General features: G+C 29.2%; 2 long non-coding RNA genes across 2 annotated transcripts in view; one reads left to right on the forward strand and one right to left on the reverse strand.

The window, feature by feature from the left end:
• Positions 1 to 22,147: 22,147 nt before the first annotated feature.
• LOC129960870 (uncharacterized) lies at positions 22,148 to 37,726 on the forward strand. The gene is made up of 4 exons (XR_008783708.1): positions 22,148 to 22,307; positions 23,411 to 23,523; positions 29,527 to 29,588; positions 37,458 to 37,726. It is a non-coding gene; the product is annotated as an uncharacterized LOC129960870 (long non-coding RNA).
• A 23,418-nt stretch (positions 37,727 to 61,144) lies between these two features.
• The window catches only part of LOC129960813 (uncharacterized), a 22,806-nt gene continuing 11,861 nt past the window's right edge, over positions 61,145 to 72,089 (reverse strand). Inside the window, exons 2-4 of the long non-coding RNA XR_008783692.1 lie at positions 64,777 to 64,892; positions 64,295 to 64,377; positions 61,145 to 61,270 (exon numbers count right to left, since the gene is read on the reverse strand). This is a non-coding gene — a long non-coding RNA (uncharacterized LOC129960813). The remainder of the gene's footprint in view (positions 61,271 to 64,294; positions 64,378 to 64,776; positions 64,893 to 72,089) is intronic.

The raw sequence follows: 72,089 nt of genomic DNA on the forward strand, positions 1-72,089 counted from the left end.
TTTACATCTTTTTATAGGCTGAGAATAATTCAGTTGATTGATAATTATGCTTGTAGACAAAGAATTCCAGAGTTTACTTATTAATTATTTTATTTTAGTAATTCTATTAGGTATTTTGTGGATTCTGTATTTTGGAGTAAGTACTCATTTTTGTATTTTATTTTTTAACTGTAATAATCAAATTTACTGCATGCTACAATGTGTAGCCTATTATCTAAATAATATTAAGGGAAAGTTACTTCCTCCCCTCACCCAAATAATAAACTGGCGTTGAGACATTATGGTTGTAAAAATGTTTTCTTTCAATTTTTAGAAATATAATCGCTATCTGAAGACTGTTTTCATTCTTAATAAGCATAATAAAATTATCAAAGATTTGAATACTCACCTTATTTTATAAATGACAATATTATCTTTCGTCGCGATTAGAAAAGCGCTGTTAAATTCTCACTTTCTCATCTTTAAATTATAATTCCAAATAATTCCACTTGTTTAGTGGTTAAATGGACATTCAGACATATTTTATGGAGCAATACATTATGGAGCATACCGTTTAAAACTATAATGATTGCAAGGGCCGTTATATTACATCAAGTAATCAAATTCCTTATTTACCAAACAAGTTGTAAAGTCAAGGAATCTATAAATATAAAATTAGATGCCCGTATGTTTATTTATTTATTTGAATCTTATATAATATCATACCTCTTGACGGTATCAAACGAAATTCAGCATATGTATTCCTCAGCACTTAGAAGGATTAACTGCATTATTAAAAAATTGTTACCTTTATCCCTAATGGGGATAAAAGTATAGTGAATATATCCCTAAAAAGAGTAAAATGGTGACAGGATTTTACGCTTTTTCACCATAACGACAGAACATATTATACCACAACAATTATTTATACGACATCTTTGTATTTAAAAAATTAGCTTCACAGCACCATACATTTTATTTTTCTCTCTCTAATTTTAATCTGTTTTTCAAAATGAATGTAACATAATTTATTACAATTCTTTTCATAAAAATGTTGTTTACATAAAACTGTAGCATTATCCGAAATCCATAATATTCATTCATTACTATTTTAATTCGAGTTGGAAGTTCTAAAACCTTTCAAATACTTGAATATAAGAATTCTGAAACTATATGACGTAAAATTGTATATACTTAATTTTTGCTTACATATACAACAAATAAATGCAGCCTCTGATTCAGTGACTAGTGCTGCATAGTTCTGCTTTTACTTCCAAGGAAAAATTGAAACGGAATTCATATCATTGAAAAGATTACTCCTGATCATTTCGGTGTTTAATCCGTTAAATAAAAAATTACCCCGCTTAAATAAAATAACACAAAAAATTTTAAGAGATCGCCAAGTTGCCTACAACGCTGAATTAAAATTTCTATCAAACTTTTGATAATCATTTGAATAATTATTTCATTATAAGAATTAGACACTCACGGACATTTTGGGTCATCTAGAATATCCGGGACTGAGATACCAATTTTTTTTCTAAGAATATTTTTACTATAGGAAATGTTATCTTTCGAAAAATTTATAACATATATAAAACAAAATTCCCTTTGGATTTAAGGCCATTGAAAGTTACTTGGAAGTGGTTTTCTTATACTTTCAGGGAACTCATGCTTCTTTTATTAAAAAGAAATTCTTTTATTAAATTCAGATGTCGAAAAAAGCGCGATAAATTCCAACTTTTCTTTTTAGAGTATGAGAAATTAGAATAAATCAAATTATTTCATAAGATTTTTTTTCAATATTTCTATAGTCATAACTATCCCAAAGTACAAGCATCTGTTTGAAATTAAATAAGTTTTAAAAATGTTGAACAGAATGCAAGTATTTGCGATTTTCTGAAAAATAAGACACAATTTTATAAAACGAATAAGTATTAGGACCATAAATTGCTATTATCTACTAAGAAAACATAATACCAAAGAGAAAAATAAATTTATTAACAGAAACATAAATCGGATCACCATTTTTTTTTCAAGCGAATCGTGGAAAAAAATATATAATGAAATTAACAGAAAACACAATTTTATAAAACGAATAAGTATTAGGACCAGAAATTGCTATTATCTACTAAGAAAACATAATACCAAAGAGAAAAATAAATTTATTAACAGAAACATAAATCGGATCACCATTTTTTTTTCAAGCGAATCGTGGAAAAAAATATATAATGAAATTAACAGAAAACACAATTTTATAAAACGAATAAGTATTAGGACCAGAAATTGCTATTATCTACTAAGAAAACATAATACCAAAGAGAAAAATAAATTTATTAACAGAAACATAAATCGGATCACCATTTTTTTTTCAAGCGAATCGTGGAAAAAAATATATAATGAAATTAACAGAAAAATTAAATTACTAAGAAAATAAAGAGAATGCTGTTAAGTGAAGTTTCTTGAATTTTTTTATGTTGCAGTACCTGAGTGAGGTCTTATAATATCCCAGAGAAGAAAAATATTGCGTATCAGAATGAAACGATTTTTTATTTATTTTTTTTTTCTGTGATAGGCTACTTTAAACATCTTCAAAAGTTAACTGAAGTACATTTTATTAATTGTTCCTCTCCCCATAAAGAAAACCGAAGAAAGAAAACGATGTGAATAACAAGAAAGCAGCAATGAAAAATTTGCAGAAAATATCCTATCCCTGTTTAGTGGAGGCAACTTTTCACCACTTCTTTAAAATACCTTGTGCAATCAGCATACTTGATATTTCGCTAATAATTCATTTCAAATTTGCAGAAAATATCCTATCCCTGTTTAGTGGAGGCAACTTTTCACCACTTCTTTAAAATACCTTGTGCAATCAGCATACTTGATATTTCGCTAATAATTCATTTCAAATTTGCAGAAAATATCCTATCCCTGTTTAGTGGAGGCAACTTTTCACCACTTCTTTAAAATACCTTGTGCAATCAGCATACTTGATATTTCGCTAATAATTCATTTCCAAACTGAGTATTAAATTCAAAAATGCTTGAATTTTCATTCGTCGAAAAATTAAGAATTATTCTTAGTGTAACTACACTAAGTATTTCGTGTTTACTCATCGTGCTAACTAACAAATAAATGAGCATAATGAAATATGCCAAACAATTACTTAAAATCCAAATATCTTATCATGGCCACTATAGTAACATATATTAAAATCGCATACCGTTTTAAAAAAAAATTGTTTGTACCAGATTTATCGCACTAAAAAAAATTCAATTATTATTTTTTTCCATAAAAATACAAGACTAACTCTGAAACATACGTATATTGGTCAAACATTTCTGCTCAAGATGGTATTAAATGTTCCAACAGACTATCTCTTTCCATAAGAAAATTATTTCAGCTTTTGTTCTATTAATGTAAATTCTCATAATTTGATTTCATCATTGATGAATCGAAGAATTAACAGGATTCCTAGGATTTTGCATTCAGACAATCAGGAAACTGTGAATTTAAAATGACTGTGTAAAAATCACTCTGATTCATGAAATGTATTGAGGCACAAATAATAAAGACCTCATTTGATTGTCATAGGACATCCATAAAATGGATGTAAATAGAATAAACTTTTCGTAGATTATTTGCTTTTTCCACAACTTTTTCTTTTTTACAATAAATAAAATCCTCTGTTAACTGTTAGAAACTGAAGAAATTTTTTGTTTTTCAAATTTCACAGGAGGTCAGGAACTATGAATTTTATTAAAATAATATTCTAATCTTAGATAGAAACGAGCACTGTTTTCTTTGATTCTTGATGAAAATTATAGTTTATTAGTTATTAAATTATATAATATCAAACAAATGATGCAAAAAACAGCGAATAATACGAATCTTTAAGAAGTGCTCAAATACAATGACAAAAGAGACATTTTTATGAGTTTGCATGATGTTTATAAAATCTATACTCATTTTTATCCCTTATGCAATAATCTACTAATCATTAATAAAAAATTATTTTCGAATTCCTCGTGATTTTCATTATTTTTATATTTATTTCAATTTTAAAATGTTATTCGGTTGAAACAACAGTGTTATAGAGACATAATTAAAATACAAGTAAAGTTAATGAGAACTGTTGAAAATTTATACAAAATTAAATTAAATGAAAACAACCAGCTAAGAATGATAATTTTCTCAGGCAAGAGTTGATGCAATGTTGTAGATAATTAAAATTCACGAAATATCTAAATGATTAGAAAGTGTCTTCGGTCCAAACAAGTAGTGCAAGAATATATACATAAAAGAGGTGCAATTTCAATAATAACATAATGAAACTACGACATTTTTTTATTTTTCAAGAAATATTATAGAATTAGCATTTTATTGTTGGTAAAATGGTCTGAATTAAAAAAAAATGTTGTTGAAACATTTGGATGTTTCTTTTTAAATCTAAATGCATGCATCCTTATTTGCTTTATAAAGTCAGTCACAACAGACGTTGCATAATATTCACTTCAAAATACATATTTTGAATTTAACTTCAATTTATTATCTCTTCGTACCAGAACAAAAACATTTTAACGGTTTATAGCGAATCAGTTTTAATAAATTTGGGTGGATTCTGTCACTGTACGTAAATGTTTATGGAATGAACATTAAAAAAAAAAACATTCTCTAAAATTTCATATTACTATTTAACAACGGATGTTATAGAAAATGTTATGCAAGATTTATGAATACAAACAATTGCTTAGGGATTTTATATTTTTGAAAAAAATATAAATAAAGTGAAAATAAAGATAATTTTCAATAAATTATAGTATTTATTCCATGATTGTAAAATAACCTAATGTGCAAAATATCATATAATATAGCCAAACAAATTTCAACTAAATCCCATGATTTTCTGAAAATCCTCAACAAAGTTATGCAGATTTGAATTGTTATGCAAATGCTATAGAATTTCCAAGGATTAGGGAATTTCATATTGATCCTCTCTTATTGCTCATTTATATCAAATCAAATTTCTCATTATAGCAAATTACTCATTTTTCTCATTATAGCAAATTACTCATTTTTATCAATAAATCAAATTATTCATTTATATCAAATCAAATTAGTTTTTCACTGAAATTTATTTTAAAATAGAATAATTATTATTTTTTTTTTTTTACTTCTTAAACAGGACAAATTTTCAAAAAATGCATAATAAAAATTATTTCATCATGGAATGTGTCAATCTAAAAAAATAATTTTAAAATCACACCATTCTATATTTATGTTTATTAGCAATAAAAAAAATCATATTTTCCAAATATGAATCAAATTTGAATTTTATCAATGAAAATTCCAGAAAACGAACATTTATAAATAAATAGAGGTGTAACCATTCAAACTGACTTTGTCAGATAAGTTTCCTTTAGGATAAAATTAATGTAATCTTGGTCCGATTGAAAGCTTTCATTGGGAATCTAGTTGTTATTTAGAACCTCCCCGAAGTATTTTTAATAATATTTCATTTATTCCATACATTACATTTCACTAAACACTGATTTTAAACATAAATTTTATAACACTTTTATATCTGTACTAATATATATATATATAATTTTATATCTGGTAGAGAATTCTTAATTCAATTATTTTATACTTTTTAGTGTATTAATTTGTGATTTGTTATTATCAATGTCATATCATCATCATATCATACTCATTTATTTTTCTCAAAATCACTCCCACTATGACGCTACTCGTTTGGAATCAAAATTTTGATTTAAATTGATCGATTAATACCGAATTAAATTCTGAAAATATTAAAATATTATATCCTCATCGAGAACATACAATTGTACAGATTTCTAAATTCTAGCACTTCTGAAAATGTTTGAAAATTCGATTACAAAATTTTATTTTTACAGCAATAAATCAAGTTTAAAGTGATTAATGAAGAAAAAGTTGAAACTGTATTTTATTATCTTGTGTATACTCGTCACATACTTAACTTACTCCTTCATGTGAATTCCAAAGTTTTTTCAAATTAATGAATGTCATAAATGCTATTTTTAAAATGTTTATTTATGTAAGTTACCAAATGTTTATGAAGATAAATAAGATACGCATAAAGACTACTTGTAAACTGAATTTGAAATCCGATCTTTAAAGTAACTTTTTTTTAATTCTATTTCGTTTTGTAAAACATTACGTATACTAGTTATTCATCAATGCAAATCTTAACGTCACTTCAAACAATAAACATGAAGTTTATCCAGATACGTTTACGGCGCTGGAATCTTTTTACGTTTGAGGTGTGTTCTAAAGCAAAAAGTCTTTGTCTATTGAGTCGGATACAGAATCCATTGTTTGCGGTTTGGCAACTTCAGTCGGCAGTCTAATATGATCATGTTGTACTTTGACATTCTAATGTTTTGTTGCGTTCTCTGTGACAAGTTGTCATGGATTTGGCAAAAGCCTCATCGTTATTTTTTTCAATCTTAAACACATTTTGATTAGTTAGTTTATTTTTTGTTTATCTACTACACTTTCTGTTGTTTAAACTCATTGTTACATTGTAAAACATTTTCAATCCTATATCTGTAAAGGTGAGGCTATGTTGTTTTAGAATTTCTAGTGAATCTTTCAATCAATCAGTTTTTGGAGATTTAAAAAATTATTGATATTATACATTAGTACTCTTACTCTCCAAAATATCAAAATAATAATTTATTTTGAAACAAAATTATCCTTTCTAATATTTTAAGAGAGCACATAAAAATGAAGATAAATGAAATGCTCAGTTTTATTGTCCACTATTTTGAGCAAAATAAAAACGTGATATAAATGAACACAAGAATTAATTTTTCTTTTTATTTAATTAAATAACGGTGGGGATTCATCTCATTAAAAATATGTTTCTTTTCGTCAAAAATACTTAGAAAAACATTCAATAAAAAACTTTAAAAACACCAGAAATAATTGAAAACAAAATATATCGTCAAAATTAAATTAAAATAAAAATTACCATAAAATATCATGGCCATCTTCCAAATACCCACCAGATAATAAGTTCTTTGAGATAAAATTGAAAAACTTCATAAGTCATATAGACTTTCTTTCACGTGAAAAATAAATTAGAAAACAAACGAAACGAAGTAAAAATAAATTAATTAAAAGCAGAAATTTAATTAACAGAGATTTAATTGATTAAAAGAAGAGATGTCCGGCTACCACGGCATCATAAAAGTGTATGAAAGTATGACTATTCGAAGATGCTTGGGAATAACTGGTAAGCAGTTTTTTTTTCTTCTGATCAGGTAAAAATTCTTTTTGCATAAAAATCCATCAATTACTTTAAAATAATTCTTAGCTTTGGATCAGAGGGGGTACATTAAAGGATTGTTTTAGCGAGTTTGGATCTTTCTACTGTCCGACCGTGCTTGTTCATGTCCATAAAAACGACTTGAATTAAATTAAAATAATCTAAAAGTGAGAAGCAAGCCAGACATAGCCTTTCTACTAGCATGAAATTTTTCAAACAACGTAAAAAGACTTTTCAATGATTTTCAAAATTTCATAATTTTGTGGAAAAGCTAATTAGTAAAAGTTTCAGTGAATTATCAACAAATAATTTTAATTATATATATAATCATGGTACGATGAATTTCATATGCACTTGAGAAATTCAATGCCACAGAATTTTATAATTTAATTAATGCATATGCTATTACCAGTGATTTCGTATTAACTCAATGATTTCAATTCAATCCCATTGCATTTTAAAGCAAACACAGTAAATTTTTAAAAAGGTATTCCAACAGAAGTGGTCTACCTGAAACTTTCTCATGCCCTTTCTAATCAAGGTATTATCTCCCTCACCCAAAATAAACCTTCAGACCATATATATGGTCATAAATGCCTTGCATATAATTACGAAACATTGACCTTTCCCGTGTTTTACATTTTAGCATTTTACTGAATCTATCATGTGATCCTTGGCAATATTTTTGTTGATTAATCCCTGGTAATCAACAAAAGCGTTAAACGGTTAATAGCACCCGATTAGTGTGTTTTAAATATGTCTTCCCCAAGTGTTTCAAACCAAAATTTGACGCAGAAGTCCAATTGTAGTCATAAAATCACTTATCAGTTTTCATATATTTAAGTCAATGCATTTTTTTTTAACTATCGCATTTACGTGCGTAGGAAAGTATAGACAGACAGGCGGTCAGCCCTTGACGGAGTTGGTTTCAAAATTGACAGGTAGCTACACTTTAGATGTTAAATCTATGCATGAAATTCCATTCATCTAGATCTCTTCATTTTATTGCTATCGTCTTAACTTATATTCGGATAGCAGGACAGACAGACTTCGTCAAATCGATTTCGCAAAAATTTGGATGGAAGTTCACAAATTTGTTGTATACCAAATTTCAACAGTATAGCTAGTATCAAAGCGTTTTTGAGTCATCCATAGACAGACAGACAGACATAATGCCAAAATGGGTTTTTCGAACTCAGAGACGTCTAAAACGTAGAGATTCATCAAACTTTCGAGTTAATTTTTTTTCTTTATTACAATACGTTCTCTATACTTCGTACATGAGAAAATAATAATATTTATGATTGATATGAAAGTACTTTTTTTATGTTGGCATATAGAAAGATTTAAAAAACAACACTGCATAGAATTTTTTTTAAAAATCTTGATTATATCGTCACAATTTTCGAATTCTGTGAGTGAAATCGTCATTTTATATTTGGCAATATCAGAATATTTCTTCTAACATTCATATTCTTCATTTTTTAGAAAATGGGCATTAAGGTGAATTTGTAAGGTGAACTAAGGCATTAGAATGAAGTAGAAGAAATACGGTTTTTTAAATTTTCATTCAAATCAGTAGCAATAGTTCTTCAGTTCTTTAATGTCTACAGATTTGAATTCCAAAGTTAATTAGAAATACTTTTTCTAAAAAGTGTTAATTTTAATTAAATAATTACCATTTTCATTTAGTTTACCTGACAAGTAAAGCAATTTTTTTTCTTTTCAAATTTTTCTGTTATTGCTGTGTTTTTTTATTTGTGTTTTCAGATACATCGATTGTTTTAATTCTATTTTCATACAGTTTGATTGCATTTTAATATGAATTTTCAAATTTGCATTGTCACTGTAAATGAATTAATTTCACTGATAAAATTAAAAGTGTAAAAAATCCATAACATACGTTAGCCCCTTAATCAAAAATTTATTTAATCTCCTTATTAGATGATGTATCCTATTAAGGACATTTATAATTATTTCAATCCTTTTAATAACATAAAATGCCACTTGAGATACCGAAGAATTTCCAGATAATTTTCGGATTTCAAATTGCTTAACAGTTTCACTTATTTGCAGGATTTAAATACTCAAAATTCAGTAATTCGATGCACATGTCGGAGACGTCATTGTAAGCAAAGAAATCCATCAAACAGACTAGTATATTAGGAAGAATCAAAATCTCGTACCTCATAGGTCAGTATGAGGTATGATATGCAACTTAGTACCTGATATGAGCCAAAATATCTTTCTAGAAGTTTCTCAGAGGGACCTACTATTCGCTTAGGGATATACATCTATACAAGAACTCCAGGAAAATATAACACCATTAAATGTTTAAAGATGTGATATTGACGGTCTTTATTTTGAGTTTCCAGAATTCATAGCCTGGCCAATTATCTTGATTTTTCGGTTCTCGAAATCATCTTTTGGATGGAATGATCATCTATATCATCAGGGTAAAACGGGAATATATTGTTCAATGTCGTCTCTGTCTATCGTCCAAGTAGTAAAAAAAAAAGAGCGAAAATCTGTCTTGTCCAGCTTAGCAACATTATAAGCAAATGGTAAAATTTCATTCTAGTTCTATTCTGTATCAACATGCAAGGACAACATATCAACCAGAATTTCATTAAAGAGCTTTATCAGTCTGTTTGTTGGAAATCAGTAAGCTATCATCATACGGTAATCGATATTACAAATTTCTACGAGGGCTAGAACTAATCTAGACCGGAAGATCACCATGCGATCTATAATAGTTTACAGGAGAAGCTCCATGTCTAAGAAGAATTTCCACCATTAAGAACTTTGCAACTTATAGCAGTTGGTCACAAAAAATACTGTTGATACTATTACATTCGGTAGTGGTCTGGTGGGCGGCTGTACACAAGAAGAAGAATAACTTTGCGACTTATTCTGTTTCAACTATAGATTTTGTTACAGAATACCGTGTCAAGTAATCTGTACTGGCGAGTATCCATTCGTTGTCATGAGTAGATTTTAGAAATCGTCCAAAAAGTTCCATCACTCTGCTCTGGAAAGGATCTAAAGTTTTAAATGAATCTCAGAGTCTAAGTAGTTTAGGAAGTAACTTTCTTCACTGATATTTTCAGTAATGCATAATAAATCGAACTATGTTTCGGTAGCTGGGTAGTAAATCTTTTACGAATTATATCATTCGTTTTACAAACTAAGATGACTGGCTGTAGCGGCATTGTGAAAAGGTTTGTTTGGATATGTTGGAGAATAACTGGGGATCATTTCTTCCCTGCCGGTTCAAAATTCTTTTTGTGCAAAACTCCGCAATTAACTCAAATTCCTTCTTAATTATTGATGGTGTGGTATGGAAAAAGATTCTTTTGCGAATTTGGATTTGCCAGTTGTTTGATGGCGCTGTATATAACCGTAATAATAGCATGAAATAGTTTCTCAGTTTTCTCTTCCACTGGTTTACTAGAGAGTGTGTATGCACCTTTATATTTTATTACCAGCATTGAATGTGACATAAAAATCAAGTTTTGTAAGTTGGGGTGATTATCTTTTAAACCAATCTTCCTGAAGGATCTTTGAGACTTACGAGTCAGCAGAGTGAAGGATGATCTGTTACTAGAGCAAAGTTTCTTCCAAATAGGTCAGGTGCTAAATTTGTTTATAACCTTTACTAAGTAAAGGTATTGTCTTTCATTACTGAAATAATTCCTTTCTTCTTTCACCAAAGAGGTATACACTATTTTTTGACTTCATTCTGTAGCTGCACCAGGACTTCTCCAATACTTAATCCGAGGTTTCCATATAAACTTCTGTTGGAGAATTTTCTTCGAACATTCTTAATTGCGTGCTTTCTTAACACACACGTCCTTTTTTTTTTTTTTTTTTTTTTTTACATCATCTGCAAAGGTTCAAATAGCAAACAAAATAATTTAATAAATCCTCAGAAGTCCAACTATAATTTTTGGAATTAGAAAATTACTGGCATATTCATTTTTTAGGGGTAGATGGAGCAGTACCTTCTCTGGATACAAGCTTACCTAATATTTTTACTTCTTTACGGACTAAAAAGACACTTCTTTGAGCGTAACACAAGGCTTACTTTCTGAAGGAATTCTAAAACAGCCTTTGATTGGGTGAGGTGGTTTTCAAATCTATCCTCGTTTTTATAGTCATCTAGATAGAAAGGGCACATAACCTATTTTAAATGGCATAACCAATTTTTCGAGTGTCGTAGTGGAAAAAATAATCAGTACATTCAAAATATTTTTTCCCTTGATTTTTGCATAGGTAATGCTTCTTGTAGATTTCACTTTATTCGTTTTCTGCTTATTGTATAAAACTTTGATTACTCCTGCAGTTACATGAGCCCTCTTGCTTCATATCTCGCGATTTATTCAGATTTTAAGTTAATCTGGGTTTTTTAGTTGTTGTTGTTTGATTGTTATTCCACAATTCGCGATTTCAACCAGCTTGTGCGTTCAGCTTACTACAGTATAAATTTGATTTAGATTATCGTATTATTTTCCTCGGTTTTGTAATTATTCATATTTTTTTCACTTTTTTTTTAAATTCTGGATAGCAATTACGATTCCGAAATCTGTTGTATTAGGGTAACAAGTTTTGAAATGTCTTGCATAATTTTTTTCCTTCTAGTCATTAAATGTCATTACTTGGCCCCGATTGCAGCTTCAAAGTTCATTTTCGAGTTAGTTAGTTATTTTGGATTTTGTGGCACAAGAGCCAAATCTGGCTAAGCTGCGCCAGTTCATTTTCGAAATATAGCAACATGCTTGCTACAAGGGCTTCTCATTTCTTAATTGCAAATATCATACTAATTTTAAAATACACATTTTTTTCTGTTTTGTATTAGCTATACTTTTACTGTTGGAAAAACCGGGGCTTGTTTTTGAAAAAAATGCTTGTATTTTTAAATGTATTTACGATTTATTGATTACAACCACACTTTTTAATCAAGCATTTCATTCAAGCAAAGGATAGACTGCTTCCTATCGGACAAATTTTATAACCGTATTTTTACAAATTGAGCACTGGACCCATTCTCCTACATCAGAATTGTGGGTCGCAGTAGCTTGTTTGTAATGGTTTCAAGGCTGAAGTGAGTCAGGCGTTAATCTCGATTTCGCTAAAGAAACGCTGTGTAAGAGGATTTGGTGTACGCTAAGTCGGTTGGAGTGGTACGTCTTCCCCCTAGTGTGCCGCGGATGAAAGAGAGGGGATACCAGCTCAAACGTTATCCTCATCGTCTGACCGCTGTTCAAAGTTACATGGTTTGTCCCAAAATACCCTTGACATTGCTTCATAATGGTATATTAATGTAATTAATATAATGCACCTTCAGAAACGCTGTATATCTCTACGCAAGTTAGAGCAAAACCATTCTTTTTCAGAATCTGCATGTTAGCTCAAAATCCTCATCTTCACCCACTTTTCCTTTGGTATTTCCCCCCCCCTTAAAATTTTCCCTTCTTCTTTGTTTTTATTTTTTATTAATTATGTTGTTTTTTTCTTTTTTCCATTTCTCATTTATCATGTGGGTAAATTATTATTATTATTATTCATTTATTAAGTGAGTCTCTATTAGATTGTTTCAGAGGTGAATCCTGAGGGAAATATCTGGTTTTTGAGGATGCATGGTGATATTTAAAGCAGAAAGTCTTACATGAATCAAAAACAAATGAAGATGAATCTCCAAGTTGTAATATGTTACAACTTGCCCCATCGCATAGCTTCGGCCATTTATGTTGAGTTATAAAAATAGAAAAAAAGGAAGGGAATCTTGAGATTAGTAAAAAAAATTGGGCATAGCTTTTTAAAACTTAATACATGCGCAAAGGAAATAAGTAAAAATATCTTTTAAAAAATCAGTTCTCTTGAATCGAAATTTATAGAATAGTTTTCCCCCTTTACTAGCCAAAACGGAGCATGTGCCGTTTTGGCTAGGCATTAACTGTGCTGACATAATAATGTTTATCATGAGAATTATGTTTAGTGAAGATTCTAATTAAAAATGTCAATAACACTCACTTTTATAAAGTACTAGCTGATACCCGGCACATTGCTGCCGCAGAAGAAACAATTTTGGGAGTATCGTTTAAAATTTGAAATTGCTATCTTGTTTAATTAGGAATGACAGAAAGAATGATATTTATTTTCTTATCGACAATGAATACATTCACTGAAATTGAATGATATATAAAGGAGAAGTATGAATAATATTTATTCTATTTTTCTGACTTTATTATTCAATTATACTTTAGAGTAGACAATACTTTTTGTTTTTCCGTCTTCAACAAAAAGAAATAAATGTCTTAGCTGTTTGACTCTTGAGCATCCAACATACAACTGGCCATTAGAAAGACATGGATTTTCTAAACTAAAAGCAATAAGTTGGCAAAGTTTTATCGACATCGGATGAACGGTACGGCAGCTCAAAAAATACGAAAAAACAAAAATTCATTTTTATATATTAGATATAATATTATACTATGCCTATAACCTTCGTTCAAGTACGAGCAATAAGTTGGCAAAGTTTTATCGCCATCGGATGAATGCTACGGCGGCGCGTAAAATACGAACAAACAAAAATTCATTTTTATATATTAGATAGGTTTTTATTTTTGTCTCGGGTTTTAGGAGTTTATGAAGTTACAAATAGATAGAAATTTGATTCGTTGCATATTATTTGGACCTATTTGCGGTTCTTGCACCTAAATAGCAATTAAAGAAAATATCTTTTTGAAAGATTCAAAACGTTTTTCCTCAGTCGAAAAACTGCTGCAAACCTAGTTTTTCGTACTGTTTCGAGTAATGATACAAACTCCCACAGACAAAGCTCTATTTCATAACTCTCGAAATTCCCTTCACCGACGGAAAATGCCTGATGAACGATTTGCTTTTCTTCAATTTTTCTCCTGCGTTTGCTTGACTGGCGAAATTTTCTTCTGTGAAGCTTTAACGATACCTTTCCTTCATGAATTCCTTTAAAGCATGTCTTTAACTGTAAGTCTTTCTTCAGATTTTGCTTTCCTGATTTGAGTCTTCAAATGTGCTAATCATCTTTCGAGCAGTAGTATTAAAAGTTGGCATAATTATTGGCTTATTTATTAGTAAAATATAAATCATTAACGACATCTCGGCTTATTCAAAATAAGGTCACTTATTTTTATCTTGATGTTGCAGTTGCTACAAATCAAGAAAGAAAATTGCCTCGCTGTCAAATAATCGAAAATAATTTTCTCTTCAACAGTGTTAGTTTTCCATTCTAAAAGGAAAAAAACTCATATCTAATTATATATGAAAAGCAACTTTCAATCATATATTGACTAATCAAATTTCTCATCACGTAATCTTTTTTTATTGTTTTTTTTTAAAGATTTATCCGAATTTGAAATTCATTCTAATATACTTTAAGTAAAATTTTTTTGCACGGTTCCTTATCAATTTTTCATTTTATTCTTCGTAAGAAAAAATTCATAAAGTTGTTGAGAAATATTTTCAAAATCGGCATTTTGTCATTATTTTTTTTTCTCAACTGTTAAATATTTTTGGTGTATTTAAATGTCTCCTTAATTAGGATTTGACTTTGACCAAAAAAATTCTTCGGATATATTTTCTTTTTTTTTTAATAACAGTTTCGTATCAGGTATAGACTGAAATCTGTATACTTTACTAGATGAGATTAATCTTTTTGCAAGTACAGTAATTTATTGTTTAAATTAAGTCGGATGATATAATTCCTGCTTTGTTTTAACATTTAGGAATGTTCGCAAGTGAAATAATATAGTGAATTCCAGTTTGAGGAAATTAGACGCAACAATGCATTCCATTTTCGTTTCCTCCAGGCATTCTCAGAGGGAATCCGTTCTCTTTCACATTGGGTCTTTGTGAGATCAAGAAAATGATACTTAGTTATTATTGTTGTTTTCTAATTTATAATAGTCATTGTTGAGTCTTAAGTCTATTCTTCTAGTAATTAGAAGTGAAGTATGGGTTTTTATCCCCTTATATAAAGGAGGAGATATAAAGGAGATTTTATTCTCCTTATATAAAGGAGAATAAAAATAAAATAAATATAAAAATTCTGGATGGCCTACAACGCATTATCGTTTTTTTTCCTGTAAACTGATCGTGAAAACCATATAAAACTCATAATCATCATGCTAAATACAGATATCTTTACCTACAAAAAGGTATGTAAGGAAACGAAAAAAAAATGCATTCATGGCTTGAAAGCATGCCAAATGTAAGATGACTTTTCGTTTTTGATTATTGTCAATTTGCTGATAATATATGAAGCTTGTTCATAATATAATTAGATGAAAATATTAGCATAGCTTGATTGTGTACTAAGACTACTTTTCCGACTTTCATTTATTCATCATATTAGTGTTGTTAGATATATTAACTGATTGGAATCTTCGTTATTTTGCAATCCAATTTAAATTTTAAAATAAACAGAATTTTTTTTCTGTTCGCTTTTCCAGAATTCGCGATAAATTTTGAAATCTAATATATTAAGTTGGAAAATTGGGCATCAATTAACAATTTATTAACACAGAAATATCACACAGCTTATGTATCACAAAACATTAAAAAAGTTCTCCTCCACGATGTTAACACTTAGCAACACTTGAACAAAATGACTCATAAAAAATTGTTTTAACAATAAATCTTCTTCCAAACAGCTCAGATCTCCAATTGTTAATTTTCCTCCTATCGCGCAGAGCTTCTCACATAGAAAAGAAAGTCACAGCTTGTTTGAGAACTAGAAATAAATCATAAAAAGTTTTCAGATTCATAACAACCAACATTTAAGACTAATCAAGTTTTACCTAACCGATTAATTAAATTCTGCATTAGCACTGGCATTATGGCGTTTCCAGTATACTATAATTTCGATCAACAACGATCATTTTGGATCATTACGGAGACAACGATCATTTTGATCGATTGTCTCAAGTGACAAAAAGCGTACTTTTTGCTATTATTACAGCTGATAGGTATATAAATTATTTGTTTAAAAAACAAACATTAAAAACATATTTTAAAAAATCGTAAATAATATACGTAAAATATACTTCATAAACATTACGTAAAAAAAAAGGATAGTTAAATATATGAGAGAGTTGAAATTCTCAAAAATCTTTTTTGACTATTTTTGAAAAGAAAATTTTAATAAATAGTCACTTTAAAGAAAGACAATTTTAAAAAGTTGTTTTTGAATAGTCAACGTATGTAAACAGAGGATAAATAAACCTAAAAAAAGGAGCTTAAATTATCAAAACTCATTCTATCATTGATTCAAATCTTTCTTTAAACTTGACAACATTTTATAAATTGCTACACAATGCCACTATGAAATAAATTTATTAGAAACTATGCAAATGAATTACTTGCATGATTCGATTTGGTAGTGTACACAGATTACTGATTCCTTACAAGTTTCTACTTAGAAGCAGAAAATTTGGGGAGTTTTGATGAAATATATATCTTTCGAAGCTGCTCATTCATATCTGAAATAAAAACATGGCGCCAAATCTATCTAGTTGTCTCCTTATAAACTATCCAACAAATATCGTAACCAAATCAGGAATGTTAAGAAGAGCTTAAACTTTCCTACGTTTGGATAAGCATTTCATTAAGTATTTTCTGGCTATCAGTTGTAAAACGTCAACTCTGTATTTTGTAGAATAGTAAAATTTCACAACTGTGTGTGCGCGTGAGTGTTCATTAGATGTGATTTCCGATATCGGTTATAGGCGCTACTCAGAAGTAAGATATTTTTATTCATTTTCCCAATGATAAAACATAAGCGATATATTGCCATACCTAATAATCTTAATAGAATAGATTTCATTTGTCGATATTTTGAACGAATGAAGTATTTCTCTCAATAAACGATTTATTGTGTTAACACATTTGGTTGCAATTGCCCCGTTCGTTTTACTAATTTCAGTGAAGCAAAGAAATTTCCGTTTTCTCCTGTGTTGTAATAAGGTTACATCAAATGAAAATGAAATTCTGCATGTTTACCTATCGTCTCATCCTCTGTTATATTTCCATTCGGTTTACAGAAAGTCAAAAAAAAATTTCTATAAATGTTTTCCAAAAATGTAAAGGGATCTGTTTGAAGTCTTTGGAATTTAGTTCTTTATATCTAAGTGCAAATACTTCATAATCTCCAGAAATCTATCCTTTGCCATTTTGACCATGAATTCAAACAGATAAATCTTTTAGAAACAAATCCCCCAAAGCATACAACAATGAAATGAAAACGTCTAACTCATAAAATAACAAACACCAATTTAGATTTTTGAATTTCTGATGGGCTCCTTCAATCCATTGTTGAATGTGATGCAAAATCTTTTCAATCATAATCAATCCTCATGCACTACTTGTAGTTGCATCATTTGTTTTTATCTTTGTTTATGAAATTGGTTCAGCTATTTCTCATAAAATACTCTGCTGGGGATGTATTCCTGTAACAATTGAAGAAATATTTCAGGTTTTCGAAACAGAAACATTTCCTGTTTCTTCAATCTTTCATTTTTCACACTCTGGCTTGGTCTTACTCCCCCTCCCTACTCACACTTGCTTCTGTAAAATACACAAATCCCCTTGCGACATCGGCACTTGTCTTTCTACGAGCATACGGGAATAGATAAGAAAATAACTTCTTTTTTTTTTTTTTTTTTTTTTTGTTACGGTCAAAATGACTTGTAGTCGAGTATATACAGTGATAATAGAGAAAATAATTATTTAAAATCAACAAAAATAAATTAATGTAATATTCTTACATTTTTTTTTGAAAAACTCCAAAAACATCAAAATTATAAATACAAAATAAAATAAATTCCATTAAATTGGATTTCCAATCAAAATGACCCCTGCCGTAACTCTAGTGTTAAATTTGATAACATTTAAATCGAAGACTGTTTTTATGATTGCAAGTATATATTGTTTTCTAAATGAATTAAAAACCCAAAAATCATTGGATTGAAATTATATAAAATACCATATGTCCTGTAATCCTTGCATTCCTTTAATTTTCAATACTCATGTAATAAAATCCCGATTTCTTTTATTACATATCAATGCACATGATTAAATACTTGTAAACATCTAATAATATTAAGATTTAAGGTACAATAAAAATTTGATTTTAATTTTCATCCGAAGTACAGAGTATCTTATACTAAGAAATATTCACAAAATAATTGCTCAAATTATTTAAAATTATTAAATTTTTCGAAAAATAAAAATAAAGCTTATCTTTACGTCGGATTTTGATGGATTTTTTTTTTCTTCCTTTTCAGTATCTCATCTAGAAAAATTAGAGGTATGAAGTTTGTGGTGCCAAATTCAGCAATCCAAATTTATTGGTGATCGAAAGTAAATACTTTAAATTTATTTTAAATTTTTAATTTTAATCCATTTTTTTTTATCTGGCCTTTCTGTTTAGTTAGTCTGTTAAAAATGAAACTCATTACTGAGTGCTCCGAAAGTTAACATATGTGTTTTGTGTTTTACGTTAAAATTTACGCCTACAGATCGCGGCATTTGAACGAAAGTGCACTATTTATCGCTAAGCTTAACATTCATAATATGATCAAATGAAACTTTAGTAATTTTCTAAGAAAGGAAAATGTGGATAAGAAAATATGCGATAAAAATTTTATACGTGCACCTTTTGATAAAAGAGAAACAACCATGTTTAAGATAATAATACCTCTTTCATAAATTTCATATATTTTTCACGAAATTGACTAGTTAAAATATCACTTACAAAAAGCAAACACAAGTTAAAATTATTGTTCTCAGCATATTGAATTATTTCCATTCTTCTAGAATTTTATTTAAAAATTCATTTATAGTAAAGAAAGGATTAATTAAAACTATTATTAATTTAATTAAACGTTAATAATAAAATACAATCATTATAACCATTTAGAGAAAATATATTTGAAAATTTAAATTTGCTATATTTTAATATATATTTTTTTTCTGTTTTAAAAAAAAACACATTTCAATAGTTACTACTTTTCAACAAGACAATATAATTACTTTCATATTTTCAGTTTTCAATTCTTATTTTTCCTTTTTAGATAGAAAATGCTACAGAGATAAACTTGGAAAGCAAAGCAATATTAAATGTTTTCTTCTTATAAATAGATATTTTTTGTCTATAACTGTCAAATCAGCTGCCTTCAAAATTCATTAAGCTTGTATCTTCAATGAATCAAGTTTAATTTTGCTAAAATCCCGTTTTGAAATTAAATCGGTGCTAATTTGGGATTTTGAACTGTAGTTAGATGATGAAAGAGATAATCCATTCTCCAAACCTTTACCAATATAAAGTCATTTGACCTTCTATGGCAATTTAAAGTGCATCATGCCCATATACACGGTTTGGATCTTTAGTAGGTTTAAGTAATTGACTTTCCGATCCCGATTTAGAAAAGCAAGGATCATATAAACCTCCTTTCTCTTAAAAAGAAATTTAAAATTTATTGAATTGTTGAGGGGGTATACGCTATTAAATATGGTAAAAATCGTAAAACCGAACCCACTTCGTTTTAAATAAATTAAATAACATTATAGCGGGATATTTTCCGATGGATTTATATAATGTACACGGATCCCTGAAAAATTTATATTTCTTACTGTTTTCTAGGCAAATTTTCTTTTCTGAACAAGAATTGAAAACATTTTTTTTTTTTTTCGAATTTGCAATTATCAGTTTTATTTGTCGAAGAGAATTTCCACTAAAGTAACAGCAAATATTTATTTTATTATTAGATTGAAATGGGATCAATTCGTGCTTATGTTACACTCATGAAATTTGCCATTTTACCTTATTTGTTGAAATCCATAACGCACATTACAGGAGAAAAAGAACATGTCATCCTAGCATATAGTTCGAAGACATACAGACAGATATGCCATGATATGCGCAAGTGGGTTTACTGAATGACTGTGATGAAGAGAAAATTGACACAATTGACAAATTTTTTAGTTCATAAAAAATTCGAATTTGAAATATGATTACTTGGTCGAGATTCTTTAACCTCTTAAAACTGTACCTTTAAGAAATACGTATATAAACTAATTCGATTACTGAACTTTTTTCTTTCTTTTGGGATCGCGAAAGCATTAAGAATGTCAATTTCTGTTATTTTCTACAATGTTTGAAGGCAAAAGCCAATTCGCATATGTTATGATTTGTAATATTGCATTCGATTTTGGTCATTGATAAATTTCTTTTTTCTTTTCAATACTTAATACTATATCTTTCATTACAAGTTCTCAGGTTGGTTTTACAGTTAAAATAGTAGCTAAGGATGTAGAGACTGGGGAGTTATAGATGCACTGGGTATTAATCCTAGGGTCGCCATAGAGACGAAACATTAGAACATTTATACAATTTTTTAAAACCAGATATGGTGAAAAAGCGAAAAATTAATACCATTTACACTCTATATAAATGATGACACCAAAGGGCGAAGATGTCATGTTAATTCCCAGGCGCCACATACCTCCGCTACGCCGCTGAGCAGCCGCGAATGAAAAGGTTTAAGAAGTCCTGTACAAAGCAAATAACCTTTAAGGCCAACTTCTTTTTGTTAAAATATCTTCTCTTATTACCTTTATCTATTACAAATGAGAAAAAACCATGAGTAAGTGCTTGAATGTTGAATGATATTGGGCATCTCGTTGGAAAAAATAGTAAAAAATATGACATATTTCCATGCAAAAGCTTATATGTTTGACGAATTTCATATTTAAGAAAATAAACTACGTGAACTACTGTTTATTACATTCTCATTATTATCTCTTTATATTAAGTTTAGATTGTTACTACTCAGAGAAGTACTTTTTATTCGCTTTGAAATAAATTCGTATATCTAGAATTTTATTTAAAAGTCGAAAATGAGTTATTATTCTTCCAATGAGTAAAAAGAATAGCAACTGCAACTATAGCTTCTATTCCTTCATCTCACTCTACGTCGAAATCCAGAAATTGTCATTTTGAATTTATAATTAAGTCAAGGTGCAAATTAATTTAAAAACAAAACTTTCTTGGTATTATGAGTGTCTCTGATATTTTTATCGATTAAAATAACATTAAATATCCTGAATAAGAGGTATCCTCTTATTAGGATGTGAAATAAATTCGTATATACAGGGATAATTAATATCGGACAATTTGTTTTCAGTAATTCTTGTACAAATTTTCTGCAGCTTTTGCTGTTCAAAAACATTTTTTTTTTTTTTCTTATTCATTATTAAAACTTTGAAATCAATTTTAACTTGTTTGATTTACCGATACCAGTATCATTCATTTTTTAACACTATTAATGACCAAAATTATTGCCTGTTTAACTAAACAATATAATTCTAAAAAAATGGTGTACAAAATTACTAAAACGAATGCATTCTCTTTCTATAAAATATGTCTTTATCCCAGCGATTCTAAACGATTTGATGCGATAATTGAAACCCCTTATCAACTGAACCCCTCATCAATAGTTATCAACTAAACTTGCGAAATGTATTGCTCCTCTAAGAAATTTTTCAGCGGTTACTTCTGAATTTATTATGTTAGATTTAAAAAAAAACATGAAAAGATAAATTAAAACGATTTCATTTTTGACTCTAGAAATCTTTCTAGAAAAAAGGAGGGAGCATGAAATAACCTAACAAATTCAAACCTCGTTTTTGAGATTTCATCCAGTCTCTTGGTAGCTAAGGGAATAAGTATTTCAAGAGCAAGCGAATCGGATGTGGGGGAGAAAACCATTCCGTCACTCAAATCGAAAGCTATTTTTACATATCTCGACTGTGCTTATTTTCCTGTCTTTTACCACCAACTCCAGCTGCCTTTCGATCCAGTCGCATTCCCGCTGACTTTTCTGTAGCCATGGACAGGGAAGCGAGTAGTTTGGTTATGAACTATGTCATTCTCATACTTTTGCTACTCATTCTATGGGTTTTGTATCTCGGGGTAAGTGCATTGCGTTAATATCTGGAAATCAATCAATTTAATCTTAAATTCTTAACCTTATGATCATAATGATTCGTAACCTTATGATCATAATGATTCGAATTATGAGCATAAGGATTCGTTTGTAATCCATATACTTCATAATGCAATTAATATAACGCTAATTATATAAGCAATGGCTTATAATAAATGCTAAATATCAACCCTATGATAGGAATTATGAACATATTGGTGCATTTCAATGCATTGACTTGTTAATCTTAATAATGCGTATCATGCTGATTATAAAGATTATGGCTTGTATTAAATGCTTTTCTTCCAAAATTAATGCTCAACAAAAAATGCATTAATTATATTATTATATTATAAACTTTCCCTCTTGCTAAAATACCTTTTTAATTTTAAAATATTATCATTAAGAACATTCACGTGATTTTGAGAATGCGTCAATACTACAAGTCCAGGAATTTCAGTCAAGATTTTTGTTAGGGAGTTACGTATGGGTTTTACAATTCGAAAAAGCCTTATTTTAGTACTTAAAAGTGAAATCTGAAACCTCAATCAAAAATTTTACAAAAGATGACTGAACGAATTCATTGACAAATATAATAATTTATTTGATGCAAAAATTTATTTAGTATTTAGAAATACTTTGTTTAGAATGAGTCAAAATTCTCCAGAACTTGATTCTAGTCTCTGACAGATTTGCATGCATTTTCTATCTGCATTGTAAAGGTGAAAAGTAATGGATATGTTTAATGCTTTACTTTTCTCCTTTTTTACGTTTTGTACTTCTCTCGCTTTTAAAACCTTCTGATGTTACATTTTGTTATAATGTAAGAATTTTCTTCAGATTTTTTTTCAAAAACCCTTTAAGAGGCATTGCAATATTTCTAAATCAAAGAAATTCTTACTGTTAAGAATAGAGAGAATTTCAAAACGATTTAAGTATTTCATCTCATAATTTAATCATAAAATATGTAGAGAAAATCTTGAATCCTTATGAAAGATGTTCCTTTTACCCTTCCCCACCCTACCCTTCCCTTCCCTTCCCTTTAATGGCACTATAAAGAAAATCGAATGTTCACGCAATGATTCTGCAGTTTTAGGAGCTCAGGTATCTTGATGTATTTTGTGGGGAAAAAGAAAGAACTTCCTTGTGGTATATTACTCTCGGCCATTGTTTGCACTCAAATTGCCTTAGGCTCAAATACAGGTAAAAGAATGCTATATGTGTCTTATTTAGTTGTAGCTAGTTTTTGAAGCATGAAATTATTATTTAGTGAGATAAGAAATGTATTGCTAATTATAACTGATAATTCATTTTATCTTCGTCAGCATTATATTATTTAAAGCGATAGTCTGTGAAAGGTACTTTGTAAAACTGTTCTTGATACTGTTCCAAAAATGTTCCTTGTTCTCCTCTTATTTGTGTTACTATTCTCATTAACATACTGTAGAACGTCGTTCTTTACAGATATGTAATTTTGGCATTAAAAGGACTCTTAGGGAAAATATCAACAGAAGGGATGTGGATGATACAAACATGAACTCTAAATTGGTCTTTTATCATGATAGAGCATCTCACCTCGCAATCTTAAAGAGAATCAGTAAACAAATTAGTTACTATTATTAGAACGTACTGACACTTTATATCATCAGGATTTGAGAGAAAGAGGCTTTGAGGAACAAGTCAACTTTCATTACAGAATATTTTGATGAATGAAAAGGACTATTTTGATATATGTAAAAGTGCAATACAAAAGGCCATGAAAAGAAAAGTTTTTTTAAATCATAAAATGTTCAGAATTCATTTTTGACAAACTCTTAAACGTTCATTAAAAATACTTTTAAAAAACAGCTCTTTAATCTTGAAAGATTTCGGTTTAAGTGAATTTTAACGTTCATTTGGTTTTTAAATATTAGAGGCAAATTTTGTATCTTAGAGGCTCTAATTCTGTGAAGAGTTATTCAGATCACCATCATAAATGGCTTCGTAATGCAATAAAATAATAATGGGTATGAAGGAGTAAGATATTTAGTTAATAGAAATATGAAAATACTTTTAACTATTTCAATTGAAATTTATTTGTTCAATAGCTGCAATGTGAAATGGTAAAATAACTTTGTCGAATGATGTTTTTTAAATATTATTATTTAGTTATATATTAATGCCTTTTATAACTGTATAGTATATGTCTAAAAAATGTGATATCCTAAAAATTATTGTTATAAAATATGAATATTATAAGCGAATACAATTTTCTACCACTCCGCCCACTTTCTGCTAAAACGTTCACGCACAAGCCCGAGTTTCGAATTTTTTTAGCTCGTAAAAGGATAAAAATATTTCTAAATTTGTCCTTTTAAATATTTCATCTGTGTGGTAACAATGATTCAAAGATAACGACAAATATTCTTTTATAATGTCAGATAAAAAAAAGTTATAATAATTGAAGATGTGTGACTACAAGAAAATACTGCAAACACAGCTGGAATTTTCAATCCATTATCTCATCAGGTAAGTAATGAAGTGATCGTATTAGTAAGCAAGTCCCCGAAAGAATGTGTTTATCATTAAAGATCGAAGTTTTAATGCATAAAATATGAACCATGTTTCATTGTTATATCAGCTCAAATGTTTCAGAAGAAATTAAAAGAGTTAATTTTGTGAATCGATGAAGAAAATATTTTTTTCTGCACAGTATACATTTCAAAGGAATCCAAAATATTGCATGACTTATTTATACTAGTAACTGCTGTATAATATGCTCTTTATATTATACGGCACCAAATTATGTTTCTATAATGCCATGTTATACATTATAGAAACAAAATGTAAAGAATTAAATTCCAAAAATTTGAAATTACTACTATTAATTATACTAAAAGTTGAGTACTTTTAAATAAGCCAACACATAATTTGGTGCCGAAGATTTTTGATCTTTATGTGTATTTCATGTGCTGAAAAGGAATATGATTTTAGTTTACTCCTTGTTTTGTAAGATATAACTGTAGTGTTATTTACATTATCATATTAAAATCGATTATAGGCGTTAAGATAAAACTTTTCCTTTAGTAAAATTCGGAAAACCACAGATATACTCCTACAACTTAAGCTTTAATATGCTTACAATAGCTTAATTCAAATTTGGAATTGAGAAGAATAGGAAAAGAGTTATTTTGTTTCATTCTGAAAGATTTTTATGTTTAACATTCTTAATTAACTTTGTTCATACAGGCTGTTTGCAGATTACAGTTGTAATATGCCATCATATAGGTGTCCAAACAGCCTTTCATGGGTCCTCTATTGTCTTCATGACCTTTCATCTTACCAACATTTTCAAACAAGCAATCTAAATAATTATGAATAAATATGTCCAAATTACAATCAAAATCTATGAAGCTATTAAGAAAAATGGTAACTAACTAAATCTAGTTTGCAGTCTTGCGATTACTGAAAAAATTCTTGATAACAAGAATGCATAATATCCATGTTTTTCACCCTATCTTAATCACAGAATCTGCGAAATGAGGATTGCTAATGAGATGTCTGATTTAAGGGCCATAAGAAATTCTTGCCTTTTAGTTCTTCTGTACTCATTTCATAATTTTTTAATTTTTTTTTATTTCATTTGCAAAACAAAAGCTATCTTGAACAAAAGTTTTAATGAACTATTTCATTAACCATAGCATTATACATAGCGATGGCAAGCTTATTCTCTCTTGCGCAACCAAGTATTCTCGAGTGACATTTCTTTCTCCTATAACCATGTTTCCAATCGTAGGCTACATTTTTCTTATTTTGTGACAATTTTTGAATCTGTTTATTTTACGAGCAAAAAAGTAAGGATATTTCGTGCAGCCCTATTGTTGACTACTGAAAAATTCTAACCATTTTTAAGTTCCCGCAGATTATTTAGTGGTGTATGTTAAACAAAACTATAGTATTATATTCTTCCTTCGATCAGCTGCATTCAATCTTAAAAAGAAGAGATAAAAGTGGAGATAAATGAAAAAAAGAAAAAAGCGCTGATGCAAAATAATGGATTTCAAATTTAAAGCAGCATATCAAATTTAATCAAAATCAGTTTAAAAAATTCTAGGCACTATGTAGGGACTATCTTTCTCTTGGTAAAATCTTATAGTCAGCGAACAAGAACCCCAACACAAACCTTTAAAAAGAAACCAACAGTTTCTTATAATATTACAAGGAATCGAGATTTATTTTAAGGACCCGGTTGGGTAGGGGGAAATATGAAGCCATGGGATTATCCAGTCAGCAGGCTCTATTGAATTTAGCCCTCACCATACTGTTTTTTTTTTTTTTAACGCAGTAAGCAGATGGTTGAAAAAGCTTTTAACAGAAGAGAGAATTTATAAGCTTGGTGCAGCTTTGTTTCTAATTTATAATGAAGTTAACGCTGCTAAAAGGAAAAGAAAATGAAATCTGTTTAAGGAATGAATCCTAACCAATTAAATCAATTTATTCAAAATATTTCAACTACAAAGTGCTACGGAAACAAAATATGCAGTGTGAAAGCAATCATAACACAAAAGAGAACTTTACAGCACTTGGAGGCTTGAGTTTCTTATGCTTACTAAATTATCTGGATGTAAATACAAATTTATATTATTTAAATCTGTGAACTTGTAGAATAACTTCAGATAACATAATTATATTTTGCCATCGAAAAATGCACGTACTTACTTCTTTGGACGTTCTTTGTAAAGCTCTTTGTGAATATTCGTAACATAAATAAATGCGAAGGAAAAAAAGTTAGAACTGATTTAATTTAATAAGTGTTATAAGGATTCGCTTTATTCTCGGACAGCATAATGCTAAAAATAAGTATACTGGACAGAATACTTATTTTTAGCATTATAAAAATAAATAATAATGCTGTAGAATCCTTCACAGATTCATAATAGAGTTAAATTGGAAATATTAAATGACGACCACTGTTCTGTGTTTTTCTTGGTTTTTGCTCTCTCATAGCGATTAAGCCAAATTAATATTTAGAAAAAGAAATTTCTGAAATTTTTAACATTTTCAGATTGAATTATTTTGATGTCCCGAAATATAAATTTAATCTAAATGAAAGAAATGAAATTAATGATTATAAAAATCAATGGCTATAAATACTTTTTCCGAATAAATCGAATAGATTTATTTAGAATAGAAGATATTTATTTCACGACTTTAAGGTCACAAGAAAAATTTTTATTCCGATTTAGGAATGTTACCATCCATATGGTCCATATGCATTCTTAAATGAACGTTATTGAACTACTAACTGCATTAATCACTAAGTTTTTTTTATAGAGAGAGAGCTAGATATATTAGCAACAAAAATTTCCTAAGCAATAAGATATTCATTATTCTTCAATTATTGTAATCATTTTAATACCGAAATTTTCTAAATATGTTTTTTTTTTAATTTCACATAACAATTTACCTGAAAACCATGTAAATGATATTTTTCATTTCATTAATTACTCTTACAGTCCTGTTTACTCAAATAAACACCATAATTTCTTTATTTGACAATGGAACCGCTTGTCTGGTTCAGATATCAAAGAATATCAAAACAAACCATTAAGTTGATTTTTTAATTGTGATGAATCGACTTCCAAGAACAAGAGAGAGCGTCAAAGAAATTATCACGTAAAGAAAAAGTTCTCAATCTTCTACTGGAAATCTGCCAAGCATTTCCATTTATTCTCTCGTCAAATTGACTGACTTTGACAACTGACAGCTGTCACCTCCGTTTGTCACGGGCTAAGAACAGAAATTCGTAAAGTTTTTTGTTTTGTTTCTATCTTTACTTTAAAAGACACAGATTTTTTAGGGGTATTTTTCATTCTTATTTGAAATGTGTGATTTACTTTCCCCACAGATAAAAGTTGAACAATGAAGTGTGAATGTTGTCATACAAACTTTCTTGGTTTGCAACGCATTTGTCAAGACAATGAGCTTGGGGTTAAAAATTGAAACTTCAACAACCAACGACATCGAGTTTAACAATGAAGTAGATTTGTAATACTTGAAGTTTTAATTGTTGTTGTGTTTTTATTTTATTTTTTTTTTCGAATAAATGCTTTAAACAACGTTTCTGTTTAAGTTTAAACTAAATAAATTACACTTCCATCGGTGATAATCGTTGATTTTCACGCCTATTGCGAACAAGCACACTGAATTCTCAAACCATTCTTCAACTTTAATGACTATTTATTTGAACGGCATTTGTGTTACATTCTATTTTCGTTCTTCCTATGAAAATTATATTTTATTTTACATCAAGAAGCATAGATTCAAAAGCCGAATAATATTTATTTTAACTTGAATTGTTTTCTAATCCCTTTTTTTATTCTACTCATCAATAACGAATGTTTAATTAACTAACTATATAATGTCCCATTGTAGATCAATGCAAAGATATTTAATTCTTGCATTCAATATTTCTTATGGCACTAAAAATTACTGTATAATAGCACTGAACATTAATTATTTGTCGGTAATCAAAGACATAATCAATAGGAATTTTTTTAAAAAGACATAACAGTTTCGTTTATTTATCGTCTTTTAATGGTTAATCACACAGATAGACTTTCGTAGGATCTATGCCAGGCAGTGTAAAAAAATTAATGTGTGTTTAGAATTATCAAATTACTATATGTCTTCTTATTTCTCAGTTGAAATGCTATCATTAATTAGGAAACGACATTTATTAGCTAATTTCATGCCTCTTATTGAACTTTCAATTAATGACAGTCAAAGCCTAAGGAATTCAGGTAGGAATTATTCTTTCTAAAGCAATGTTCATCCTTTTGTTTCCAAATATGGTGTCATAGATAAATGATTCCTCAAAATCTTTGCTTGAAGATTCTTAAGCGATCTATCTCCTGTTAAAAGGGCAATTCTCTCTCTCTTTTATCCTTACCGTATAATTTATTATCTTTTCTAAATAGGAAAAAGTCATCAAGTAGTTTTGGTTTAACTACCTGATGACCAACTTAACTACTTTTTAAATGTCCGATTTATAATTTTGAATTAAGCGTTTATGAGTTTACAACGAGCTTCATACAACATTCCAAGAGTCTTGTTTTAGAAACTCTTGCTTAATAATTATGTTTTATGATTTGAGTTTGAATTTATTAAAATTATTTTGTGTATTCAAATGCATTAATGACACTTTTTATTATTATTTTTTTTTAGATTTAGATAATGCCGTGAAGCACAATTAATGTGAATAGCTTTACCAAATTGTGTCTGTAAAGGTAATTTTTTTTTTTATTCATTGCTCTTTATGTAAAAATATAAAAAAATGATATTACTTCTTAGTAAATAATTTTAAAAATAGTTGCATATTATGTTATAGTGTGTTATGATATTGCGTTAATTAATTGAAACGTAAGAAAACACCAATATAATAAATGTAATATATTCTTCTGCATGTAATAACTGCTATGATTACGAGTTCTTAAAAACGATGTCTAAATTTGTTGTTAAAAAAACTAGTTGTTACAATGTAATGCGTAGTGATTGAAATTAAAACTGTACGGCAAACTGTTGATTAAACGTCTTTGACGATAATGTAATTTACAATTGAGGAATTTGATGGAAATTCTGATGAATTGGGCCAAAAATATATATTTATTTCATAATAGTAAATTTATTTAATTTATGGGGAGTTTTTTGTCTTTTTTTTAGATTGTCGATTATATACAAATTTTTCTTGAAAATATTAGGGAACTAAGAGAATTTTTTGAGACAAAAGTAATATCTACTTTAGATATATCTTGTGACCTTGATATGAATTGAAACTGTACAGTAATTTTTTAATGAAATTTTCATTCCTCTTTTAAGATCCAAACAGAAAAAATAAATTTAAGAAATACCTTATTTTTTTTTCAACTAAATAGAGTGACATCTATTAACTAAATAGTGGTATGTTGCTTTAAATTATTTTTTAACATATTTAGTACTCTTGTGTTTTAATGAGCTATCTATTTCGTTGACGTTATAACTTCTTTTCAGTCTGCAATTATTTTATTTTGGCCAATAATTGATTATTTGAAGAAACCTTTTTTTGGGATTAGTCAAAATGTGATTTCGGCATGATAAAGCTCAACGCATTAATCTTTTCCGCTATGAGCTTTGCTGGCTTATTCTTTTAGAAGTAACAATATTGGATAGAGATGTTTTTGTGAGTGACTTCCGAGATCAATCTTTTAAATAACTTTCTTCGGTTTTAAATAAAGTATATGAAGAAATTCCAGGAGAGCAGCATATATGGTAAATAATATTTTCATGGGGGCTCTAAAAAATTTGCATAATGTTTAAGAAGGATTTTTTTTTTTTTTTTTGCCATTGCGTTTCTGTGTTTTTTTCTCTTCAAGAAAAACATTTCAAATAAATGTTATTCGAATAAAGATATTCAAAATTCCTCAGAGATTATTAATTATAGCCATATTTCAATCTCATTTTTTAATAAAAAAAAGACAATGTTCTTTTCATCACATTGTTTACCACATAAACTGTGTTAGTTTCCTTTTATTTATTTATTTTTAATACTCTTAGCTATATGTGTTTTTTACGCTTTTTATTTGGATATTAAAACAAATAAAAAAACTATAATGGCATTTTTAATCTAGTATACATGCTTGAATTTTTCCATATCTAATTATTACTTCCAAAATAAATTTGTACACAGCCTCTATTTACTTTAAATAAATACTTCTCAATCAGCTTTACTTCGTAAGAAGTGAATTTCTGCGAAATTTTTAAAATTAAGTTATTTAATGAAATGTTTTGATTTTTTTCAGTTAGGGTGTCAAGATTGTTTTACTAAATATATTTAACAGGACTGTGGAACTAAATAACGATTTATACTTTGTTATCATTTCAGCAATGCATTTATTAATTCAAACAATTTCTTATTTCGCAGAAAGAATTTTTTCAAATAAAAATATATCCCTATTTGTAACAATTTAGATACAATCTGTGGGTCCAAGATTAGAGTGGACACCTTGCATATTAGGGTTTTGATGATATATATATAATATTGCTCAGTAATATGATATAATACTCTCTAAAATCATGCCATGTAATATTCGCTTCGTAAAGACTTACTGATAAATGGATTTAATATCCTAACCGACTGAAAGCAAAGCATCGATCAAAATCACAAATATGTTAAATATTCTAAACAATCTCAGAAATAACTTTTTATTTTCGGAGACACTCTTAAAACAACCTTGAAACCAACGTTTGAGTATTCTCTTTTAACGATAGCACTGCACGGAACGTGTAGTTTTTCCGTCTTGAAAAAGTGCCAGACAAAATATTGGTTTTGAAGCTTCATCAGCGTTTCAGGAACTTCTAAACATTGTTTTACGTGTTGAGTTGAATGAAAGAAACCCTTAACATAAACTAGTTCTTCGAATGGCATAAAAGTACAATAGAAGTGAGAATCAGTTTTGCTTTTACCAAGAAAAGCAAAATTAAAAGCATCATGTAGGAATTTGTATTTTATGTCTCATTATCTGTGGCATCTGTTATTGTTAAAATAATCATTGTTTAAAGCGGAAGGGAAAAAAATGTTTTGTCAGAAAAAAAAACTTATCCTATAATTCTTTCTAAATAATAAAATCTGTTTTTTAAAAAGAAATAAAATGTAAAAATTATTAAATTGTTTAAAAACTATGATTTTTTTTTACTTTCATTTCATTCATTGTAATATTTAATAACTATTTTTATATTTCTATTAATTATTATTAATAATTATAATTATAATTCATTTTATTAATATTATTTTATTTTATTAATTCTATATTTATTTTTTTCTACAAATTATCTTGAAAGATTTTAAACAGAAGGCTAGAAATATTTGCTTCTTTATCGCCAGATGGATGTGATGCGATTTCATTTATATCATTATTTTCGAATAATCAGAATAAAGTAAATTTGTATGATATATGATTTTTACATATTTATGTATATAACAAACATTTCGAAGCAAGATCATTAGCAGAGTAATTAACTCTTGCAATCATTAATTATTCATGTAATCATTCTCTAACTTATAAATATAATCTGAAATTAGTTAATCAATCAAGAGATGTATAACAAAGCATTTCATTTTTAACAATACTTAAGTCTGATTCCATGGATCGTCTAACAGCGAATCCAATTTATTTAAATCTGTATTAGCTGTTTTATACATCCAAAAATGAAAAATTTTCTAGAAATAAAATTGAAAATCAAAAATGAAAATAATTCTCTCTCTCTCTCTAATTTACTTTAAAAAGAAAAATATTTCATTTTTAATTGCAATATCGGAAAAAAATATATTAAATATTTCGAATGGTTCTTCTGACAGTTTTCCATATTTCATTAAATAAAACATATTTATGCTTTCATATTTTCGTTCTTATCACATTTCAATTTTTATCTTCAACTTTTCCACCAGTAATGCTATAAATTTGTCAATAAAATAAGTGCCCTATCATTTTGAAGGTCTCTTGAAATTCAAAAATTTTTGCTTATTTTTTGTAACAGAATAATATTCCTATCCGATTTAGTTTTTGAAACCCGTGTCCCAATTACTTTACAAATTTACAAGACCGATCAACCTGGATGCAAAGTTTGTGATTTTTTTCTTCTTTCACTATAAATAATGTTCTTTTTAAATGAACGGTCTCGTTGCTCACTGAATACTATAATTATTCCAAACCATAAAATGACTCATGTTGCACGCTCCGCATAACCCCCTAAAGTTATTTAGACTAATAACATCAGAAAGTATAATAAAACAAATCTGGCACACCTCCTTCTTTATGCACGTGTCAGACTTTTTGACTCGATGTAGATCTTCTTTTGAGACATTTAATGCTATAATTACTAAATAATAGTTACTATGTCGCAATTTCAAAAGAGAGTATTACCCTAGTACCAGAAGACGTCCTCATATTTCCCACCCAACATGAGCCCCTAGAACAGGGTGGAGCATAAATTACATACGAAGGTATGATAAAACATTTTTGGCTCACCTCCCGCAAATATTTTTTCCACCTTTTTTCACGTGTCAGACCTTTTCGAAGGGATGCAGATGGATTTTCTATTTTTGAAACCCTCCTACGCAACAGGCTCTTCACCCTGCGCTTGAAACTGTGGAATTCTGTAACTTGCCCTGATTGACTTATTTTTTTTTCGAGTAAAATGTTTATTTAACTTTATGATAAACAGCATAAGGGGAGGCTCTAAAAATACGAAATAACGAGTACTCTGAATCCGCACTTTCCTTTCTTGTTACGTTTCAGTTATACCCTCCAGGTTTTCCATTATCAGCCCTATTTTGAAATGCACTCTTGAACAAAAAGTTTTCACTTCAATGTAGGAAACAACTTAATAGTAGTTCATCGCTCTCCAAATTTTATACTTAAATCTGTAGCTGTCCACTCGGTATACTTTTGGAACGGTTTAGGAAAATCACTTAGATACTACTTCTTAAAATGTAATTACTTTAACCAACTTTTCTAATAATTCGTGTCATCCCATTTCAGGATGTTTTAGAATCCGACGACACAATCATGGACCCTGGGTAGGCGAAGGGATAAATCCAAAATAAATAAATCAGCAGCCATATGAAATAATTAATGGAAAGAGCTAAAAATATAAATTAACGTTTGCTATTATAACTCCTTTCAAGCTGAGTTGCCTACAGTAGTAGTTTTTAAGTAACCATAGTAAATAATAGTAATAGTAATAATAGTAAATTCATAGTAAAAATTGGAAAATTAATTCTTCGAAACCTAATGTTTAAAATTTGAATCTAGTTCATTTTTAATATAATTGCGGATTAACCAGGAACGTTAGATCACTTTAAACTTTTAACAAATGGGGAGAATTCACTTTTATTTTACTTTTATTTAAAATTAATTGTTTTAACTGATTTTTAATTAAATATTATCAGGCTTTATTTAATATGAGCTTATATAAATGAGAATCCGAGACATTGGATTCGAACTCGAAGCAACTGCAGAACTCTTTTCCAATGTGGGACTTGTAACTAACTAGACAAATAACGGACATCTGGTTATCGTATTCATCACTTTTGATGAGATATTTGGTTATCTGGGATAATTCTCTGAAAGTTAGAAAAGGGTATTCTTATTATTTTTAATATCCCTCTACTGTTCCTCTTTCGAACAGCACAAGATTTGTTACTACCTCAAGGGTTTAAAAAAAGTGTAGTTAGAATCTATGACGGACAAAGAAAAAAAATTACACATCGTTACATAGAATACTTCAAGTTAAGTACCAGCCTTACGGGCGTAGAATATATGGTGCCGAATCATATTTCAAATCCTAAATCAAGCTCTAGCCAAACTCATCTAAGCCTACCACAATTGATGCTACTAATTACTCGTGATATCAGAATCAAGTTCTTATCACATTTATGTAAACATGGCATGATTCGTATAAGTGACTGCGCATAGAATTGTTCTTTAATATTATTAAACTCCTTAATACTGTCTATTCATACTTTAGATAAATATCTTATACATAAATAAATTATAAAATAAATACATAATAAATTAATTAATACATAAATAAATTATCTTATAAATACAATTCTTCACTATATCAATTCTAACAAAAGTTTAGTTTCGCAGCTAGTTCATTTCTTTGTAAAATTATTTGTTGAAGATCATATTACACCCATTATGTCTACGCAACTTAGGTAATGATTCACAAGAATTATAAAAATAAACATAGAAACAATTTCTATAATGTATTTTTCAAGTTAAATTCTTCTTATTGCAGTTCATTTTATGCACATCAGAATGATATGAAAGAAACAATTAACACAACGGCAAAACCATTACTTGAGTTAAGTTTATTGATTTCAAAGGCAGATGAAATCGGTTTATTTTTAGAGTAACTCTTGAGTCGAATGACAATGCCTCGATATTTAAAGTGAATTCGTATTCATTAAGTGACCTCGTATTTGTTTGAAGAAAACTGATATTAATACATCTGTTAACACAAGTAATACTGATACATCCAGGATATAAATAAACGCAGTTTTATAAGCATGTACGAGAAAGAAAAAATAAACTTTTTATATATCTACATGACAAATGATCTTTGTGCGTTGAATACTGTAGTGTCTTGTTCATTAAAAATAAACAGGAAAAATGAGCCAATTATGAAAATGTTATTCGGTTTCATATATATATATATATATAACCAATCATTTGAAAGCGATATTAGTTCATAAGTCTTTTATCTGGAAAAATAAATAATTTACTTTATTTTATTTCCAGTGCGTTAGTTCGAAATGAGCATATAAATATAAATTGGTTCTTGATATTTTACATCCGATTCTTAAAAATTAGATTTTAACTGTTTCCATTAAATTAATTAGTAATAAATTATCCAGTTAATTCACTTAAAAAATACAACCATTTCTTTGTAGTTCTATTTTTGGAGCGGCTAGAAAATATTAACATTTCTTGACCTGACAAAACTTTTTGAACACTCGTGATAATAGATGCAAGGAAAGAAATCAAACGAATTTTACAATTTAATTTAAAGGACTTTAACAGAAAAACCTGCAGTTCGTTTTTAAAAATGGAAATGCTAATAGTCTGGAATAGACCTGAAAGGAAAAGCAGAGTATTTTTGATTTGCTGCATAAATCAAAATATCCAAACAATGTCTCTTAAAAGGATTTTAAAAAATAAAGCCTTTTTTGTCCACCATTAATATGAAAATGATTATCAACCTTTGTTCATGAAATACATGCTTTAGAAGGTTATATAATTATAAAGCTACATGGTAAGATAGTCCTCGCTTTTGAATCTTTATCCTAAGCTGAGCAAAGATATTGGATTTGTATTGGTATTGAATAAAATGTCCTAATTATAAGAATTTTAACTATAATCACTAATAATTACATCTAGCCTGCCAAAGTATCTGGTGTAATTTGAATGATCGAATAGCTGTGGCAAAAACACCGGGCTCTGTAGGCAACGCAAAATAATCCCCATTACATGGAACTCATACGCCTACCTGTCATATAAGGATAAGAACCGTTAACAGCAATGATCTCAGAGAGCAAATCCATCATTATTGACACATCAGGGAAGCGAGATTCTCCTAGTTGTTTTAGACAACTTTTCATCCCCATTTCTGAGGTGATCTCGAGGAATGAAATTTATTTATAAGTGAAAATTTCATGTTAAAAATTAAAAACAAAAGATTTAATTTTTTTTTAAAGTTTAACTTTCTATAAATTTTTATTCAAAACTTAATAACAACAATACAACCAACCCATTTTAATGAATAATGACAATTGAATATCGTGATTTCATTTCTTTGAATGTAATTAATATCCATGATATGCTGTTGATGTATGCTGAGTATATGATCCTGCTATCATTAAAGTCAAATATGTAAGCACAAGTCATTCCAGTTTGTCGAATCGTTATCTTTAATTGAATCTTCCATATCCAATTAAATGTACAGCTTCCATAATCCATGCCAGATATGTACAGGTATGTACCAGAAACACCTGTACATATCCGGTACATTTCTAGTACATATCTATATTTACATTTCTATATTTTTGGTACATTTCTGGTACGTACAGATATGTACCAGAAATATAGAAAACTCAGTCAGTATAATAGAATAATCCAATAAAGTTTTAAAAAATTAATACGACATTGTAATTCATATTCAGTGCAAAAGTAGACATAAACATTAGGTAATAATTTTTGACGCTTGGGTCATTGTGCACGAATTTATTTATTTTTTATATTTAAAATCTAATTATATACATTATTATCATAATTTAAACAAATGAAATTTGTAATAATTCTTGTTTCACAATCAAGAATTTCATGTTTTGGTAATGGCGTCTTTTAATATTCAATTTCTATTTTTGATTATCATTTGCTGTATACTATTGGTAAGAATTTCCAGAAATGTCCTTCATCTTTTAGTGTTACTGTACACTATCATATGTGCATCCTATTAAAAATTTCGAATTATGATATTTCCTTCCTAATATTTCCGCATTAATAATGCATTATGATAATTCAAATTACTGTTTTATTGGTGTTTTTATGTTTCAGATTATCATGGAGCTCGGGATATCTTCAATGGAATTCAATCATGTGACAATGCTGGACATCATCAAAAAGATTTCAAGGAAGTATTTGTGCACTATTAGATTCGATTTCAAAATCTCACAATATATCTCTTAAACTCATTTTCATCAATGTTACCGAAAGCAAAACCACACCTCATTTGCATACCTTTATATATTTTCTAAAAATGGATGTAGTTATATTAAAAATGTAAAATCGGCATTGAAGATTTCAATAAACATTTTACAGCTCTTTCTAAGCCTGTCCAAATTATTCTTTAACTTTATTTTTAGGTTATATTTCATTGCAGTTTGGAAATAGACAATGCAATTTAATTTCATTTTTATAATCTTGAATAAAGCAAAAAACTTTCTTTGTAAATCTAATTCTTGCTTTTAATAAGAAAATAATTTGATACACTACAAGAAACTCACTAGCCATTTCAATTTTACAGAAGCAGAAATAAATTATAGATTCGACGTTTTTATAATCTTGTATTATAGATCTTGAGCCACATATGCACTATAAAATAAGAATATTAGGCAATTTAGTCAATATACTAAACATTTTCTTTTCAAAATAGATAAAAATAATGATAAGTAAATTAAAAGAAAAACATCAAGAAATGAAAATATTGAACAAAGTAGATAAAAAGTAGTGAAAGCGAAAACTAAATGGCAAATTATTATAAAAATTACATCAAGAGTTGATATTCTAAATATCAATAATGAAACAACAATTCATAGCAGAATACTTATTGAAGTATATACATGAAACATTAAAAGATAGCAAATGTGAATAAGTATATATGAATTTTTTGGAAGTTTTATTTTGAAAAATTCATTGCTCTTTATTTTTTCTTTGCAAGGGAGGGTAAAAATGCGATTATAAGTGTTTTTAAATTATATCAGCTATTAATTTTATTACTAAGGATAGAAAAGATGTATATTATTATTACACATTGCTTACGGAATATCTCACTTAACAACTTAACAAAAAATGATTGACTTTTAGTCAATTTCTAAATATTTTCACTTTTGAACAACAAAATTTTTACATGAATTCACTGATTATTCACCTCATCTTCTTTTAAAATTATTCATTTTTGTAGGATGCGAAAATGTCATTTATTGTTTTGTGTCGATTCGTTTCCTATATATATATATATATATATATATATATATATATATATATATATTTATCAAAAGATTTCAAATCGGATTCAAATGTTGATCGGATATCTAATCCATCAATAAATACTTCATTTTCGATTAATTATGTCACTTACACAAGCAGATTGGTTTTTCCTGGAATTTAAATTCAATAACGCTCTTATACATTACATTTTGGAAATTGTTAAAAAATTATAAAACATATAAGGAAACTATTTTTTTAATAGTTACAAAATATCAACAGGCAGCTCCTCGGTATTTATTACGTTGCAGGAGAAATTGTATATCGTCTTTTCGATCATATATCAACTTAATTAGCGATGTTCTTTCACTCTAAAATTACGGTAATTTCAAGTGTATTATGGTAATCCTGATGTATTACAATTCATGTCTCATTTATTAATGTTAACAGAACTATTTTGAGTGCATTATTTGAAAATTCAGGTCTCAACTATTTGTAAGTAATGATATGTATTCTGGCCCTCATTTTATTACCTTACCTTGAATTGTTCATCATTGAAATCATGAGTTGATTGTATTTATGGTAATTTATATCGGTTAAAGAAAATTAGTATTTGTAGTTTAATTAGGTTTTGTAGCTCAGAGCTCGTTTGTGTTTTAAAGTACAATGTCAATATAAAGATACATACATAGCCAACATAGCTGAAAGTTTAATTTTTGAATCCTTTATCTTTTACGTAAGTGATCTACTACTGCTAATTGTATATATAAATATAACAATGCAATGTTAAATCATTATAATAGGACCCAGTGCCGGATTTCTAACTAGGCAGATTAGGCAATTGCCTATGGCCGCTAAGCAAAGAAGAGGTCGTAGGCAAATCGATTAAATATATTTTGGTAACTGCTAAATAAATAAATTTATAAAAAATGCAAATTCTATGAAAAATAAAATAGAATAATATTAACACTTTTACCAGGTACAATGTAATTGACAAGATTTCTATAGAGAGTCAAAATAAAACTCGCATATTATGTGTGTTTTTGTCTTTCAATTTCGGGTAATATAAAGACAAAATTTGAATATTTTTTACTTAGGTAACAAGCAAAATAATATTTCATTTACAAAAATATTTTTTAGATTTACACAATATCCAAATAAAGCGTCGCTTATTTTGATGATGATTTTTAAAAAATGTCAAAATAAAACTCGCACACGCACAGAATTCTCGGTTTCATAAAACATGACATTTTCACTTTTGTGCTTCATTGGATATCCTTTATTCCTAATTACGTGTTCTAAACGTATTGGTATGGATGGAATGAGAATTTCGAACTGATCTCTACTGATTTTGTTTCATTTTCCTTATAGCATTATTTTTAAGTCTTTTTCATTAGAAATATGTTTTCATACAGCAACTTCTAAGCGATGTCATAAATTTTCTATGACGTTCAAGTTCGGCGATAACAGCAGAGTTTTAATTACTTTAGGGTAATTATACAATAGCCTCAAGTGGGTATTGAGTACAGAATATTTCCTTAGGAACTGAATGATAGAACTGGTAGAATCCTAATAGAACTGAAGAGTGGTTGGTATCCCAAGGTATTAAGTACAAGATTTTAAATAATCTTTTAACAGATTGATGTAAGTATACTGATTCATCAAAGATTCTATAAACACATACCAACCGGCCTACACCTGTTGCAGTCATATACCCTCATGCTAGTTAGGGCCGCGGTGGCCTGGTGGTAAGGTCTCGGCCTCGGAACCGGATTTCAGGTTCGTGACCCGATTCCACCGTAGAGCCGACGTGTAAGCGGGTCTTGTACACGTTAAAACCGCCCGGGTCAAACGCCCTCCAGCTAATGTGGCGTGGTGTGTAGAGAGGGGTGTCAGCTCAGGTGTCGTCCTCGTCATCTGACCGCGGTTCAAAATGACCAGGGCCGTCCCAAAATAGCTCTAGTGTTGCTTTAAAACGGGACGTTAATATAACTAAACTAAAAATCCCCTTGCCAACACGGTTTACAGTTTTTCTCGTATTTTCTGAATTTAGTTGTTAATTAGTTTCGCCACATTTTTTTACATTTCCATTCAATGAAAACAATTGAACTTTTACTCATAGTCGAAATGTACGTTTTCCCAAAAAATGAATGTCAAAAATTATCTGCAGGCTTTCAACAAGCAACCAAGCGATTATTGTGCTCAAAAACTTTTGAATTTTTTCTTACCTCGACTCTTTCTGACAAGTGATTATGAAAGCGGAGCTCATTAAAAGGGATTTTTGGTGAAACACCTTCAGCAAAAATCGCATTTAAGGGAACTTTTCTAATTTGCGTTATCCGCTGACTAAGTGAGTTCACTATTTAGCTCGACCTTTCACTGCCTTTTTTTAATGCCTTTCTGTTCCATATATATACGTGACAGTAAACTTGAACTACATAACAAATTTTAAAGTAATCAGTGTTTACTTTATATCCCTTTATACTTTACTTTTACATTGAGTGGTGAATGTCCTAAATGCGACTCTCTGGAGTACTGGGGAACTTGATTATAGAGGGTTACTATATACTATCGCCCTTTTACATTTTCAAGTCTTCCAATCTTTAAAAAAATACTTATTGTGTTGAAATCAGAGCAACAGTAAGTGTGAAAATACCTATTTTTCTGACTCGCGCTAATGTGAAAAATGAAAAAAATCATTATCATTGAACATCTCTCGAATGAAAAAAATTACAAAATAAGCCAGAATAGCTTGGTGCAAAGAATGATGCTCTTATATCTTATACAAATCTGTCAATGTGCCCCAACAATTCATTAACTTGAGAACCGCCAAATTAATGAATGTTGCGCCAAAATAAACAACTTTCAAAATAGCAGGGGGAAGAACCTTTTTTCCCCTTTCTCACTGCCGTATCATTACAGAAGAGAAAAAGAGTTGCTAGTTGAAAACTGACTGCTTTGTTTGTTGAAGTTCATTCTAGATTGCTGATTTGAGTCTTTTATTAAGTTTGATGGTGCAACAATCAGATCTGGACAAAGATTTATTTTCGAAAAGAGGAGTAAAATCTGATTCATTTTTGGATTCTACCAGAGAAAGTTTTTGCTGGAATAAAAATTAATTTACTGACGTGAAACCTTTAAATCTGTAATTACAGCACGGTTACTTTTTATATCCTCAAGAAAATAATATAGTAATATTAGGTAACTGGGTACACAAAGTATCTGGGCACTTCCTTAGTATTATTACTTTCTCGTATACGAAGTATAGAGAAAGTATAGTAATCGTCTGAAAATTCGAACCCGAAATTTTGAATAATCTCCACGTTTTAGACTTCCCTGAATTCGGAAAGCACATTTTTGAAAAATGTCTGTCTATCTGTGAGAAAGATGACTCAAAGGCGCTTTGCGCTAGACTGATGAAATTTTTTTATAAGAGTCTTTACACCAAATTGGTTTTCCATCACATTTGTAGCAAAATCTATTCAGAGGAAGTCTATCTCTCCGGTTGTTCGAATATAACACGATAACTATCAAACAAAGAGAGCATTATGGAAAAATTTGGTACACAGATTTAACACCTATATTGTAGATCCCTGCCAAATTTTAAACCAAATCCAACCAGGTCTTGAACGTCTGACAATCTGCATGTAAACGCAAGGGCTTAAATATATTAAATTTGGTATGTGATCTTGTGACTAGAATTGTAGTTCAGTGTCAAATTTTGATTTCAATAGTTTCAAAAAAAGCGCATCTAAAACACAAATTTGATTTTCGAAGGCTATTAACCGCCTGCCAAGGATTAATCCCGAAAAAATTCGCCAAGGATCACACGTTAGGTTCAATAAAAATGCTAAATTCAAGCCAAGGGTTAATATATCCTAACTACTGTATACCAATACCAAGCAAGCCATTCTCTGCCTAACCCATGGTCAACAATTTTTTGATCAGATAGGGGATAACACCTTTATAAAAGAGGATGCGAGAAAATTATGGGGAGACCATCCAGCGGGTTTAAAGTACGGATTTAAGAATTTCCAACCAAGATACTGGAAACAGACAATATATATGTCTTCCCTATGAAACAAGGTCAGATAGTCCTTCAGGTCCTGAAGATATTGCTCCAAGCCTCAAAAAAAGCGACACATCAGATCACAACTAGGGATTGCAATATCGGACCAAAATTTCGATACCGGTATTCGGTATTTTTTAGATCTTAATACCGGGATACCGGTTTTAATACCGGTATTAGAAATTTTAGAAAAAGTAAGAAAACACAGGTGTTTCTTTGTTTTATTTGCCAGTTTTATTAGAGAGTGTAAATATCACAAAAAAATAATTTGTAACCTATAACAGTATATAAAGAATCACAAAAAAGTAAAGGAACATCTTCTTTATTTAAATCACAAAGAAAGTGTAAATATCACTATTTAGTCTGTGGTACTATTACAAATTTTTGAAAAGTGATCTTAAAAAACATAATGCATCAATTGTACTGTCATTAAGCCCGAAAAGTAATTTTGTGTAAAAATTACCAGCTGTCGAAAACGCTCTTTCGGCACCTACGCTAGCTAGTTGGTGGTACTGTTAGCAATGAGCGATATACTTGTTCCAAGTATTTACCTCTAAATCCCTCATCTTCAAATAAATCGATTTCTCGTCGGATGGTTTTGGATATAGCTGATTTCTGTATTGTATTTTGGTTCGTTGAAATTTTTTTATTTATCGCTAATTCTAATTTTTGTTCAAGAGACAATTCCTATGCATTATCGACATTAGTGTCATCATAATTTTCGATAACTGAACCAAATTCTTCTGAATGTGGATAAGTTTGTGGGTAAAAAATTTTATACTATAAACTTGAACAGATTTGAATTGGTTATTTTCTTTTCTTTTTTTTCATTTTCAAAATCATAATTATGCAAATACCATAAGACATTTTCTATTTCGGTATGCCTTTCTTCGGTGCGATTTTTCAATGTAATATATAATTCTTCAGATAGTGATTTGTTCTGTTCTTTCAGTGACTGCAACATGAAATTTATTGTTGAATTAGCTGTTAATAAATTAGAATCTTTCCAACATAATGCCTCAATAGTCAGTTTTATTGGAAGTAGAGCTGATATAGTAATGGATATTAAGTCGAATTCACTATCTGAAAAATTGATTTACAGGTTTAATTCGATTATTGCTTTTTGGATTGGATTTCTCAGTTTCAAAAATAGTTCCATCATTAGGAGTAAACTGTTCCAATGTGTTTTAGAATCTAATATTAACATATATTCTGTTTTATTTGCAGTTAGTATATATTTTAGTAATATATCATTTTTTTTATAGGGGAACGTTTAAATTTCTTAACAATTTTTCTAACTTTATAAATTATAGGAAGCAATTCTTGATGCGTTAATATTTCATCCTCATTAGCAATATCATCTTCAACAATTACATCGTCATTATCTTCATTGTCAATATTACTCTCACTCTTACTCTCTTCAAAGTTGGAATACGAAGTTTCTATATCCACAGTATTTGCATTCTTTTGTTCTTTATTTTTTTGGTATAATACATCTATTACTATAAGTGAATTCCATGTGCATAGCACAATTGCTGATTTGCACCATCAACTTTCCAACTTTTTTCATAACTGTTGCTCCATCAGTCGTTATGGATACGATATCTTTTTTCAGGGATAATCCATGATTCGCTAATTTAGATTTAAGCAATTAATTAAGCTATTAATTATCTAATTTCGCTCTTTAGGGAGGTATAAAAACAAAAACGTATACTATTTTGCTATGTTCGCGATCCCTGAACATATGGTGGAGACAACTTTAAAAATTTCTAGTAAATACCGAAAAAACGGTATTTAAACTTGTGAATACCGGTATAACAAAATTGTACAAATGGCTCAAAATACCGGTATTCGGTATCCCGGTATTGCAATCCCTAGTTATGATGCTTCGCACATGAAGCGTTATGTAGTTCTTTAAGTCATTCAACATCGCAACAAAATAACGATATCATTACAGCCGGAAACATCGACAAAAAACATCCCAACAACTGCAAACTTTTCTTACCCTAACCTCTAACCGCTTCCTCTTCCGCAAATCTCGACATTTTTTCCTAGAACTGACAGTTTTCCTGGTTTTATATATTATTACTCATGATTCTTGTTCTGGATTGTTAATATTGTTTCTGTATTCCGTTTTGGTCGTTTATTGTGTTAAATTTAATGCTTTTCAGGAAAAAGCGCCCTCTGGACATTTTGGTGCTAAATTTTTTTTTCTCAAATTTTGCTGCAATCCGTTGATCCGTTTGCGTTGTAAGATGCTGTTTATGGGGGAAATTTAATTATAACCACCCTGTGCTTATTTTGAATTTTTAAAATTCTTTATAAAAAAGTAGAACAGATTTCTAAGCGAAATCCACCATGCCACTCTACGCATTTTGAAAATACAGAGCATTATAACTAAATTATGGAAATGAAGTGAATTAATTGATTCTACTTGTCTATGTACATTTAAATATAAAAAAAAATCCCGACGTCTCGCTTTCATTTCTTATTTTACATCGCAATGACTACGCGATGCACCGCCGATCAATTGGCTGAAGCAGTGACAATATGGAGCATAGATAAGAAATTTAACAAAATTGTGTTCTCAGAGAAGGAAGAAACAGAGGATTTGAAACCTTTAGATCTGTTGCTTTCTACAGTGAATATTTTTTTAGATGGCTTCAACCAAAAGCTTAAAGCCGAGTGCAATTATTACAAACAGGGAATTCTGCTTTCGAAACAAAATTTTATTGACTATCTGAAACATCATTGCTTGTTGTTGCCTGAGAGTAATGGATGCTTCGATCTCATACTGACTTGTGCTTTTGTTTCTCTTGAAGTCTATAATATCACTTCCTACTTCGAATGTTTTCACCTTTCGAGAGCTGCCTTCAAGCTTCTGGCGAAGGTCTTGGAAAACAAGTTTGGAGATATGTTCAACACCGACTCGGGTTGGGAAAAACTGATGGCTTATTGCAAGAAAATACACGCAGCTGTACTTCCTTCTAAAGAAAATCGTCCCCCTGATTATGATACAGAAGATGAATGTACTGAATATTTTATAGATCCAAGTGTCAAATTTAGAACTTTTTGCAAAGAGTCTGGTAAGTTAGAATTAAATGAAGATGAGCCCCTTCAACGAGAAGAGTTTGATTCTAATGATAGAAATCGTGATGCAAAAGAACTTCTTGGAGAAACGTCTTTTAATGAAACGGCAGACAAAAAGCCGATCGTTTCTCCTGGCAGTATAGAATCGGACGATGATGAAGGTTCGGATGAGAATCTGGGCCAATGTGATTATGAAACTAAGAAAGGTCGGATTGCTTGTAGTAACATAAAAGATTCTGAACTCGATAATGCCAAACAGGATACAAAATTTATTGAAAAGACGGTTTGTAATGAAATGACAGACATTTCGTCCGATTCTTCTGTCATCGAAGAATCATCCGATGATGAAAGCTTAGCCGATGATTCCGTTTACTGGGAATATGAAACTATGAGTCGCGCGGGTATTCGCAAAAGAATAACTGACAGTCGGGAGCATCTGAAAGAAGTTCTTAATCTGCTTGAAACTTTTAGACATGAAGCAAATCTAAAAGACATTCCATCCAGTAAATACGACATACCAATAAGCGACAACGAAGATATTGAGGAGTTGGAAAAGTGCGTGACCAAACCAAACTTTTCTGAGTGGGAGATTGGCCTATTGGAGGAAGATGTGGAATCTATTAAAAAAGAAATTTGTGACCAGAAAAATGAAAATCTGGACAATTTATCCCAGAATCGAGTACGCCCTGAAGACATAACAGATGGAGAAATATTTCAAAATGTTATTGACATTTTTGATGGGTCAGATGACGAGGGTCTATGTAAACTATGCAATGGTAAAATGCGCATCTTCAAGGCCAAATGGATAGAAAATTTCTGTAAAAAATATTCAGTTGATGCTAGTGATTTTTTTTAATTACTGTTGCAATTATGTACCTTATTGACCAGCTGTAGTCCTTGCTGTAAATATTCCGTATTTCAATTTTAACTAACCAGTTAAATCAACATTTTAGTAGTATTATTGCGTCTTGAATAAATTTGTTATTATGTATATATAAATTCTTTAAATAAAATTGTATTGGCTCTATTCTGCATTAGTGTGTGTGTGTGTGTGTGTGTGTGTGTGTGTGTGTGTGTAACAATTTGGAAGATTTGAATCTAATTAGCCATTTAAAAGACTAATTTCAAAATACGAAATTATTTCCTATGTGATAGATAAAACTGTTTTTTGATCACGATAATGCGTTTTTTCACTTGTGCAGCTTATTATTTCTATGAATATATGTAAAAAATATTATTTTAAAATCATTTTCAGACCTGCCATTTTCTTGTTATATAAAGCATGATTTTATTATTTATATTGGTGTTGGTTTAGTTAGTTTCATAAATCGTTGGTACTTTCATTCACTGTTTGAGCTCCCGCTGGTGTATGTGGAAGTCTTGAGAGGATGATACCAGCTCAGTATCGTCCTCGACATCTGACCACGGTTTAAAATTACTAGGTCAGTCCCAAACAGCCTTAGTATTGCTTTAAAATTGGACGTTAATATAACTAAATTAAACTAAACTGTAGCCTTAGATTGAAAGCAATGCAGTAACATGCTTAAGCGGCTTTCATTTTTTCGATTATGGTTTAAATATTCTAATTTCACCAAAAAGTCAATTTGGTTGGAGTTGGCAATGAAACAATATTTAAAAAATTATATATTAATATTTCCTAATAATCCCCCCCCGCAAAATAGGAAAAAAGAGATAACGCATTAAATTTGTGTATATAAATGGTTGGATTAATTTCGTGGATCATTTTTCTGCTAATTAAAATACTAAAGGACTCACACAATACGAAAGGTGAATCAAAAGTAGTTTTTAGTAAAGAATTTAAAGAATACCTCAACTTTGAAAACTAAATTTCCAAAATCGTTACCATCCTTTGATAAATCAATATCATTCAGATCTGTAATCTCTGATTTCTCCTGAATATCGTTCTAATTTTTCACTTTTTTTGCTAAAAATATTCTGAAGTATTATTGGCTTGGAAAATTGTGCTGCTTGCAGCATCTGCAGAAGGCCTGCAACATTTTGTTTCTATATTTAATGTCAACTTTCTATCTTAATGGGTAGTGTCCCGTGTTAAATTTGCTAAAAGTGACCTGTTCTTAACCTGTGAACAGTTTCGACTTCTTCAGAAAATGCTTGTCTAAATTGTCATAAACACATATATATCATATAAATAATTAGTTCATTAATTATAAATATAATAATTGTCTTTGAATAAACTCGTCATAACGTAAAATGTTGTTCTTTTTTCATGACGAGTGGACTCATCAAAAACATTAACTGGTACGAATGTTAAATCAAGTAAAAATTTCTTGTTCTAATCATCTGATCATGATTCAAATTTGCTAGGTCCGTTTCCCAATTGATTCAGTTTTGTTTCCAAAAGAAACATTAATTTAGCTAACCAAATTTAAGATACTCTTGCCCATAGGATTTAAAGCGTAAAAAAGTCAGTTGAGGGAAAGAATGAAGAAAGATTTTTAATGAAGAACGAAACATATGGCATCGCAATCTTTGATAGTAAAAAATTAAAATTTAATTTCAAAGAAAATTCCTTTTTTTAAAACTTTTTACCATTACATACATATAGGGATTGCAATATCGGACCAAAATACCGGACCTTGATACCGGTTTTAATTCCGGTATTAGAAATTTTAGGAAAAGAAAGAAAACACGGGTGTTTCTTTGTTTTATTTACTAGTTTTATTGGAGAATGTAAATATCACAAAAATAATTTGTAACTTATAACAGTATGTAAAGAATCACAAAAAAGTAAAGGAACATCTTCTTTATTTCAATCACAAAAAAGTGTTGTTGTTGTTTCTGATCCAAGTTTGTATAGCTGCGCTATACCACCTCCATGAAACCAAAGATCTCTAAAAAGTTCAAAAACAATAGCGGATCCCTTAAAATCTCAAAAATCGTAAAATGTAAACATTTAAGAATATGATTGGGGGAGGCTTTATCTGCCTTGCTCCAAAGACATTCAGCAAAGATCCTCCGTCCGTGTTGGTGAGGGATTTGGTGTGTCCACTTAAAAAACGAGAGAAAGCCGTTTGCTATTTTCTAGAGATATTCAGACGGTGACACCAACCGGTACTCTTACCAAAGTACCAGGGGTGAGCAGGTGGCACTCTCCAAAGTGCACTCGACTCCATCTGTTTGATAGAGGAGATTTCAGAATAAGTTAGTGTTGCATCACCATGAAATATGTCAGCTGAGGCAGTCTTAGCTAAATTATCCGCTATCTCATTACCATTTAAACCAACATGTGAGGGGATTCACTGAAAATGTATAGAGTGTTCAGCGGACAGCCTGGCAATAATAATGTTCAGATAAATAAAAAAGTGTTAACATCACTATTCAGTCTGTGGTACTATTACAAATTTTTGAAATGTGATCTTAAAAACACAATGCATCAATTGTACTGTCATTAAGCTTGGAATGTAATTTTGTGCAAAAATTATCAGCTGTCGAAAACGCTCTTTCGGCACCTACGCTAGCTGGTGGTACTGTTAGCAATGAGCGATAAACTTTTTCAAAGTATTTACCTCTAAATCCCTCATCTTCAAATAAATCGATTTCTCGTCGGATGGTTTTGGATATAGCTGATTTCTGTATTCTATTTTGATTTGTTGAATATTTTTATCGCTAATTAAAACTTTTGTTCAAGAGACAATTCCTTTCACATTAGTGCCATCATAATCTTCGATCACTGTACTGAATTCTTCTGAATGTGGATAGGTTTGTGGGTAAAAAAAATTTTTAAGAAAATTTACTATAAACTTGATCAGATTTGAATTGGTTAGTCTCTTTTCTTTTTCATTTTTAAAATTATTATAATTATGTAAATACCGTCAGACATTTTCTATTTCGGTATGCCTTTCTTCTGTGCTATTTTTCAATGTAATATATAATTCTTCAGATAGTGGTCTGTGCTATTCTTTCAGTGACTGCAACATGAAATTTTTTGTTGCATTAGCTGTTAATAAATTAGAATCTCTCCGACATAATGCCTCAACAGCCAGTTTTAATATTAAGTTTATATTAAGTTATAACAACCTGTTCTGGATATCAAGTCGAATTCACTATCTGAAAAATTCATTTACTGGTTTAAGTCGATTATTGCTTTTTGGATTGGATTTCTCAGTTTCAAAAATCGTTCCATCATTAGGAGTAAACTGTTCCAACGCGTTTTAGAATCTCCTCCTAAACATATCCTTTCATCTTCCCGCTCACTCCTATTTTGTCAAAATAAACCCATATTAACGCATGAGCAAAAGGTGTAGGGTTTTACAATCCATTGTCATACAGTATTTTATCACTTTCTCTTGATTGTACGATGCAACTTTGTATTCACAGTCTAATTAATTTCGTCTGTTAGGGAGACATAAAAACAAAAAAGTAAACAATTTTGCTACGTTGGCGATCCCTGAACAATTTTAACAATTACAAGACAATTTAAAAAATTTCTAGCAAATACCGAAAAATCGGTATTTAAACTTGTGAATACCGGTATTAAAAAATTGTACAAATGGCTCAAAATACCGGTATTGCAATCCCTAATCACAACCAATAATTATAGAAATAGCAAATATTTCACCTCTTTAGGACACATCCCTGACATTGAAGCACTCTTTTCCTGGTCCGAAAGTCGGAGGGAAGGTTTTGTTTTGGCCTGACTAATCAGCAAAACAATTATAACACCAGGACTGTTGAATCGTTTTACCCTCCAAAATGATCCCCTTTGTCATGAATGTAATACCATTAATGATTATGAAAAGTATATTCATTATAGGGACAAGCTGTGAACCTTTCTACAATTAGATAAACAAGACATCTCCTTCAAAAATGTTTTGAGTAAAATAACTGCAAACAAAACCAATCTGGAAGTTTCTCTTCAAGCAATGAAGCATTTCAATAACTATTAATATTATTGATCGCATTCTGTAGTAGCCTCTTTGGGTCTCTTCACCTTATTACCATTCCGTTTTGAGAGAATTCTCCATTTTATTGTACTTCGTCATTTGAACTTCATAAACCTGAATATGGACTAATTCGCATCAGCGGATCTGCTCTGTAACTGTTAACTGGCTGAATCTTCAATTTGTTTTTGTGTGTGTGCGCGCGCACTCTTATGTTTGTTGATGAAATTTCTAGCTCTCTACAACTGGAAACAGGTGATAGTGTCCATTGTTGTTGTGAATCCCTGCCTCTTTTTTCAAGTTCAAGGTCAGATCACCAATCCCACTAGAGTAGTTGAGATAAGAGATTATTCATAAAAGGAAAATTCGATTGATTCTAGTCTGGTGAGTAAAATTTTATTTCTACTAATAATAAAGGAGAATATTTCTATATGTGTGTACGCTGACGCTTTATAGGCCAGACCTATTGAGCTACAATTATCAAATTTGGCATATATATATATATTTTGGAGAGTTGTAATATGTACCTTGGAAGGATTTTTTAAATTTTTTCAATTGATTGAAAGTAAACCAAAGTTTGGAGTTTCTTGGCGATACTTTCGAAATTATTATTGTATAAAAATGATTATTACGATTTACCGTGTTAAAATTCAAAAATTTTCTTTTCAATTATATCAATTATGTTGTAAATTTTTTTGTTGAGATTTAATTAACTTTTAAGGATATTTTAAATATACTTTGCAACAATATTCATTGTTCCTATTAATATTTCTGTTTTTTTCCCTTCTATCGTTGATGGTAAAGATAAAAAAAGGAGTCACCCAGCTTTATTCAGGGATCGTTCATCTCGCAGTCATGAAAAAGGTATCATTCGAAAGCAATTAACATACTCTGAAAAACTTTTGCATAATAAATTCCTTAAGGGGGCCGTATGTACGTTGAAATAAGAAAAAATTTCAAAATTTTCCAATAGCAACACCCGTTTTCCATATCAAACTTTAAAAAATGCATCAATTGTTATTCCTGGAAAGCAAATTTCATTAGTTTAGGTCTATTCGTTTTGAAATTATGAGTTAACAAAATTTTTACCTTCTAATGTTAAAATAAAATTTCGGATTTTTATTCACAACTTGAAGATTGGTAATGTTATTATCCTGATTTTTGTATTAAGAAAATATAAAGTATTCTACACATTTTATCCACATATTTATCATTTAAACTTATTTTTATGATGTGTTATTTCTCAAAATCGAGTTTAAAAACATTTTAATGGCAACGCACTTAAATCAATGAACAAGGTCATTTTACCCGTGTATATATAATTTCAACTCATTCCAATGAGTAGTTTTCCTGTTGCATTGTTTTCCGTATTGCCTCTAAAACGATGCATTTAGGGATGCTTTCACAAATTTCAAAGCTTCTTTGGCATTCAAGTGTTAGTGATCATACATTTCTTGAATCAAATATAATTTTCCACACAGTTTTAATGTAGGAATATGCAAAAATGTGTGCTCAATATTTCTTCTGCAGTAAAAAATATGAAATCAAAGTAAAAAAAAAAAAGTGATTTCCATTATCATAATATTTTATTAATATTCGCTACTTTTAAATTCATGGCATGCTAGGATATAATCATAAACGAAAGAGAAAAAACATTAAAAAATCATTAGATAACGAATTTAATACTAAGTTTTTAGATATAAAATGAATCTTGCATTTATTCTATACGCATGCGACAACAAAAGATTTCAAATAATTTTCGAAGTACTGATTAAAGAATTGGACAAAATGTTGATTGATAATTTATACTGACAAAAACAGTGGTAATCTAAAATAAAGTATTTATTACATAATATTTAAATTAAGAACAGAAAAGAATTAAATAAAATTACAATCTACTAGACTGTTGACGTAATTAGCTTCTTGAAAAATAATTTTATAAGAATTTCTTTTTATAAGCAAAATAATACATAATTTTGATATAAGTATTTTATAACAAAATAATACATAAAATTTCCAATGAAATTTATTTTTATTATTAAAAAAAATGGATACTAACAGAAAAGACAAGAGATAATAAGTGACAAAATATCTGTGATCATTTTGTATTTGACCTTAATTATATGAACGACTGTGATTTTCAAATAATTCTGTTTAAACGAATCAAAGAGCTGCTCTTATATTCTTTTGTAGAAAAAAACTTTTAAGAACGAAAACAAAAAATAAATCTATATCAATTCTTAAACTTTTAAATATAATTATTGTTTTTAATAAATTACATTCAGACGTATTATTACAATTTTTTCTTTGTTAGTCTTGTTTCTCCATTTAATATGTTAGGTTGTAAATACTATTTTTTCAATGCCATTTTAAATGAATTCATTTTCTGTTTAATCAAAAAGGTTTTTGTATACATTTTTGATTAATCTAGTTACTTATTAGACATCTTATAGAATAATTATTCTCTTAACTATATGTATAACTATGTTAATCAAAAAGTATATTAATATAATATGTTAACTGTATTAATTATACGGATTTTCCAAATTCTATTCATATAAAAAAAGCCAAATGCGCGATGAATAAATGCTTATAAAATGCCACAATATCCGAAATTAATGTAAAATAAATGAACTTTTAGAGTGATTTTCTAATATCTGCGCTTTATATTTGTAACTATGCATGTATTCTGAATACATATCTTTATATAATCTTTCGCAATCAAACAGCAATTTTATATAACAATAAGTTGCCAGTAAAGTATGGGGAAAAAAACTAATTTGCCTTTATCAGTGAAAAAATGCACCACTTTTTTTTTCAGATGTTTATAAAATAAAGTGGTGTTTCTTTCATATCTGAGTTGAAAGCAATGATCATAGTACATGCCGATAAAGAAATCTATACTTATAAATAAAGCTCAATGTGTGTGTGTGTGTGTGTGTGTGTGTGTGTGTGTGTGTGTGTGTGTGTGTGTGTGTGTGTGTGTGTGTGTGTGTGTGTGTGTGTGTGTGTGTGTGTGTGTGTGTGTGTGTGTGTGTGTGTGTGTGTGTGTGTGTGTGTGTGTGTGTGTGTGTGTGTGTGTGTGTGTGTGTGTGTGTGTGTGTGTGTGTGTGTGTGTGTGTGTGTTGGCGCTCTACAGGCCAGGTCATTTGACATACAGCTACCAAATTTGGTACATGTATACCTTAGAGGTCGGAAATGTGCACCTGGGGTCCCTTTTTTTGAATTTTTAATTAGAATTTTAATTATTAATTAAAAGCTAACTTTCCCGACAAAAAAATATTCATTTTCCCCACCGCCAAATGAGTAAGAGTTCAGTTTTTTTTCTCAGCAGTAATGAGGCTAGGCTTAAGATTTTTAGGCTGATTATTTCAAACGATTCTGTTTATTTTCGTAATGTTTGATGCATTTAAAATTAAACATTGTTAATTAATCGATCTTTCAGATTCATTCTGAAGTACTTTTGAATTAAAATAAAACAGAATAAAGGAAATTAAAGATTTCTAATCTGCATAGCGTTACCCCAACTGGCGTAGAAAAACTCACGCATTTGCTTTACCGTAACCAGCGTTGTAAATTCACGCATGCGCATTGTGTTCTGATTGTTGACATGACAACCAATATCAACGGACGATTTCAATTATTTTTAGATTAGTTGCATGCTTTTGTAATTAAAGTATAGTTATGTTAGTTATATATATTTTTGTATATGCTTATAGTTTTATGACCATCGTTTTTTAAGTAGTTTTTTTAATCTGTTTTCAACCGATTATTTTAAACGATTCGTTTTATTTTTTTAGTGTTTGATGCATTTAAAATTAAACATTGTTAATTAATCAATCTGGTCATGATGAATCTGAGAAAATTTTGTTGACAAATTTTTGAAATATTACATAAATTAAGAAAGATATTCTTTAGTGCCTATAAAGTTTAAACGCTCAGTGACTGTTATCAATAATCATATTACAAAAAAAATGCTTTGTTTCAGTAAAAAATATTATTATATTAATTGCAGATTAATCCTTTCTATTTTAATTTAAAGCATAAATTCTACGAGAGCCAACATAAAATTAGAGAGATACATATTACGTTATGACTGAAGGCGTTTATAATATTATGAGTGAATTATATGCCTATCAAAATTTGAAGTTTTAAAATATTTTGATGAAGAAGCTATTAAAGTAGGAATTGCATAAAATATTTAATTATTAAAATTTTAACGAACATTAAGAACCGGCGAACCGGCTGGTTGCCAAAGGCGGCTAGTGAAGGAATAAAACGCAAAAATATTAAAAATGAGTTAATTTTTCTCTTTGTCTATCGATGAGACATTTTTAATACCAAAACTAACATTTCTATCAAATAAATTTAATTAATAAAATATATCATTAATTGATATACAGCACACTCTCGAGTATCAGGTTCGCGACTATCCGACCTAGCTTTCCTTTATCTTAATTAAATGAGGAAGCAAGGTGTCTATTAAGTCATGTATTAAAGACTCCTTCAAAACCTAAAAACTGTAAGTTTTGACTCTTATTTTAGGGTTATCTTTTCATATCTGTGCAATCATTTATCAGTTAAAAATAAAATGTGTGAGCCAATTTTCTTGAGAATTAGTCTTACGATTTACGTTAATGTTATGTTTATATTTTCTGCATTTAAATTGGGCATTATAGAATTTCTTTAAATGTGAACCGTTTATATCCTTTAACTTAATTTTTCTCTAATAAATTCTTGAAACTTACAGTGCAGTATATAAACATGTATAAACTACCAGTACAAAGCCTACTATTTTAACTCGACACATTACGGCAACTGCTTCTATGATTCGCCGGGCTGCGGCTGCGTTCACATTGAGATAAATAGAGGACTTAGTACTCAATAAGAAATGAGAAAATACGTATAACAGTGAGTTTTGGATAAAAACTTTGTCTTCTGGTATTGATGGGCAAAGAAATGAATCCGTAGAACTCTGGCCTATCCAGCTTTTTTGTTATCCGGCCAGTTTTTCCGCCACATTAGGACGGATACTTGGGAGTGTACTTAATTTTATTTCGCTCCTGCAACAAAATTTTCCATTTTAGTGCTTTTAAGAAAAATGGTGATTCAGGTTCAAGTGTCCTTTAGACAGAACTTTCAATGCTTTTGAGTATGATTATGCAAAAAAGTATCAAATTTTTACCAGAATATTGCACTGTACATATTTCTTCATGCCTCAAATAACAATCGATTTTAATATATAGACTTTACTTTTATTACTTTGTAACTTTACCACGTGTTTTTAAAGAATCCCAAAGAAAAAAATATTAACAATATATCTAAGTACTACACATATAAATATGGAAACGGCCCCTTTACTGATATGTCATATTTCCTGATGTATTTATTCATGGTATATTAACCAAAATTTGTACTCCGGATAATTTTCCGTAAGGAATCTATTCGTGACATTTAAAAGGATGTTGTCATAGGAAATTTTAAAGCTTGTACAATGTTTAAATATCTGGACAAACCCTTCTGAACATTTTAGATTCAGCATCTTTTAGCATACATTTATAACATTAAAAGGAATTTTTATAATTTTCGTATACAGTGATCGGCAGTGGAATATAGCTAGGTGACTCCTTTTTATTTTACCTTATTTTAGCTATACTTTAGATATAAGAATCATCAATACATTTGATGAATCAACAAGTATAATACCTCCCCAAGTTCGAAAAATACATTCTTGGCATTTTGCTTTTTTGTCTGTCTGTGAACATGACTCAAAAAGGCTGTCAGCTAAACGGATGAAATTTAATATATGGACTTTAGACCGAATTTATAGATTTTTATCAAATTTTGACGGAAATCCATCTAAATGGAGTCTGGTTGTTTGAGCATTCGCAAATTCGATAGCTAAAAAATGTAAAGAGCTAGTTAGAAAAAAATTTAGTTAATGGTTTTAGCATTTAAAATGTAGATCCTTATCAAATTTGAACCATATCTGCCAAATGGTTGATTGTTTGTCCGTCTGTACTTTCGGATGCATGTAACTGGAATAACTCATCAATGAAATAACTTAAATCAATGAAATTCGGTATATGATCTTGTGACTACAGTTGTAGTTCCATGCCAATTTGGTTGGTTTCAATCTGTCGGGGGAAAAGGCGCCAGAAATGCATATTCATACGATAGATTCAGTAAAAATGCTAGATTCATGCGAAAGATCTATATTTCGTAACCACTGTTTGCCATCTAAGGTAAGTTATTCGTGGTCTTATCCAAGATCCACAATTTTATGCAGGAGGAGGTGGATATGGCCTTTATTCGAGAATATGCAAAAAGGTTTCAGGAAGATTACACCCACTGATGCTTTAGTTTTGTTTTTTTCGCGACTTTTACCGAAATTTTACATAATCAATAATCCCGGAGAGCCAGCTAGTAAAAGCGGCTAGAAATTATAATAATTTCTCTTTAAAGACAATGTTTAGTGGCTTTAATTTTTATTTTTTGTCTAATCTAAAATAAAAGTTATATATAGGTGTCTAGTTGTCCCGTTCCAAAAACTGATTTTGCGCTATTCGGACTAGAACTTGAGGAAAATAGGTACAGGACTGTCTATTTATCTCTGAATTTCTAAGTTAATAAATATTATATTCTTTAGTCTTTAGACCATCACTCTTGAACTAATTTACGGAAGTGGCCTAATTCTAATGTGGCAAGGACTGGTAGAATGTTTTTTGGCATATATATCCACGATCTTAAGATGTTCCAGTCAAAGGTGTTGCAGTCTTAAAAGATACACAGAAACTATTACAGCCCTACTCTTCCAGACTAAAAAAATGGAGCCCCACCTTAAAAATATACAAGAGGACTGATATTACCTATTTATACTACTTATTCAAGGACTCTTCGGAAAAGAAATAGGAAGAACATGAACGAATGAAACAAGAGGAGAAAAAAATTTTTAATAGGAGAGATATTTTTAATCAGATAATATCTGAAGCAAAAGTAAGTTTAAGGTTAAAAGAGGAGCACTATGAAAATAAGAACAAGAAAAAGAAAAAAAGAAAGCATTTAGATTTCTCTAATTCGAGCATTACGAGTGCTGAGAACTAAAGCATTCACGACGAAAACCATGTTTAACGCATAGATGAACCAATTACTATGGTGCTTAAAATCGATCATCTTGGCATATGACCGGTACCAAGAAGCGACATTCACAAGCTACTCATGCATAGATCAGAAACTATTATAAGCATAAAATCAAGCCAAATTTATGTTTTACCACACCTGCAAAATGTACAGAAGGAAGAAATTTTACCATTTATTTTTAGTACTTAATTTAATCCTAACATATTTTAAAATGGAAAATTGAGCTGCATATTCAGTCATTTTAAGTATTCCACTGACGAATAATGCTAAACCTGTACATATTTCTCTTTTTACAATAGCATCATTTTGTATAGTAAAATTTTTTCTGGCCAGAAAATGATTAACTCACTTATAACTCTATTAGGTAGATGCCTACATGAAGACAAACTATTGCAATGATTCTCATAACAAGACTTTAAGGAAAATTCTGCAGATCTTCATCGATCATGGTCCCTAGAACCCAAAACCGCCCTTCCTTCAAATGTTTATATATATGCTTATAACGCTTTGCCCATCACTTATTTCGTTTGGATTTTCACCGGCTTGGAATATGTTAGAAATGTACAAACCCCGGTTGATTTCTTAAATGGGCCATCTAACTCTAAGGGGGTGGAAATTTTCATTTCGCTATAGCTTCCTTAACATTGAAGATAGAAAAATAAATCGAATTAATCAAATTAGCGCCTCATTAAGACTAACAACTTCTGTACTCAAAGTTTTTCGATAACTGCAATATCTTAGAAGTTCGGAGCTAAAATGTGATTTTCAAGCTTTAATTTTGTCTGAAATGAGATTCATGAGACATTAACTTGGATGAAAAGAAATCTGCCTTTGCCTCCTATTTGCCAAGAGGAATTTTTCTTAATTTTCAATGAGAATGAACACTCACAAAATGATAAAGAATAACAAAATATTTTATTATAAATAAATTAATGAAAACAAAGTTGTATTATTTTTTTATATTAATGTTTTAAAAGTATTGCTGCTGTTTAGATACGAATAAATGCTCCATAACTCTATTTTTGTAATATATATATATATATATACTTCTTTGTGGCACAACTCCATATTTATGCTCGACTAAATATTGAAAAGGCAGTTTTCAGAAAATTACAATAGTATCAAACAACAATATATTGACTTTATAAAAAGATTAGATACGTCTTGTTACAGTTTTTTGAACTGTGAGAGATAAATTAAAAGTTAATTGTATTTGTATGAGTAAATTTTGACAATGATAATTAGGAGAAGGCATATTTTGCGAGAGAATTCTGGAATTGTTAATATTATACCATCATTTAAATAATTAAGTAACCGTGGGATCTTTATTATAAAGGTTATTAACCTACGTCTTATGGTCATTAAAGTTTTCCCAATTCCTGTTTAACTTACTTAGGAAAAAGTTACTACTTTATCGAATTGTTTAATGACCATAATTAATCTGTAACATATCATTTTTCAATAATGAACTTAAATTAACGTTTTGAATCATAATAAGGTGTTTAAATGTTTTGTTGTTTGATTTAATTTGAAAAGTTCTCTAAAAATTTGTAAATGAGTTGGGTTTTTTTTTAAGTTGCATACTTAACAAATTAAGTATGCAAATTAAATTTACAAAGATAATGTAAATTTAATTTTTTTTTTTAATAATACAGTGTTTATTGAAATCATAAACAAAAGCTATTATATTTTCATCTTTTCCTCTCTCATACTTCTGAATACCTCAGTACCTCTGAGAGAGCTCGAAAATGGTCATATAAGCTTAAAAAATCTGTTTCATTATAGGCAGTTAAGAATGTCCAAGGCTCTTTCACACCACACTAATGTTTAATCATTGGTTCAAAAAGATGCGTATGTGCATATAAAAATAAATATTTTTGCATATCAATTTATCTAGATGCGCTTCGTCTTTCGGAAGAAATAAGAAATTTTCTTGAAAATTATAAAAATAATAGAAATTTAATAAGAACTAATATTCATACTTCTACAGCTATTATATAGAATTTATATTCATTTCACGCGGAATTTTAAGCTCTACAGTTTAAAAAAAACATTATATGAATAGATTAACTTAACTGAAGTGATTAAAGCAATAAAACCTTAACAATAAATTTTTTCCCATTTAAACTCCGAATTAACTAGCTTATCTCCAGATTCTTAATATGCAGTTTTTTCCGACTTCTCAAAACTTGGGAAGATTACAGTAGAATCTCGGGGATTTTTGCGATTTCATTTATGAAGATAGAAACAAGTTTACTCGGAAAGAAAACATTGTCTTAAAATTATCTACTGTACAAAGAGGGATATCATTCTTTTCTATGAAGGTGGTGGGTATTCAAGCAATGAAGATCCGAAAATTCATTGTTTATAATTATCATCCTGGTAATGTCGACATATTGTCTCATGACTGAAAAGATCAATTTGCCACGAAGAAAAGTGGTAAATCCGCTTAACAACTCCCGTAATTTTTAATTCAAAATAAAAAGCTAGCTTATTGATAAATTCTTTTTTATTTACACATCAAATTGCACTAATGAAATGTTTTCTCCCCTGCGCTCTTAGCGAAGGTCTATCTTGCAACGGTCCAGAAGTTAGGCATTACTCAATGTTTCTTGTGTTCACATAAACCACAGTTGCCTCATTATACTAGTGCTTAATCAAATTGTTTATAAGCTGATGCCCACTGTAGATACAGTCCATGAACCATAATAATAGCCAGGACAAATAAAAGACAAACATGATTTTATAGTTACTTGAAATTAAATGTTGAATATCATGGGAATGTATAGCATAAGAATATCTTGTCATACAGCGTTCTTATTTATTCTTCAGCCATTACTGAAACTCAAAAATAGAAGAAGCAACCTTTTTTGCAGACTAGATATATTTGTATAAAGTATGTGCGCACAGACTATGCCTAAGAAAGATGAATTTGCTAACACAAAGCTCCAGAAGCAGTAAATTAAGATATATGGTAAGAGTAGAAATATTTCTATTGTAAATTTTATTTTACGATGAATAAATTAAATTTAGTTTTTACACATAAGAGAAATGCATTTTTCCAAATGCTGAAGTAACTTAATAGTAATTTTAGCAAAGTGTGTTAAAATTTAACTTAATTTACATAATTTTCAAAATTACATTGCAACCGTTACTAGAGTAATATGTAGTAATCAAAAATTATTGATGCACAATTATTTCATTCCATAAAATATATCAACGCTATCCTTCTAAAAAACAGATGAAACACTTTTTGCAATTAAATTTGCTTAACAATCAATAATCAAAAGACTAGAGATAAAGAAATACAAAGTGCATTATAATAGCATATAATTTATTAAGTCTAGCTTTCTTGCTATTTTGTTTAACCAGCCTTTCCTTGGCATGTCACAGCTAACTGATTCTTCTTACAGTTTGTTGCCTCTGTTTTTACTTTGCAACTTCTGAGAGGGAAAGAAAAAAAAAAACATGAATATAATTATACACATACAGTATAAAATATATAATTCAGTTTTAATTCAAGTAATAAGAAAAAAAATTTAAACCCGAGTTGTATGGACTCTGGCCTTTCCCCATTTCTCAAGGTCTATCCTCTGTAAATTTAACTATTCAATGCGAGCCTGCCATATCACATGAAAATCAAGCAGCTAAACTTTATTCAAAACTATAATACTACCTATACATCTTCACTTTTTTAATATCTAAGCAACTTTCAAGTGATGCTTCATTTGACGTACGGAATTTTCGGGACAAAGCAAAAATTGGACTGGGATGATTTTTTTAATATAAAATATTTGAGTTTTCTATTGTATCATAAAGACAATAATAATCATAATTAAAAATTTAATTTTCTGGTCAATATTTCAATACTTAATAAAGTAACTTTGTCATATAAATGAATTTCGAAAAAAGCATATTTCTTCAACTTTTAACCCAAGATTTACGCAACAATTTATTTTTTAGTATGTTATATAATAATAATAGTAGAATAAGAGCTAACATAGGTGACGTTAATTATTGAAACAAAAATATTTATTTGCTTTATAACACATTTCTAAAACCTTTAAAAATAACTGAAATACAACAAATGAATATCATTATCAAAACTGATGCAATATGTATGGCGAAGTTTATTTTGCTTATTTTGAATCGATAGAACTTCCGTTTTGTAGATCCCTTTCTGGCGTCACTATGAATGAAACAAGCACTTAATCCATCCGGATTCTTTATAAAGTGCCAAGTACAAATCAGTTTTCTATTAACTAGCTGATATATTTTTTTGTATTTAAATTCTTTTCCTGCCTTAAATCTCGATAAAAATGGTATCAAGCCACTTGCGCAGCTTATGCATGCGACATGAGATGTGGAACTAATGCATTGTCCACAGTTAAGATGTTTGCGTTTCCACGGGACGAAAAACGTCGATAGCTGCGAGAAGCTACAGTTCGTCCGAATAATTGGAAATCAAAACGCGTAAGTACTTAGAAATTAAACTATTAGCATTTAAATATTTTTTTACTCTTGTTTGTATGTATATTTTGTTAATAAAGCAAATACAATAATCGTCGTAGATAAAATTTATGCACTGCAATTTTTACATGGAACATATGAGTTATAAAAATCTCTCCTTTACATTTGAGTATTCAAATATTGTTGTATCAATCCAATTTTTGTAATGATTTGCTAATAAACTTATTAAATGTGTATAATTTTCGACTTATTTGCAGATTACTCATGCTTTTTTTAACACTATATTAAGAATTGTGTGTTCGAATTTCAACTATGTAATTTCGTGATTCTTTATCATTCATATGATTTTCGGAAATTTTTATTCTGTATTTGAACTTTAGAATTGTTGGGTCTTTACAAATATAGTAAAAATAAATGATTTTTTTTTTTTTCTTTTTTTGCAGGCCAACCTTTGAAAGAGCCTTAGCATCCTGATTATGGACCTTCACTAATTTGCTTTAGTGAAAACCAAAACCTATCTAAGCTGTCGATCGATAAGATACGCAGAAAAAACGCAAAACATCTATCAAAACATTAAATAGCAAGTGGTGTTTTTGTAAGTAAAGCTTACATACAATATAAATCTCTAATAACTATGGATTGTGGCATTTCAAGAAATAGAACTAAAAAGAAGTATCATGTCAAACATTTATTTTTCCTAAATATTGAGAAAATGCAAGAATTAAAAAAAAATGCTTTGTAATCTTTATCTTTTAACATCAAGTACAGTACAAGGCAAAAGATTTTACAAAATGATAAAGCGCTTCAATGTTTCATGAACTTAATAAGACAGAAATTTTTAATGCATTTGACTTTGTGTAACTAGAGTCCAAAGGCTCGCATAACACATCATCAATTGTTACTAGTTCTGATGAAATTGTGCTTTGACTTGTTGAATGAGGATCCAGCTTTTCGTTTTAGAATTTTTGGAGGACAGTAACTTTTATTTTTAAAGACTAGATAAGAATGACCACAATATTATTACAAAAGCATATAATGGTGCTATTTAGAAACTCTGGGAAAGCATGTCCTGATTCAATTTAGAAGAGAAAATTGAGAAAGTGTTACAGCAATTATTGTTAATATAACTTTTTTTGTGGATAAAGTATTTAACTTGGATGCCTAGTCATCAACATATTTGCACAACATGGTGGAATTTTAGTTGCTTGTGCCCCTACAAAACATTTCTAGATTGTTTAAAGAATGGACCATTGATAAGGCGATAACACTACTAAATGGTCGAAATGGCTAAAATTCAATCTGGAAATGTCATTCTTGCTGTTAGAGGTTTTCAAATTGAAGAATTAATAGCTACCAAAAATGCTTCAATAATTTCCCCGGCTACCACAAAAGGAAAAAAAAACTCGCAAGCAGAAATATTATAGCCTCAAGATTTAGAGTTCTTGCATAAATATGAATACATAATGTATAAAATCTTGCAAACTTCAAAAATATACATGCCTTATATATCCTCTGAAGACAAACTAATGGTGATTCTTAAGAGTTATTTTAATTGTGATAGCTGAATTGTACAATGATAACAGAAAAGTTTTCTAGAAAATATATAATATTGTTAGGAATCGATATTTTTCTTATATATTTAAAAAATGCATTAAAATTACTAGTTTGGCAGAATTCAAAAACATTTGTTTACTTAATATTATGTGTATAAGTTGAAAATCTATTCATAAATAAATATGTTTACTAGTTTTCTGGATAACTGCTCGTGTGAATAAATAAATGCAGAATTTCATTGTTAGAACTTTTACATTGACTATTTTATCTTTGCACGAATGCTCTGTAAATAACATTCTAAAATATTTATTCACTTGAAATTAATAAATTTTGTATGTATGATTTTTATAAAGTTGAAAAGATTTGTACTTATAATTACAATAAATTCTTTTTATCAATGAGTGTGTTTTCAAAAGAGAGAATTCAATTTTTATTACACTTACATGCTTTTTAGTAACAACCCATGAACCAAGGAAGAGCAGTTCAGTAGGCTTCAGTTTTCTGCTAGACTTTATAAGCACTTGCTCTAAAAGGAAATAAATAATAAAACTATAAGGTTGCAATCTATTTAAAATATTTTCAATTATTTCTATGAGGAAGGAGGTATAGTTAAGTTTCTAGTACAGTACGCTGCTGTAAGAGATGATAAAAGGAGACTTGCGTTTATAATGATTATTAAAAATCAGTAACCAATGATTATGTTTCAAGCAAATACCTCAGAAAGTAATAACAGATAATATTTAACATCCCTCGACATTAGTTTTTCTTTACCCGATAATTCTTTTTGGATGTTACTTCAGATTATCACATAATACAATGTTTCCTTCATGTTCATTTAAAATTTAAACATGCAGTAAAAATACACAAATGCTCTTTAAGCTAAATCTTTTTTCATCATATTAATATAAAGAGGTAAAATTCATACCCATAGCATATCACTGAAAGAAATTTCGGGCCATATTTTTTCATTGTTCTAGAATTTGATCATCAAACGGATCAGGGAATCTCTGGCCTTGCAAAGTGGGCTGTTCACGGAACTTTCTTTGAGTAGCAGCATCCAATACGTATGAAGGGAGAAAAAAAAACAATTACTAGGAATTAATAATATAAAAATAACCAATAAATTGCAAGATTCTAACTGCTATTCAAACGAAATAAAAAGGTGGGAAGGCAATTCTATTTCAAACGGGGAAGTCACACGCGTGATAGGGAGGAAAAAAAAGTAAAACTCTGGTTCAAACGATTGTAATTAGTTTAATTGCTTTGCATAAATTTTTCAACTGCCTAACAAGAATTGAAAGTCCATAAAAAGAGTGATAACAAATAATTATAGCAACTTTTTTAACGTAATCTTAAGTCACAACATTAAAAAAACTCCACTTTAAATTTTCATTAACATCTAACAGAGTGTTGAAATTTTGGAGATTCCCATTGTCAAAGTATAATACCGGAAATCAGTGGCAGATCTTGACAACTTGAGACCACAGGCGCTAAATTATTCTAAGGCCCCCTTCTAGATAGACTCGTAGCTCCATTTCGATTAGCCGGATCCGAATGAAACTTCATATCATGGGGCAAAGGTTTCTGTCAGGAAACAATAGTTTGAAATTTTGCCAATCATGGACCTGAGCAGCTTAAGGTCATAAAATAATGAGTAGCCCACTTTTCATTACAAAATCACGTATGATTTGAAGAACTCATTCGCCCACAGTAAATATGCCGCTGAGCAAGAGCACGAACTGATCATAAAACTTATCAGAATATGAGCAATGCTTCGGCAGAGCTCCGTGCTTGAAAAATTCAAGTTAAGAACCAATGTCTGTAAATGTAGTTAAAGGCATGATGCATTAAGTTTGAAGAACCCAGATGATGGAAAAGGATGATGCAACTTCCTCCACAATTGCCGGCTCTCTTGCACATCTACAGCAGCTGAAGAATCTGCAAGTTCTTCAAATGTTACTCACTGTAAGAGTGGCCAATCAATAGCACAAGCACTGCATGTTCTGTAGGCATGATTTTACGTAAAATTCTGGAGATGTACCTTTATAAGAGGCTTTTCATGCAACATTTGCAAATGCACGATTATTCTGCATGCTTCGATTTACAGTCTATTTTAAAGTTTCTGATTGTATTGTTATTGAGCGAATATCACAGATTTAAGAAGTTGGAACGATATCTAGACCAGATGCCTCACAACAATTTTGTAATTATGAGCTCTGGCACAATTATTTTATACTTTTTATCCAAATAACAATAAAAATTTCTTTTGTTCTATTTTTCAGTGAACAAATTTGTAACAGCAGCCCACTATATCTGATTTAATATTGATGTTACACTGTTTTCTCAAAGAGTTGTGGGATTATATTAAGTGAAATTAAACAAGAAAATGAAATGGATTCTAAATTTATAAAATTTGCAGAAAACGTAAATAATATGAAATAAATCTGAAAAGTTGTTGGACAAATTTACAGAAAAGAATTTAATTCAGATTAAATCAAAAACCTTGCCTCTTAAATCTGTACTTTTCATCAGCAGTAGCAAAATTTGTGACATACATAAAAGTTAGCAATCTGAAATGTTTACAGAAAATATTTCATAATTTTTCAATCACAAAAAGATTGTTCTGAATAACTTCACTAAACCTATAATAGTAATTTAAAGGCATGATTATATTGATATGAATTTAAGTTTTCATTGCTATATTGCACTTATATTTAAGCCAAATCAAGGTTTTCACCAGCTTTCGACTTCCAAACTAAATTTATAAACGATTATTAAATAATTTAAAATAAGCGTGAAATTGCAAATAAGAGCTGTGAATATTGTTGATTCATCTTAATCGCTTTATAAGAAGCAAATATGTATATAAACTTTATTCTTTTTTAAAAGTATCTATAAAGATTTATCAGATTTAACTGTACATTAAAGATTCTGATAAAGCATCAACAATTTCAAACAATATTGAAACACAAAGAAATTTATGTCAGCACTTCACTTTACTTTACTTACTTCCATACCAAACCAATATAAAAATATACTTCAGTTATGAGAGATACCACATACCGACACAATTATTGAAATGAAACTCAAAACCTGAGGTTACAGCAACACTTAATGTTCACATTCAGATTCAGATTCCTTGAGTATGAATTTCAATTTCGTTTTACTGATAATACATATATAAATTCTTATTTATCAAATGCTAGCAAATAAATTTTAAAGTTCCAAAATTCAATAATTTTTTTACAGATACTGTTCAATAACCAATGATTAAAAGAAGCGGTAATTTTTTTTAAATAAATTACTTTTCTTGCACTGATAGAGAGAATGTGCGGAAAATTTCTTATCAATCATTTTGTAAATTACTTAAATACCTAATTTCATTCAAAAGTAATTTGCTTTTAGTAACGTTAAGTATCTGCAAAATGAAATTTCATAGAAATATGAACATTGAAACCAACTTAATAAAATTTTTATTAGATTTCATATGAAGGCTAATATTTAAAATTCCTTAAAATTTCCACTAACATATCTTTCAGAAAAGGCCATTTCGAAAATTCCATTCAGGTATCTTCTAAGGAGGTTTATCCTTAAACATTTATGTAAACTGTACTGTCATATTTATTATATTAAAATCAATGTATATAAAGATTTTTAATAATATTCATTCATTTTTACTTTCTTACATGTGATGCTTAAAATAAGTAAGTTTTAAAACAGTTGATTCAATATGTAACAACAATAACTTTTATTATAAACATCTATGATGTTATAAGCACTTTAAATTTTGCACACCAATATTTAAATATAAAGGAAAATTTATAACAAAGAAATAATTTTTCATCCTTTAAAAGTATGGAAAAAATTTCGTTCAAACCAATGCTAGGTAAATCAACTAATCGAGAATAATAAAGAATTTCAAAACACTGGAAATTTTTTCTTTGAATTTAAATGATGACAATGAAATTATTCTGATTTAATAAAACTATGAATGTGGTGCTGAATTTATATAAATGAAATATTAAGAATCTTTTAAGTAAATTATCTAGTTTCATTTGTTCATCAATTATCTAGTTTCAATGTGATTATGTAATTGCAGAGAAATAATTTCATGAAATATTGATGTCAAATATAATGAAAGATTAATCTTACCTTTATGTTCCCCAAGGGATAGAAAATCATTATATATAATGTACCTCACTCTTTCTGATGAAACCAGATCTGTAATTCTGCCAAGAGTATTTCATCATTTTCCAGTAGTACAAACAGCTACGAATAGCATGGCATATAAATGTCTTGAACTTCCAGAAAACAAAACTTACCCACCTTTACACAATGAAGGAGCATTGGGATATTTCTAGCTTTAAGGAGATTTCATGTGTTCAGACACCCATAATCAGAAAACAAAACAGTGATTTAGAAAACAGATGAGAATTCTCAAAGAGATTTTGGCTGAATTGTGAGTGTTAAATAATAAGACTTCAAAAGTGAAAGACTTTCAACCTTAGAACAAAACAGGGATCATATCTACAGAAGTGAACTATTATTATTAATGACAATTAATAGTTATTTAAAAGAAACAAGTATGAATCGTTCATTCTAAACATAGAAATGAAAGTTTCATCAGAGAATTCTTTTCTTTATATTGTGTTTTTCTCTCAAAACTGAAAAATCCTTATGCTGAATTTATGTATATGAAATATAAAGAATTTCTTAGAAATAACATGGTTTTCTTTTCTTTCTTGGAGCTGAATGAAATCATGTAATTGCAGAGAAGCAATTCTGTGAAATATTGAACATAAATACTATCTAACTCTATAATTATAGATTAGAAAACTTACCTTTCTATTCCTTGAGGGATGGAAATTTAAAAAAAAAAAAATTACATAAAATGTAAATATCTCTTTCTGATGAAACCAGATCAAAGATTCTGCAATGGCTATTTCTTCATCTTCCAGAAATATAAAAGTCGTTGAATTGCATGGTGTAATTAAGATTTTGTACTTCCATAAAGCAGAAAATTTTGGCATTTTAATACAAAGTAAAAGCATTATGACATTGATAAGATTTCCCATGTTCAAGCACCCAAATTGCAATAGTAAAACGGTGGTGTATAAAGCTAAAGCAAAGGTCTGAAAGGTAACTTCAACTATAGTGTGAATGAGAAATACTTGGGCATCGGATTCAAAGATATTTCAACCCCAAAATGAAACAGATATCTTATCTGTTAAAGTGATCCATTATTCTAATGATTGCTAATATTTGCTTAAAAGGAAAAAAAATCATTCTTCCTTTGTTTTGAAATGACAATTTCATGAGAGAATTTTTTTCTATATTATGATTCTTTCGCAAGCTTGAGAAAGACAATACAGCCATGTAAATATTACCTCAATTATTCTATATTTGTGTAGGTCCTTTGGGCACATCTGATTTTCACAGGTCAAATTATTAGCATCCAAGGGCTGCAAAAGTAATTAGTTACAGAAAGTGCATTGATAGCAGATGGATACTGCACATAATTCTCACACAATACTGAAAAAATACTCAGCGGCCATTTCTCTCAGCATATTCTTCAGGAAACCATAACAGATATGCACATACAGTGAAAATTTTAAGAACACACAGATAATTTATGTGCAATACTGGAAAGCTATACATACTTCAAAGCAATTAATGCTACTGATAACATCACACATGTTTTGACATGAAAATATCAAGAAAAATAAATAAATACAAAATAACTCACCAAACAAAACATTAATGAAAAGTCCTTCCTATTCTTTTCATAACTAGAAAAGGAAAAGAAAAATTTTCATTCATTTCGAGTTTCAAACGATATTTTTTCTTTTGTACCCTCTAAAATAGAAATCGATATTCTTGTAACTCATTTGGAAAAAAAAAAATTATGTCGATATGAATAAGCAAGAATTTTTATTAAAAAATTTACACCTTAATATTATCCCAAATATTTTTATAGTTTAAAATTTTAAAAAAAACTAATAAAAAGTCGCATAAAATTATGTTCTCTCATGACAGCATAAATTGTTCACTGATTACTAATTTATGATATATATTATACTGCATTGCTTTTAAGAAAAAATTTAATAATAAAAAATATATATAATATTTTTTATAATCACCGGTTCAATTACCCAAATATCAATTTTTTTACTAGTACATAAATGTTATAATGAAGCCCTCCTCCCTCTCTCTATGAAAACAAATCCCTGAATTTCTCTATATTTTAATAAATATACACTGAAAAAAACATGACACATTCTATGATAACTTTTAACTATCTTATTAAAAATATTAAGCATAAATAAATAACCTAACATTACTCACTAGATAATCCCTCATTCTGCTTTCCACTAAAGAAATCTTGCGATTCAAAAAACATGTTCTCTTTTAGAATTAAGAATGTAACGTCTGGTCCTTCTGGACCTAAAATAAACTTCAAAATTTATAAAGAAATATACAGTCCAGCCACGATTTAACAAACCCATACTTACTGAATCACAATTTAACAAATTTTCCCTTTTCCCCGATTAAAACGAAGGCAAAAACTCATATTTAAGGAATTAAAAAAAAAAAACACGAATACAGTGAACAATTTCTAATTAAAGATATTTTTCTGTAATTATTTATTATATTTCTGCACTTTAACGAATAATTCTTTAAATCGGGGCCCGATTGTATATTGAAAAGAATCTGATAAATTTATTAGAAATTTTCATTAGAATGTAACACTCATTTTCAAAATACCAAACAGAAATAAGTAATACAAAATAACTTACCAGGAAATATATGGTCCCTCACTTTGAATTGAAAATTTCTAATAACTTTTTAACACTTATTTTCAAAATACCAAGCAGAAATAAATAATACAAAATAACTTACCGGAAAATACATAGAAATTTTCAATAGAAAGTGAGGGACTAATAACTTTTTAACATTCATTTTCAAAATACCAAGCAGAAATAAGTAATACAAAATAACTTACCAGGAAATAAATGGTCCTTCCATTGAACATTTCTAATAACTTTTTAAAAATAATTTTAAAAAATACCAAGCAGAAATAAATAATACAAAATAACTTACCTGGAAATAAATGGTCCTTCCATTGAACATTTCTAATAACTTTTTAACAGTAATTTTAAAAAATACCAAGCAGAAATAAATAATACAAAATAATTTACCTGGAAATACATAGAAATTTTCAATGGAAAGTGAGGGACTAATAACTTTCTAATATTCATTTTCAAAATACCAAGAAGAAATACGTAATACAAATTAACTTTCCAGGAAATACATGGTCCTTCACTTTCTATTGAACATTTCTAATAACTTTTTAACTCATTTTCAAAATAACAAGCAGAAATAAATAATACAAAATAACTTACCAGGAAATATATGGTCCCTCACTTTCAATTGAAAATTTCTAATAACTTTTTAACACTTATTTTCAAAATACCAAGCAGAAATAAATAATACAAAATAACTTGCCGGAAAATACATAGAAATTTTCAATAGAAAGTGAGGGACTAATAACTTTTTAACATTCATTTTCAAAATACCAAGCAGAAATAAGTAATACAAAATAACTTACCAGGAAATAAATGGTCCTTCCATTGAACATTTCTAATAACTTTTTAACAGTAATTTTAAAAAATACCAAGCAGAAATAAATAATACAAAATAACTTACCTGGAAATACATAGAAATTTTCAATGGAAAGTGAGGGACTAATAACTTTTTAATATTCATTTTCAAAATACCAAGCAGAAATAAGTAATACAAATTAACTTTCCAGGAAATACATGGTCCTTCACTTTCTATTGAACATTTCTAATAACTTTTTAATTCATTTTCAAAATAACAAGCAGAAATAAATAATACAAAATAACTTACCAGGAAATATATGGTCCCTCACTTTGCATTGAACATTTCTAATAACTTTTTAACACTTATTTTCAAAATAACAAGCAAAAATAAATAATACAAAATAACTTAACGGAAAATACATAGAAATTTTCAATAGAAAGTGAGGGACTAATAACTTTTTAACATTCATTTTCAAAATACCAAGCAGAAATAAGTAATACAATATAACTTACCAGGAAATAAATGGTCCTTCCATTGAAAATTTCTAATAACTTTTTAACAGTAATTTTAAAAAATACCAAGCAGAAATAAATAATACAAAATAACTTACCTGGAAATAAATGGTCCTTCCAT

Source organism: Argiope bruennichi, chromosome X2, assembly GCF_947563725.1.
Source record: "Argiope bruennichi chromosome X2, qqArgBrue1.1, whole genome shotgun sequence".
NCBI classification, from domain to species: Eukaryota; Metazoa; Arthropoda; class Arachnida; order Araneae; family Araneidae; genus Argiope; species Argiope bruennichi.